This window comes from Delphinapterus leucas, chromosome 16 (genome assembly GCF_059928025.1).
Source record: "Delphinapterus leucas isolate spDelLeu-1000000601 "Yukka" chromosome 16, BTC_Dleu_Yukka2, whole genome shotgun sequence".
NCBI lineage: Eukaryota > Metazoa > Chordata > Mammalia > Artiodactyla > Monodontidae > Delphinapterus > Delphinapterus leucas.
The window spans coordinates 65,894,315-65,966,403 of NC_143144.1; the positions used below are offsets into that span (position 1 = coordinate 65,894,315).

The 72,089-nt window shown below is 39.7% G+C and overlaps 1 long non-coding RNA gene across 1 annotated transcript; it reads right to left on the reverse strand.

The window, feature by feature from the left end:
• Positions 1–3,493: 3,493 nt before the first annotated feature.
• Positions 3,494–31,377, reverse strand: LOC149747314 (uncharacterized). Its single transcript, XR_016388156.1, has 3 exons — positions 31,197–31,377; positions 12,891–13,026; positions 3,494–5,457 (listed from the first exon to the last, which is right to left on the reverse strand). It is a non-coding gene; the product is annotated as an uncharacterized LOC149747314 (long non-coding RNA).
• Positions 31,378–72,089: the final 40,712 nt, after the last annotated feature.

Consider the following 72,089-nt stretch of genomic DNA (forward strand, 5'->3'; position numbering starts at 1 on the left):
ATGCCAGAGTTTTCTCCTCAAGTTAGGGCAGATTGGGGAGGTGCGTTTCGCCTGCAAAACTTCTGCCACAAAAGCCCCATCAATGGCAAATTCTCCAACAGGCACAGCCTCCAGGGCTTGAGACCAGTTCGTCTGACAATGGGGGACGGCACTGTGGGCAGAGAGATGCCTGAGAGGAAGCACAGCCCTTCTTTTGTGTTTACTGATCAGACACAGTGTCATGAGATCCAGGCCATCGTGAGTAATCACCATCACATGGGAGCACGGACTCTTTTTCCGCCACTGGCCAGAGTTACAAGGTTTCCAAGGGGCTGCCCCCATCCAAATTTTCAGTCCTGAGTGAGCATTCAATTGGTGTAGTCATTTTATGCTTGGATCATACTCAACAATCACAAAAGAAAAATAGGAGCAAAAAGTTTGCAAGAAAATATGGAATAAGTATTTTAGTTGCTGTTATGTTGCCACTTTTAGTATGAAACTCCCCAAAACATTTCAGGAGGAAGGAAAGAAAAATTAGAGGATATCAAGAGTCAGATGTTAACTTTCTTCCTTTTTTTCCCCAAGGCATATTAAAAAAAAAAAAATGTTGCAATATGTCAATGCCCTTTGGAGGTGGGTCTGGTCCTCGTTAAGAGCTTCCTGATGCCCAACTTTTCATATTCTTTTCTGAGCACTTTACTCAGAAGGGCAGAGGGGACAGACCTAGCATCCACTGAGCAAAACTTTCCTGAAAGACTCCTGCGTGTGAGGGACACAGTGGGACACTGTGGTCACAAACATTAAGAACAGACTCCAGGGAGACAGCAGTCTTTGCTCTGCCACCATCTGTGGGGCTTCCAGGAGGGGAATCCCAAGCTGTGCTTCCTTCAGGACAGGGAAGCCCTCATCCCTCATGGATGCTTTTATTTAATACCACATGTAAGGCCCAAAGGTGCCCTAAGCTCCAAACGGTATCCCTGCCTGATGAAGTACACAAAGGCTCTTGGGATGAAACAAATGGCTACTCAGATCGAAAGAGACCTCTTATTCTGTGCCCCACCCTCCTTGCTAGGCCTGCCCTTGCAACTTCCAACAGTCATTTGCTTTTTATGAGACTTAGGAGCACCTACTTTGCTCTGCCTCTGGAATTTTTGTCCCACTGGCTCCTGTCCTCCTCTTTGGGTCCCTGTAGTCTGTCCTGTCCCGGCTGTGCCCACACTAGTTGTGACCCATGGTTCTGCTCCTACTTAGAACATGTACCTGTTCCCTCAGGCCCTGCTCCAGGGCACTGAGCCTGCCATGTCTTCAGCATTTATACCCTTTACCTAAAGGGTCTTTAAGACCTATAACCCTCTGGGCTTGACTGGCTCCCAGGCTCTGGGAGAGACCAGCTGCTCTTGTAAAGGCTTTTCATGGATCCAGCATAGTCAGAGTTAACTCACAGGGGCCATTTACGCCTCTCTCCTCCTCCACAGGAGAAATGGGCAGATGCTGAAGAAACCTGCTTCTCATTTCCTTAATGCTCCAGGAAATATACACAATGAACAAATGGCCTTGAGGTCCATCTGCATTTTTGAAGGAGACAACACTTCAACGGAGGGATACCCTAGTTTACAGTGGTGCCTGCTCTGCTGGAACCAGGTGCCTACATCTCCCACCCACGAAATCCAACAGCCTCACAGTGCTCAGGGAACAGGAAGCATGAACGCCCCTTGCAGGTGGCCCAACAAGGAAAAGAGAAACTTTTCTTATTTTCAAGCAGCCCACAACTTGCAGACTCAGGATACCCATACTTCCCATTTTTTTTAATGTGAAAAGACTGGCCATCTCTCTCTCCCACTTCCGCTTCCCATAAACTTCTTCCTGCCCTGCTTTTCATAAGATAATTCCTACCTATTATCTTTGTCTGTGTTAGGACCCAAGTTAGAGGTTTTAAGACCTGGTTCCCCTGGCTGTTGAAATCATAGCACGGGAAAGTGAATAACATAGAACTTTCATGCCTCTTCACCACAGCCCAGCACCATGAGGAACTGCCCATCAGATATGGGCACCCTCACTACTGGCACCAGGAGATCGTCTTGGTCGGTTGACTTTTCACCTTTCCTAATAAGCACATGAGATACACAATTTGCAGTTTCTCATTTGCACAAACAGAAACCTGTGACATCAGAAAAATCTGAATAGTGCTGGAAGCACCCCAGCGACCAGGCCCAATAAGGTTAATGCTTCCCTGGCCTGGAGGCGAGGCACGGATGGAGTGAAACTGTCTGGGCTTAGCCTTTTGTATTAGGTTTTGAGAATTCTACTGGGGCTAAACAACCAGAAGTTTGTTTGGTTTTATTTTTATTTGTTTCAACAGTCAACCATATGCTACTGCCTCAAGCCAGCCAGTCCCCAGAGGTGAAGACACACAGTTTTTACCCATTCCACAAGGGTGGAATTGGCCCCAATGGAGGAATGCAGCTGGTTTTCTACTAGTGGCAGGGCCTTTGGGGAGATGTGGGATGCCTCTTTCAAAAATGATAACGTTTTAATTGGAAAAAACCCCTTCCATCACCCTTGCTATAGGTTTATGCAGCTACTATTTTCCAGTTGTGTAATCTTGATAATCACCAAAGATGAAATCCAAAGTAAAGCTCAATATCTAAGGTGTTATGACTTGTTGGAAATACAGGTGTAGGGATAGGACAATTCTCTTTCAGCCTAAGTTGATGGCCTAGAAACCTTTTTCTGTGTATGGGTCAGAATCCATTTCTTAAATTTACCTAACAAAATTCACTTGGGAAGTTTGTAGACAATAGAGATTCCTATTCCCTTGTCTTGGTGATTGGTTCTGCAAGTTTACAAAGGAGTGGGGATACTGCCCCCTTAATAATGACCCCAGATGACTGAGCTGATTATATGAGAATGGAGCCTTCCTGCTGCCAGAGCTATGCTCTAACATCGTCCCAAATCATATTAATGGAAGACAAATCTGTGATTCTTCGATTTCCAGCTCTGGGTTCCAGTGCATTAAAAGTTTTCTTCCTGACATTGAAGGACAGCAATTCCCTGATACTGTACTTGGATTTCTTCAATTTCCTTGACCAAGGGAAAATCCTTGATATCAGAGGAAAGAGGCAGTTCAAGCCCTTGGTGGGCCCGTTTGCATCAGTAAATGAAACAAATCCGAACATCTTGTTGATTACCGAAATCACCAGTATAGCATTTGAAACTTGAATTTGTGAAGTGAGGATACAACACACTAATACATATGCACAAATCAACCTGTTTTTTTAGCTTTCCAGCTCTGACAGGATCTGATCTATATGTCCTGTTAACTCTGCCTACGTAGGAAGAGAGGAGTGGAGGGATTACCCCAGCACTTGGAAAATAAAATCCTGCTGTGGGAATCCAGAGGTGTTGCCTTCTCCCTTATTTCCATTTCTCAAAGAATAGCCCTGAAGCTCCTGGAAATTGGCTACAAATTAGGGATTACAACAGAGGGTTCATTGAGTAAATTACAGTGTATTCATTCAATAGAATATTATGACGCAACCATTATGATGATACTTATGAATAGTTGATAATGACACGGGGAAAGACAATACAATGTTCAATAAGACAACAAAACAAAATGCAGAGCCACATAACCACATGTTACATAATTTCAACAATTACACATAAATATACAATCATATATGTGGAAACATGACCAAGGTGTAAGGTATAAAAATATTTTATTTTTTTACAAATAGATGGGTTACAAATAACTTTCATTTTATTCTTTAGATTTTTTTTCTAGGTCTTTTATTAAATTTAATTAATCTTTATTATTTTTCAGAATAAAAAATAATCCAAGGTAATAGAGAGGGAAATTATTTCCAAGTTAAAATAATTTAAAACATGTTAAGAAACCTGCTTTTACAATTATGGCTCTAGGATTTGAGTAGACCCACTATGTGTGGGGACATCTATCATTAGTAATAATCACACTTTCTTCTAGGGATCATCAGGAAAAATTTTATAACCGATGCCACAAGGACCCTTGAGAATGTTCAGGAACACCGGGCACCATGTTCTGTTCCACGTAGTCAATCCAGATCAGAATCTCAAGGGCAGAGCAGGCAAAGGAACTGAAAAAATGACTTCATACCCAGTTTTAAAAAATTGACTGTATTTTTTTTTACAGTAGTCTTCAATATACAGAAGACCTTGAGATTAAATGTACTGTTGGATCCAGAGATGAAACAGAAACCAGCAGGTAAAAGTTATTGGAGGGTTCATATTTCAGCCTGGCACAACTTTCTCACAGTCAGAGCTCCTGAGGAGGGCAGCTCCCCCACCAGTCAGACCTCAGTCTGAAGCTGGAGGATCATCTGTGCAGGAGGCTGGTGAGGGGATGGTCACCTGCAGCAGACAAAAGCTGTGTTAAATAACAGGCAAGCTTCCTACCCAGGTATGGGACCCTAAGGTTTCAAACTTACAAAGTTGAGATTTTATTTGACCAGGTAAGCAGGACAGACATGACTACTCCCATCATACAGATGAGAAGGCTGAGACTCACAGAGATTAACTGAATGTCCAAGTCATACAGCTAGAGCGGTGACAGAACCACTAACTTCAAACCAATGCCGTGAGCACCAGTATATGCACTCAAATACCAGGGTATATGTATAAAGCCAGGATACCAATAACTCTAACAAGGATTCGGGAGACAGGCTCTTGAGTTGCAAGCAGGAAGGAGAAATGGCAATTTCTTCCTCAACCTTTGGCCTTTGTGACTGGATTACAGTTTGCATCTTGTTTCATCCAGCACCACAGTTTGCTAGGAAGAAGAGTCATGGCCGAAGCCACAGTCCAATCCAAAGCTTTATTCTCTGAGAGGCTCTCTGAATTTTCTGAGGGGCTCAGAAGACATGCTCCACGCAGCAGCCATGCTTGTCATGACTGGGTCTGAGGCTGGGGCAGGAGCTGCTGAGACAGGAAGGGAAAGGCCGTCTGAACTTCCGCCAGGATAAAGACATGCTTGGTTGCTGAGTGAGAACATGAGCCGCAACGGAAGCAGACGCCTACAGCCTCTGGTTCTAGGAAAACTGCTGTGCTCCCAGCTCTGCAGCTCTTGAGGAAATAAGTGAAGCATTCCTGCCAGAGAAAACCCCGAGGCACAGAAGAGGACTGGGCAAGGAGGGGGGTAGTCTTTCTCATCCTTGGTTTCTGGCAGTTTGGCCCCCGACTGTAGTTGTTATTGCTGTTGTTGCCACGCTACCACAAATGGACATCATGGCGAGAAAAAAAAAGAGAGAGAAAGAGAAGGAGAAGGAGAAGGAGAAAATTCCAGTAAAATAAAACTGGCAGCATTAGACAGGTAGACAGGTTTTCCATTTTTTTTCTTTCCTTTTTTTTTTTTCTTCAGATAACTATCATGGCATTAACACTGTATTAACAGCATACTCAGCATTCCAATTTCCATGATTGGTGATTTCATTCAAGTGAGTTCTAGGAAGAAGTGAAAATCATTCCAGTTAACGTTTATTGAGCACGCATCATGCAACAGGCACTCTGCTAGAGCATTTCCAGGTGTTGAATCATGTTAGTCTCTTGAAGATCTTCTGAGATGGCTACTATCACTGTGCTTACTTTACAGATAAGGAAATACACAGAGAAATTGCAGTAAACTGTCCAAGGTGTTATTCTTATAGCCCAGGGGAGGAAACTGAATACTCAAGGAAGGTTATGTGACTTGCCCCAAAATTTCACAACAAATGAAGGACAAATCAGAGCTAAAACTCCAATCTGCTAGATCAGAAGACTAATGATCTTCCCCCTGCCTAAAAAGAATATCCTGGACCAACGCTCACAAATCATGACCATTAGCATCTCATGGAACTTCCTGGCTCATAGTAACTTCTTGAACAAACTCTCTTTGAGAAGATGGGCATATACAATTGAACCAAAAGTTCACTGGACATCTACAGTGAGTCAGGCCCTCACACCATCAGATGCTCTCATAGCTTATGGGAAGCTGACTCGGGAAATGGTATTTTTATCTCCTTATTTGTGGAATGTAAGTGCCATGTTTGAGACCTCAGAGCCAGTGTATAGCAGAGGATGAACCTGACATAAGTCTTTTGACCCTTAGCCCAGGCCTCTCCACTTCACATCTTAGATTACCTCCCCAAATGGAAGAGACTTCTTGAAACAACGCAATCGCTGAAACCATTTAAACTTGAATCTTAGCCACTTTGACCTTAATAGAATGCTGTTAAAATTTTCTCTAAATGTCTTAGCCTTTAATAATTAATTAAATTGAGCTCATAAATGGGATAATCCTGACTCTACTATAATGAGGTGTTTTAGTCTCCCTCATATAATTTTACTGATGTCTACGATCACTTTCCACAAAAGTAACTGCCCTTCTCAAGGAAGCGAGTTGACATCTCTAAGGTTTGGTCTCCATGTTACCTTCTCATAGACCATGAGGAACCCAAAACCCAGAGATGAGGTAAAATTGGTAGAGCCAAGCCTTTCCAAAAAGAGCCTTTGGAGATAGAGATATATATATATCTACATCTATACAGAGAATAAATATGTATCACACAAGCAGCCACTATGGAAGGAATGAACTCAGCCAGCCCTTATGAATTAGCAATTCCACAGAGATGTTTTCAGTGAAGCTCTGAAGTCAGCAACATGAAGTCTGCAACACCAAGAGTCTAAAAAAGCAGTTTTTCAGAAGAAATGAACTTGAGCTGGAAGCCAACTACACATACTAGATTGGCAAGGGGCTCAGCAGACAGAGACGCTGGGGATACAGAGGTGCCAACTCTTGGAACAACCTCACCATACATTCTGAAATAGAAAAGAATACCTCCTCAGATAATCCATCAGTGAAAGAAAGTCCCTGCCATTACCTAAATAGCCCTGATACTTTTAGTAGAATATTGCTATTAATAGAAACCCACCAAATTCAATCAAAAGCTGTGTTTTCTATAGTCAGCCTGGTTTCTTAATTACGTTTTTCCACTAGCCACATTCATAACTTCCAGAAGGAATGGAGCATTAAAAGTCAGTGCTCGGGGCTTCCCTGGTGGCGCAGTGGTTGAGAGTCTGCCTGCTGATGCAGGGGACACGGGTTCGTGCCCCGGTCCGGGAAGATCACACGTGCCGCAGAGTGGCTGGGCCCGTGAGCCATGGCTGCTGAGCCTGCACGTCCGGAGCCTGTGCTCCACAACGGGAGAGGCCACAATGGTGAGAGGCCCGCGTACCGCAAAAAAAAAAAAAAAAAAAAGTCAGTGCTCTGAGGCATTGGTCAAATAACAAACAGTCACATATTCTCTATGCTCTTTATACGCCATTTCTTATACCCTCTCAGTCTCCCGTATCAAGACCCCATTCCAATCTTAAGTTCTCTCCTGAGATGCTTAAATGAAGGATAACTCTGAGGAGGCAAGACGTGAGAGAAGAAAATCAGCAATGAAGGGGCAGGCTTCATTTCTCATTCATTAATTCATTACAAATTAAATAAACAAACCTCTCACTTCATAGTATCCCTAGGACACTTGTTGGTAGAGAGGACTTACAGATAGTTTACTGTGGGAGGGTGGGGGTAGAGGACTCTGAATGGCTCCCCCATTTTATTTTTTATATGTTCATCAAAAAGACACATATGAGTATAAATCTCAAATTACAGAGTTCAGGTAATTCACAAATAAATACAATTTGGAAGAAATTAAAAAACATAATGCTGAATTTAAAAAAGCCAGATATAAAAAAGGACATAGAATTGAATTCCACTTATATAAACTGTATATGAAGTATAAAAGCAATTAAAACCATCCTATGCTATTTGAAGTCATATCAAATGTTATCCTAGGGGAGGGAACTGACTACGAAGGGTATTAGCAGGGCCTCTGGAACGCTGCAGTGACATGAGTGCTGGCTACACTGTGTGTGTGTTCATTTGTGAAAATCCTACAAGCAGCGCAGTGATGATACTTTTTAATGTACAGTTACCTTTAAAAAACTAAAATATCCATAGTAGGAAGAAGAGATGGACAGGAGTCTTTGGGGAAAAAAAATGTAATCCTCTATGAGTTAATTTTTTTCTCTAGGAGGAGCTTTGAGAAAGCTGTTGAGGTTACAATCATGAGCTATGCACTGACCTAATTTAGGTACACCATCCCTCACATTTACACGTATATACCAAGGTGACTGTGGATACGGCGATGTCATTCCCTCTATCACATACCGTCACACCACCTAGGGAAGCGACATCGCACTAACAGAAAATGACAACCGACTTGTCATGATCACCCCAACAGCCACACTGATTCAGGCCACAGGCCCAAGAAGATGACAGGATCACCCATTTCCACCTTGTGCAGAAGCAGCAACATCACAAATATCAAGCAGAAACTGTCACACCATGCTAGTGACATTCTACTGTGAAGAGATGAGAGCGCAAATGTTTAAGATTTAAGGCGAGTCTTTATCTGTTTGGGAGCTCAGATTCTTTGGTCTACTCAGAGGCACGATGCTTAAAAGGAAAAAGGAAATCAAACATGATATTTAAAGACTGTTAGTCTGGGTTCCAAATGGCATGGAGATGGAGGAGAGTCTAAAGGAAGAATGATCGATCATATATTGTTACATGTACTAAGAACCACTAAGGTGGACCTAATTCTCATAAAAAAGAGGGAAAACTGGGTATAGATAGCCTCTCCTCTTCCCAATCATCCCTTGCTTTGCAAATTCCTAATCCTGGATAAATAAAGGCCAGCTCAAATACCAATTTCTTATAAAATCATTCCTTCCTTCTCCCAGGAGGATTATTAGTTGGCTCCCCACCCATTTTTGTCCTCATAGTACTTTTCACAATTCTTATTATGCTTATTAGGCACTTATCACTCTAAACTGCAATTTTTCTGTTTGTATAGCTGTCTATTCCCACCAGTATATGCAGCCTCAAGGGCAAAGGCTACATTTTAGTATGTAGCACAATCATTTAAAATGTTTTAATAGCTTTATCACAAAAGGAATACATACACATGGCAAAAAATTTTAAAACAGCATAGACAAATATGAAAGGAATGGTTAAAAATCTCCTCCCCATGATCTAGACCAGTGGTCAACAAATTTTTCTTGTAAAGGGTCAGATAGAAGATATGGTCTCTGTTTTCCATACGGAAAATCTCAAACGAACTTTTTGGCCAACCCAATACAACTACTCAACTCTGCTGTTGCATCATGTATCACAAAAACAGATGATACGTAAAAATGAATGAATGGGATTGTGTTCCAATAAAACTTTATATGTTTGTTTATTTATTATATGAAACTAAGATTTCCTGTAAAGCAATAGGACTCAAGATGGTGTGTTTTTCCCTAAGAAAAACAATGATAATTTTAACAATATAGGAAATTCATAAATAGACCTACAATTATATGGTCAATTGTTTACCAAGAATGTTACAAAGACAATTCAAAGGGTAAAGGATAGTCACTTAAAAGCAGGGGCCTCAGGATCTTACCTGAAGGTAGTTTTGTTGTCAGTAAGAGAGCCCAGTTCAAAATCCCTCGACCCACTGGGCAAAATACAGGGCAGGTCAGGTGGAGATTAGAGACAGAATTTCCAAGTCCGGGTGACAAATGCCCTTTTCATAATTCTAATTGAGAGTGGTAGGAAGTGAAGGACTAAACCAAAGACCTTTTACTTTCCAAATACGCAAGCCCTGAATCAGATGGACCATGAGTTTGGGTTCCACATCCTCCGTCATTCTAGTTAGGGAAGGTGACCAGAACCCTCAAACCTTTGGCTCTGGGAAGAACCTGAACGAACTTTTTGGCCAACCCAATACTGTTCGCCAAATACCTGATAATATGTCTCAGTAGCCCTATCTTAAGGCAAGTGTCCATGGTGTCCATGCTGCCTCTCTAGGGTCAGCAGCCAGCAGGGAGGAAGCAAGTGGCAGCTTCCACAAATCTTCCAGGATAACAAGCTGGAGACAATACACATTAGTGACACTATGCGAGTCATTCACAGGGATAACTGGAGGTCATGAAAGGAATAAAACAGGCCAGGGACCTGAGAACAGGGTGACTTGAAAAGGGGCACGCTTAAGATTTTTCCTCTCATGCCAAGACTTCTCCCTACCATCACTCTGAACTGACTTAAAAATTTCTCTAAGGAACCCCAAAATAAACCCATACACAGGGGCGGCATGATCCAGTAGAAAGCACTTTAGTGTCAAAGTTAGAATATAACTCAAATCCCGGATGTGTCACTGGTCAGGTAATTTAGGGCAGCTTTCTTAACTCCTCTGAGCCTCGGGTTTCCACAGTATTAGAACAGAGATAATACCTACTTCACAAGGTTGTTGTGAGGTCTCAATTAAATAACGTAGGGATATTCTGCAATGTGCTTGCAGAGAATTGCTCAAAAGATACAGGAGATTTTTATTATTGTTAAAAGTCAGCTTCTGTTACCATGTAGATAGCACATCTGGGTGGAGCAGAGTTGTCAGTGTTCAGCAAAGTCCTCTATGCTTTGCCTGTAAAACCCCCTCCACCCCCCCACCCTGTCTCAATTAGATACAAGTGCAAAAGAAGGCACTTATGACTCATTTACAATGGTGGGCACTTAAAATAACCTTTGTATCAACAGGCAATGGCACCTCGCTTGCAGTAAATCTTGGCAATGCTGTGCATGGTCACTTTTTTTTTTAACATCTTTATTGGAGTATAATTGCTTTACAATGGTGTGTTAATTTCTGCCATATAACAAAGTGAATCAGCTATACATATACATATGTTCCCATATCTCCTCTCTCTTGCATCTCCCTTCCACCCTCCTTTTCCCACCGGTCTAGGTGATCACAAAGCACTGAGCTGATCTCCCTGTGCTATGTGGCTGCTTCCCACTAGCTATCTATTTTACATCTGGTAGTGTATATGTGTCAATGCTACTCTCTAACTTCATCCCAGCTTCCCCTTCCCCCTCCCCATGTCCTCAAGTCCATTCTCTACTTCTGCGTCTTTATTCCTGTCCTGCCCCTAGGTTCTTCAGAACCATTTTTTTTTTTAGATTCCATATATATGTGTTAGCATATGGTATTTGTTTTTCTCTTTCTGACTTACTTCACTCTGTATGACAGACTCTAGGTCCATCCACCTCACTACAAATAGCTCAATTTCATTCCTTTTTATGGCTGAGTAATATTCTATTGTATATATGTGCCACATCTTTTTTATCCATTCATCTGTCGATGGACACTTAGGCTGCTTCCATGTCCTGGCTACTGTAAATAGAGCTGCAATGAACATTGTGGTACATGACTCTTTTTGAATTATGATTTTCTCAGGGTATATGCCCTTTTTAAAGGCTAATAATGACCCACAAATCAACCTGGACAAAGCAACTTACTCTAAAGCTCAGCACATGTAATTTGTATAGGTTCTCCTGTGCCCAATCTCCATGCTCCTCCCCAACCACTGAGGTTCCTGATGGACAGGAGTGCAGGCTTCAGCCAAAACATAAATTCTGTCTCAAACCAAGGGCAGAAAAAGCCTGAGCAAGTCCAGGGATCAGTGGAATGCTGTGTCCTAAGGTTTAGCCCCTCTTCCTCCAACAATTGAAGTGTAAATCACACAGGTAATCCAGTGGTGCCTGTCTCATCTCCCACAAAAAGTAGGTAATAATCATATCTGTCCTTCTAATCTCTTAGGACTATGATAAAAATAAAACTGAAGTAACATGACAAAATTCTTCAAAAGTGAGTCATTTCGAACAGTGCAAAGGTACATTACTGATTTAAGTAGTATAAAAACATTCAGCAGATCTCAGCAGACAGATATGAGACCTTTTATGTACATGTAAAAGTTCATGTAAGAGCATTCAGGTCCTTTTATCCCTACCTACACTTTAAAATAAGCTCTGTTCTTTCACTGTAAACCTTGAACAGCAGGATTTCACCTCTGTTTCTCGCCAAGGTTTTAACTATTGCATCCATCTGATCTGAGTAGAGCCCCCCTCTTTGCAGAAACCAGTATATTCTGAGGAGTCTGGCTCCTCCTCACACTTCTTTCAGGCCATCACCTTTGGCCACTGCAGGGATGCTCTTTGTCCATTTTCCCCTCTGGAGACAAAGGTGTAGTCTCCGTACTTTCTAGAGGTATAGGACAATAATTAAGATACACAAAAAGGCAGGTCACAGAATTTGCATATAAATTTAAAGACATAAGCAACATGGCAGTCTGGGCAGCCTGGCTGAGGATGTCTCTGACAGAGTTTACTAAATAAATGACAGTCTATTTTTTTTTTTTTTTTGAAAACTGTGTTTGAGAAAGAAGTCATAATAGAAAAAAAGCTACAACATCCAAGATGAGATTTAAATGTGCAAATAAGGGCAATCAAATCTTTAAGGGATGGCACAGATTTTTTTCTTGGCATAGATTTTCAGTTTCTCATTGGGCATGCAATATATCTATAATCATTCAAAATTGAGGTCACAGATTAAGAAATTGTAATCTCTTTCCTCTCCACACTTGCTCTTGTGGTTCTTTTGCCTACCATGTACTTAGAGTCATCTCAAAACTCCCCTTTTGTTTTTATTTATTTATTTTATTTATTTTTTTGCGGTACGCAGGCCTCTCACTGCTGTGGCCTCTCCCGTTGCATAGCACAGGCTCCAGACGCACAGGCTCAGCGGCCATGGCTCACGGGCCCAGCCGCTCCGCAGCATATGGGATCTTCCCAGACCGGGGCACGAACCCGTGTCCCCTGCATCAGCAGGCCGACTCTCAGCCACTGTGCCACCAGGGAAGCCCAAAACTCCCCTTTTAAAGTTCTTACTACTATTCATGGTCCAATGCAAGCATCACCCTTGCCATGAGCCTTCACAACCATCCCAGTCAGAAGGTTCCCATCTCACCTTTACTTCTTCAGCAGTTTTGCCATCAGACGACAAGGATCTTCTACTGCCTCATAGGAATGTTCATAACTTTTTGTACCACTTCACACACACCTTTTGATCAGTGCCTGGAACAAATTAGGTGCTCAGCAAATATCTGTAGAATTAAAAGTCGATAAGATAATTTATATAAGGTTGTTGGCTTGTCCCTGGCACACAGTTTGTACTCCCTGAATGTTAGCAATTATTAACATCATAAATAAAGAAGACACTCCATGTATTTTGTGCCCAGTTATACTCTATTCATAACTCTAAAAATGTGAATCATTCCCAGAGTCAATATTTAATTATCTTTTCTAGATGGTACTAGCAATTTCAAAAAGGGGTTAATTTCTATTCTTAAATTATGCATTTTGTTGCTAGAGATTCCACATTTGCCAACATAAAGATGATGTAAAACAAACAACTACACCTTTATATCTTACTGCAAATACCCGTACCTGATTTAAATAGTGGCATTCAGATTTCAGGAATTTCTATAAATACATATGTATATGAACAACAGGGACATACCTAATCATGTGAAATATAAGATTTGATCACTCTCAAGTCAAGGGCATAGAGCAATGTGTCACCTTTATTTCCCCAGAACTTGACTTATAAGTACAAAGTGTTCAACCCTCTCAAGTTGAAGACACTAAAACACTGTGTCAGACCTGGATGGACAGACAGAGAAACAACCATCTATGCGTCATCAGAAAGCAGACAGCAGACAGTCTCCCTATATTAAAGACAGCTAGTAAGGAGATCTGAGATTCAAACCTAAGGCCATCTGCCTCCACATCTTATGCTTTTTTTCCTCAATAGCAAATTGCCTTCCATGCCACACTGCATTTGCATTCTTGATCAGGACCAGAGCCTTGATCAGAAAAGGAAAATATAAGTTTGCTAAAGTTTTGGTAAAGAAAGCCAATTCTATTAAAATTTAAAAGGTCAGGTGAGGGCTTCCCTGGTGGTACAGTGGTTAAGAATCCGCCTGCCAATGCAGGGAACACGGGTTCGAGCCCTGGTCCAGTTAGATCCCACATGCTGTGGAGCAACTAAGCCCATGTGCCACAACTACTGAGCCTGCACTCTAGAGCCTGTGAGCCACAACTACTGAGCCCGCATGCCACAACTACTGAAGCCCGCACACCTAGAGCCCGTGCTCCGCAACAAGAGAAGCCACCTCAATGAGAAGCCTGCACACGGCAAAGAAGAGTAGCCCCTGCTCTCTGCAACTAGAGAAAAGCCCATGGATAGCAACAAGGACCCAACGCAGCCAAAAATAAATAAAACAAATAAATTTATTAAAAAAGAAAAAAGGTCAGGTGAAAAGATCTTACACAAATGATCACTAAACCCAGTTTTCACAGCCAATGTCAAAATAAAATCAGATTTTGTTGTTAACTCAGAAATGTATTAAACAAGACCAGATCTCAAAATCTGCCTGTGACCCTATGCTCAATATATCACCCAACTGTTCATTTTAAGACTCTCTAAACATGAAGTGGGGGAACAATGCAGTCACTTTTGGAACTAAGGAATGAAATGTGACAGGCACATGTTAAAAACATTCCTTTTTCACAAGGAGGTAGAGCTTCCCTAACCAGGATTTACCTCTTCTCAACCTCCTCTGAAATCCACTCAAGATAAATAATTTTACAATCTTAAAAGGTCCTGATTTCTAAGTTCTACATTAAAATCTGTAAGGCAAGGATAGATTTTGGAGTCAGATCAAAGCAGGTTCCAAATTATGCTCTGTTCCTCACCCTCCCTAACACCTTAGCCAAGTTACTTACCCTTTCTTAACCTGTTTGCTGATCTGTGTAATGGGTGTGACAATGTGTCCCTCACAAGATTATTGTGACAAATAAATGATGACAATAAAGCATTTTACCAAAAAAACTCCCCAAACTCCTAAAACAAAAAATGACCTAGCTTAATTACCAAGGCTGTGTGGTTACATCTCAGGTCTAAAAATATCAGAAGGAGAAGACATGCAATGTCAAACAATCAGACAGTCATGCAGCATCTGATACATGCAGCATTAATACCTCATAATGATGTAAGTTAAACAGCATATTGCAGATGACTGTTTTTGAGAAACACTGCCAGTAAGAAAGAGACGGGGGTGAGAAAACAAAATATTTCAATTATATGCAGCGTAAAAATGTGAGAAAGAGATATTAATGCTTACTACCTACCTAATAAGAATTTCATAGGGATTAATGAGCTAATGCTGGTTACCATTTTGGAACTCAGTTGAAGAAAAAATAACACACACACACACACAAGACAGTAAATATCATCCTATAAAATTAGATCATGTATAAAATAAGTTGTGCAGAAGCAGCATGTTCTTCCCCTGACAAATTATCTGCACTCAGAATCCTTGATGCCATGGGATTCCCTCATTTGGTCCAGATCTTGCACACATTTCCATCAAGAAGGGCTGTCCTGTATGACAAGGATGCAAATATCAGTACCTGGGTTTAAATAATGGCTCTCAAATTTTGGGAATTCCTATGAACACACAAACACACACTCATAGAATAGGGAAAAGTCTCATCATGTGCACAGCAAAAATTACATCTATCAATGGCTGCTCCAAGCAGGAAGGAGACAGGAAGGAAAGAGAGGGAGGCAAAGAAGCCACTCAGAATTCTTGACAAGTTATATGGGTAGCCTATAATTACCATAAATTAATATTTTTAACTCAGGTGTTATTATAATCATTAGTCTTTCTTAGCCTTGGCTTTTAGCTAAACATCAGACAGGTCCAAAAGATGGTGTGGTGCCTGCATCCCACCTCTTTCTGGGGGAGGAAATCTAAGTGGCAAATTATGAATTTCTGACTTTGTCTTCAGATTTAGGGTTGATGAACTGTTCCTCTTAATGATTTGAGAGAAAAAAGTGTTAGGAATGGCAGTGACACACACGTGTATATGACTTTACAACAATGCCCTTTTTTTTTTTTTTTTTTGCGGTACACGGGCCTCGCACTGTTGTGGTCTCTCCCGTTGCGGAGCACAGGCTCCGGACGCGCAGGCTCAGCCGCCATGGCTCATGCCGCTCCGCGGCATGTGGGATCTTCCCGGACCGGGGCACGAACCTGTGTCCCCTGCATCGGCAGGCGGACTCTCAACTACTGCGCCACCAGGGAAGCCCAACAATGCCCTTTTTATCTGTATCAATATACGTGATTCTGTCAACTAATCCCGACTGGCATGGACCCCAATTTACAGATGAAGAAATTCAAACTCAAATCATTATATCGACTTGCTGATGGTACATGATAATCAGGACTAGAATTCAAATCTCCATTCTTGTTTTCTATTTCAAGTCACCTCTGTTTCCTCTGATTCCCCATACTCCAATTGACAAAAATAATAACTTTAAACGTTACTTTCTCCATCATGCTCAGACAGATAAATTTGGCTAGAATTAGTTCTGTTTATGAGGACATGTGCACACGTACTAAAAAAGGTGTGTGTGTTGGGGGTTGGCATGAAGAAATGGAAGACTTCAGACAAGAAAGAAAGCTCACTAATTAGCAAATTTTGGGTGCTCAAACATTAATAGTCACCACTCCTATTATTTATTACAATAAGTAGCCTTACTGGACTACCACATGCCACCCATCCATGATTTGACCCACACTGTCATTATATGGCTTATAAGTACAAACATATATATGAGCATGCATGTAACACACACACACACACACACACACAAAATCTGTCAATACATTTCAGTCATTTCTTAAATGAACAAGCATCTGGTTTGCCAAAGATGTATTTTTTCTCTGTCTTATTCTATACAAAATCTTTCAGGACTAGGTAAGGGATACTCTGCAGCTTAGATAACAGCATATGTTTCTTTTTCAGAGTCCTTTGATGTGTCTGAATCTTCCCTTTAAAGCCAGAAATTCTGAAGGAACTAACTGAAGAAGTGCAAAAGTTTTAGAAATTCAAATTTAAATGGGATGAGTAATTTTAGAGATAATGATATTAAAGATGCAATTATTAAAGAAGGGAGTAAGGGCAAAGGTCTCCAGGAGCTTGATGGAGAGAATATCTACCGCAATTATTTTAGTAAACTTGTATATGAACAACATACGAACCAGAAACTGTGTCCTCAATGCCAGACATTAGGTCAGGTGATTGCTCTTGGGATAGGGCTGTCAGTACTGAGTGCTGGTATCATGATTTGCATCAATACTATCTATACCTATGTACCAACAGAATTCCTAATGAGCAGATATTTATTCTAAAACGTTCAAAACGTTTATTTCAAAAGCTAACAACGAGCACAACTCAATGCTACGTCTCTGGGACAGTTTCTGGAGATTCCTTCATAAATGAAGGCACGGTAGAAGTAGCTGGGCTGGATAACCTGCGCATATTCCAAAGAGTAAACGCTCAGTTTCCTGACTGAATCCCTACTTATCTATATATGTGTTTACTTTTTGTCTATTGTTGGTCGTAATTTCTCAATACCTGCTTTACGGTAGCCTAGAGAACTTTCACACACTTTTTAAATGGTTTCTAATCATAACCAGAAAAGCTATTGTTTTACTATTTCTGCCAATAAGAGTTTCCCCGTTCACTGTTGACAGCTTTGACAGATTGAAGAGGTGCCCATTTATTACCTCAAATCTAAAACCTCTCCTGGCATGGCCCCAAATCACCCACTTTCACCCTCAATGACCTCTCTGTGTCCAGCAGAAGCCCATCACATACCCCCTGTCCCTAAGTGTCAGCCTCCTGCAATCTATTAATCTCTTTCACCTCATAAGAAAAGGTCGATTTTTTGTGTGTGCACGCTCTTCACTGCAGAAAGTCAGGCAGTGGTGGAGATCAGGGGTTGTTATCACTGGGGTATTGATGTTTCTAGGACTGGATCACACTGGAGAACAATCAAGAATGCACAAATTACAAAGCCCCGGCTCTACACACACACACACACACACACACACACGCTGGGGCCTTCAGAAGGTGATACAGGTTCTCTCTGTAACTTGCAACCCCTAAATGCCAAGGAATAAGAATGGCACTAAACGGCAATGATTGCCCATGTCAGTTCTCATCCCCTTTCATCGAGCCTATAAATACATCTTTAACTAGAGACATAAGTAAGCTTGTAGCAAGTAAAGGGGAAATCACTCCAGGGAATGTCGGACTGCCCTAAAAGCTAACCCTATGACCCCCTCACTCCAAATACTTAATAATATCCTACTCTTTGCCTGGTCTTCGACTCCACCGGCCATTGTGACAGGAAGTAGGATTTAGGTGCTAACTCGGCAGTCTCTCTCAGGGTTGGTGCTGGGAGCAGAAGATGGAAGTCCCTGAGGGAGGGACGCTGGCACGTTCTGAGGTGATACAGGTCCTCAGGAAGGTGGGCAGGGGCTCCATTTTGCACACTCCCCCAGTCAGAAGCCTCACGCCGGCTTCTCCAGCCCCCTTTAAAGCCCACCACCCCTCGCCCTTCACCTCTTCGACCCGCCCCCTCAGCACTTCTCTACTCACCGGCTGGGGCGGTCAGGACAACGGAGCAGCCTTTGTGTGGTGGAGCCCCTGCCACCGCTCCCAGGCTGGCTGTCAGCCTCCGCGCCTCCATCCCTGAAGTCTGCGACTTCTCTTCTCCTCGCTCCGGAGCCTACGCTCCGGCTGCCCAAAGTCCCCAGGGGCGGCTACTGCCGCTCCATCTGCTCCTGCTCACGGCGCCCCGCTCGGGAAGGGAACGGGATGGTAGGAGCCCGTCCTCGCGGCGACGGGTGAGGGGATCCCCGGGGTCGGGACTCCGGTACCACAGGAACCAGCAGGAGCCGCTGCCACAGGAACCCGGTACCTGGAGAATCGCGAGCCCCACGCCCGCGAGGAGCGCGCTCAGCCCGGCTGAGGAGCCGCCCCCGGCGCCAACTTTTCCCATCGCGAGAGCGGAAAGGGGTCTCGGACCTAGGATGGCGGGGCGGGGCTCTCCGCCGGCCAGCTGTAGGGGGCAGGCGCTCAGGACCCCAACTCCAGTCAAGTTGGGCCGCTGTGGGGGCTGGCGGAGGCGTTGACGAGCAGGTGGCGGCCCCGACGAGGAGCAACGCGCCACCACGCGGGCTGGAGTCTCGGAGACCCGGGCGCGGCCGCCTGCGGAGCCCACCCGTGGGGCCACAAGGGGCGGGGCACGCACTCCGAGAGGGCATGGCTGCTGGCGGAGACCCCCGGCAAGCACTGCCGACCCTCCCTCTCGCTTTGATCTTCTTTTGTTCTCTTCCTTCTGTTCTCTTTGCAAGTTGCCCAGATTTCCTCAACTGTCAGAACTCTCACCAGTGTCTTTGGGAAGAGAGGGATTGAGGGAGTCCTACTTCTGCCCCTTTGTCTCTGTGAATTGGCACCTCGATCTAACCCAGAGCACAGCCAATGTGTCTTGGCCTGGGAGAGACTCCAGGAGGGTACTAGAGGACATGCGGTGGGGTTGTGTGTGTGTGTGTGTGATAGATCAACAGATTGATCTGCCTTAGATATATCTATAAATACAGATAAACATAGATATATTAGTTCTTCCTATCTATCTACCTACCTACCTACCCACCCACCGACCACCTACTTACCTACCTGTCCCTCCATCTCTCCGATGTGGTGATGGTATTTGTATTTAGGGGTTTCTCCATCAGTCGCCATGCTTTACTCCCCTTCACATTCTATAAAACTCATTCTGTCTAAAACCAGTCTTTTTGCATAATCTCATTTGAAAGAGCACTTTGCTGCTAGCCATGTTCTGAATGTTCTTTGTGTTTACATAGGCATACACTTCCATGTCCTCCAAAACACTACAGAGTCCTGGGGGGACTCAAAAAGAACCTAAAACTGTGGGCTTGAGACCGTTTTGGTTTTTGCACACTATTATAGTCCCAGGGCTTAGCATAAAACCCAAGACTCCATAGGAAATCAATAATCTAGTATATATATAATTTACATATACTATACAAATTGTTGATACAATTTACTCGTATCAACTCTCACCCTTCTGGCAGGAAGACATGCTTTCTGAAACCTTGGGATGAACTCTCCATAAAATTAGCAGTCTTTTATTTGTGTACAAGGTGCTCTGCCACTAATTTCTGTGAGATCTCAGGGAATAACCACATTTGGTTGCTTAAGTTTGAAAATGAATGGGTTACAAATGAGAACATTCTACAAAGTAAGGAACCAGTACAATTAAAAAATACCAGCATCGTGAAGGACAAAGAAACTGAGGAACTGCCCTTAATTAGAGAAGGTTTAAGAAACAAGGAAACAGTCGGATTTCCCTGGTGGCGCAGTGGTTAAGAATCTGCCTGCCAATGTGAGGGACACGGGTTCGATCCCTGGTCCGGGAAGATCCCACATGCCGTGGAGCAACTAAGCCCATGCACCACAACTACTGAGCCTGCGCTCTAGAGCCCACGAGCCACAACTACTGAGACCACATGCCACAACTACTGAAGCCTGCGCGCCTAAAGCCCATGCTCCACAACAAGAGAAGCCACCTCAATGAGAAGCCCACGCACTGCAAAGGAGAGTAGCCCCTGCTCGCCACAACTAGAGAAAGCCCGTGCGCAGCAACGAAGACCCAACACAGCCAAAATGATAATAATAATTATTTATTTATTTATTTTTTAAAAAAAAGGAAACAGAAGGTGTGATCCTGGATTGGATCCTAGCCTAGGAAAAGGACATTAGTGGATCAACTGGAAAAATTTAAATAAGTTCTAAAAATCAGTTGACAGTACCATATCACATTTAATTTCCCAGTTTTGAAATTCCACTGAGGTTATATAAGATGTTTATATGTGTGGCAGCTAAACAAAAGGTATAGAAGAATTTCATTTTTGCAACATTTTGTCATCTGGTACTGTTTTAAAATGAAAAAAAAATTGGTATGATAAGAACCTAGGGGCAGGACGGGAATAAAGACGCAGACCTACTAGAGAATGGACTTGAGGACACGGGGAGGGGGAAGGGGAAGCCTGGGACAAAGTGAAACAGTGGCATGGACATATATACACTACCAAATGTAAAACTGATAGCTAGTGGGAAGCAGCCGCATAGCACAGGGAGATCAGTTCAGTGCCTTGTGACCACCTAGAGGGGTGGTACAGGGAGGGTGGGAGGGAGGGAGATGCAAGAGGGAAGAGATATGGGGATATAGGTATATGTATACCTGACTCACTTTGTTATAAAGCAGAAACTAACACACCATTGTAAAGCAATTATACTCCAATAAAGATGTTAAAAATATAAAAAAAATAATAAAAGGTTTGGATTAAATGACCTTTACAACCTTGTGAGAGACTAGAATTCTTCAATTGTATGACTATAATATCTACCAAGCCAGCTCTCCTGCTGCTGCTATTATAAATGGAGATTTTAGGGAGGAAAAATGACTGAAAATTGCAAAGTACTTCTTAAAATCCAAACCTTTTCAAGTAGACAGTTTATTTCTAGAAGGGTTAAATGTCTTCAGATTCCTCTGCAGTCTTCACAAAACTAGTAATACTCCTGTATGCACATGTAGGTACTCAACATGCAATAAATGTGTGCCAGAAAGATAATAGCTATTATAACAAAATGTAAAAGTTCCTCTTCTAAATATAAATTTTGTTTCTTCCATGGTAACTTCATTGAAAAATATAATGTCTGGGTCTGTGATGGGGCCACTTTGAAGATAACAATGTAACTCTTACTCATTAATAATTAAACCTTTTCTAACATGTTTAATGGAAGGTTCTTGTACACAAGCTCTTTTGTGAGATGTGTTTTTAGAAGAATCTTCTGAGTTATTCCTTAGAACAATCTAAAACAGGTGCAAAATCAAGCAAAGCAGCCATCTCAGCCATTAAATTTCAGTGTTTCATGAACAAGAGAGCGTCCTAAATGGTAGCTTAGTTCACTCATTAAAAAAGCCTGGAATATTCTTCCAAAAATGTCTTTAAAACCCATAAGTAAGGACTTATTCTTGGAAAACTGACCTGTACCCTACTAATAAAGCAACATGCCCACCAGTTGTGGTTTGTATATGGGAGAAAGGAACCTGTGGTCCTCTTCCCTTCCCAAACCACAAATGCTATTTGTTAAAGACCAGAATAGTTGTTTCTCTCTTCTCTCACAAATTCTGGTTTCAGAATTTGCAGAAGCATTTGTTTAGTATCTTTTCTACAAACCTTCCTAACTCCTTTCTAGCCATGATAAGAGTGTGAAAATTATTCCACAGGTGGAAAACCAGATTAAAATGTCAAAATACAAGTAAGTCCCTATAAAAATACAGAGCTGGATAAAGCAAAGGAAAGAGGAAAGAGGGCATAAACAACTTTGAAGGGTAAGGACTAACGTTGATTTTGAAAGTGTTCTTAATATTCTAGCCCTAGATGTTTGTCATCCTCCTAGCAGAAAAGAATGGATATCCAGACTGAAACTTGGTGAGGATACAGATGCTTTGGATTTTTTTTCCTCCATATAAACATTACTTTTCCCTATCTTCCAAATACATTTCCTTAGATCACTTAAAGAGGTGGTCCAAGAGATTCATTTATGGGAATTCATTGAGGCTGGGCAATTTTTTTTCAGCACATTTAAAAATTAAACTACTTTAGTACAGTTGTAGATTTACAGAAAAAATTGTGAAGATACTAGAAAGAATGGGTTCTTAAGGTGGGAGTTCCTCAGTGAAGGTGGTGATCTGAGGAGATCTGGGGCTAGTATTCCCCACCCCATATCAACTGAGCATTCAGCAACTCAAGGTGGAATTTCACTCATAAAAAAGCCAACCATTGTCCCCACCTCCAGAACTAGACCAGCGGTTCAGATATTTTGCTCACAGGGAGAGGCAGGCCAGAGAACAGAGAGCTCCAATCCTATCTCCAACCCCTAAGGAACTGATTTCAATTGCAATGAAGTATGGAGAAGCTCAAGCCTAAGGGCACTCTGAAAATCAGTACAAATTATGATGAAAGGTAATTGGGGAAAGATCAATAGATTCATTGGTGATAAAGGCTGCATGGGAGTTTGTGATTGTCCTCATTTCAGTGGAGAGAAATAAGGACAGTGCCAGCTGGGAAGATCTCTCTTGGGAGGGACAAATATCAAACCCTGACCTCAGGAACTGTCCCTTCAAAGGAGTCCCAATTTGATTGGATTAGTCTGTAAAGGAATTTATGACCCAAGGCATTGTTGAAAACAACAGAGCAATTGGCCAGAATTAATGGAGCTAACAGCTGTGTGTGATCAGGAAAACAGACAGCCAACGAGAGATCTACCATGATCACTGTCATCCTAGGCTGACTGTGGTCATATCCAGGTCTGTGTCCCCTGAGAAGCAAAATCAGAGCTTCACACTGTGTGTGTGTGGTGTATGTGTGTGTTTATGAGCAGGGGTGAGGTGGGCTGATAGTTTACACTAAAATAATTCAGACCATCACTAAACAAACAAGGAAATAATAATAAGCAGTAGTGCATAGAATTGCTGGAAATTCTATGAGTAGTGCATAGAATTGCTACAATATATTATCCAAAATGTCCAATTCCAAAAAAAAAAAAAAGAGACAAGCAAAGAGACAGAAAAGTATGATCCATACACCAGAAACAAACAAACAAAAAAAGAACAACAAAAACAACAGATTATGGAAACTGCCTGTGGGAGCAATCAAATGTCATATTTAACAGACTTAAAAGTAGTCATTATAAATATGCTTAAAGAATTAAAGGAAACTGTAATTAAAGTTAAAAAATGGAATAATGACAATATCTTATCAAATAGTCAATATAAAAAAAGAGATAGAAATTATAAAAAAGACCCAAATGGAAATTTTGAAGTTGGAAAGTACATATAATTAAAATAAAAATTCACTAGAAGGCACAATGGTAGATTTGAACTGACAAAAGAAAGCATTGAAAAACTTTAGATAGACCTATGGAGATGATGCAATTCAAAGAACAGAGAGAAAAAGAAGAATGAAGAAAAATGAACAGAGCCTTAGAAAAATGTGGGAAACTAACTCTCTGGACATATATGTAAAAGAGAACTAGAAGGAGGAGTCAGAGAGAGGAGCAAATGAAATATTCAAAGAAATTATGGCAGAAAACTTTCTAAATTTATCAAAAAACTTTACACATCCAGGAAACTCAACTTTATGAGATTTTCTAGAATATTCCTTTTATGGCAAAGTCTTAAAATTATTAGATCACATAGTCTTGAAATCATTCAACATACTTTTAGTCTTGTCATTTCATACATTGGTCTTGAAATGGATCATCCTCAACCAACCCATACAGTTCTCTGACACACTAGCCCAGGTTAAAAAGAGCACGATGTATTGAATTCAAAAAGCCAACTCTAAAAGGTATAAATGAAAAGAATGAATTGGAACACCCAAATTGTTCATTATAAGTTATTTGGGATCATCAGCTTGAGGAAGCCCAGCAAGATAAATGGGTATCCTTCCAAATGTTTCTCTAAGGAATAGTGACAGGCCATGTCAGCAAAGAAGGTATCTAACCTCCTTTGGTTAAGCTGGGTTCTACCCATCTAACTTCAAGGAACTTATCCAAAGATGAATGAAGTTAATTGAAGGCAGATGCAGTAGATTTGGGGCCATTCTATTCCAACAGAGTATATCTGTATAAGTTGAAAAGTGGTCATGACAGTGGCAGAATAGAAGTCCCTTTCTCACTGTGGGTTTTGAGTTGACATAGTCTATAACTGGGGGCAGAGACATATTTCAATGCTAAATTAAGTTCAAACTTTTGATTAAAATTGGATTGGACATCCTAATTTCTGATGTGAGATTGCTTTGTGACTTAAAGTAGGATTCCCTCTTACCAAAAAGTGAACATAAAAGTCATGGACCTGGGCTTCCCTGGTGGCGCAGTGGTTGGGAGTCCGCCTGCCGATGCGGGGGACGTGGGTTCATGCCCCGGTCCGGGAGGATCCCGCGTGCCGCGGAGCGGCTGGGCCCATGAGCCATGGCCGCTGGACCTGAGCGTCCGGAGCCTGTGCTCTGCAACGGGAGAGGCCACAACAGTGAGAGGCCCGCGTACCGAAAAAAAAGAAAGCAGTCATGGACCTGGGGAATTTTCACTCAGGGCCAGAGAAATATCTGATCTTAAACATTTTAAAGGAACAGTGAGAGATAAAGTTTTGTTTTATGTCATGAGTCATGTTTAATCAATACACTGATTTCACACGTTTGCATCTTAAACAATTTGTTTCAAATTCAAGATGTTTAATGAGCCAAAGCTGAGCTAATAGCAAGTCTGTGCACTGATGAATGCCAGATTTTCAAGGCAACATCAGTTGTGAGTTTAATTTTTTTTTTTTTTTTTTTGCAGTACACGGGCTTCTCACTGCTGTGGCCTCTCCCGTTGCAGAGCACAGGCTCTGGACAAGCAGGCTCAGCGGCCATGGCTCACAGGTCTAACTGCTCCGAGGCATGTGGGATCTTCCCAGACCGGGGCACAAACCCGTGTCCCCTGCATCAGCAGGCGGACTCTCAACCACTGCGCCACCAGGGAAGCCCTGTGAGCTTAATTTTTAAAACCTTCTGTAATGATATGGAATAATTTTGCAATAGCAATTCAGTGTAATGAATGAAGATTTTCTGCCTTTCAGTCTAAGTCCTTTTTTGAAATTCTAAGCTGGCTACACATTAGTCGTGTTATATGGAACATATTACACATTCCATAGAATTGTGTAATAAATGGCTGGTCTAGGTGATTTTTAATATTGATGGGACGCAGTTCTATAGAATTATCTAAGAGTAGTAATGTCTGAATAAAATATGAATTCCTGTTTCTGTTCATTTACTCGTAACATGATCTTTGGCAAGTTGTTACTTTCTCTAAACATCTTTGTCTTATACTTAAAATGACTGCCCTATATTCCTACAGAGTGTGTGTACTCAAAAAATATTAACATGTGAATGTCTTTGAAAAGTTTAAAGTGCTCTAAAGGTTATTAGGCATATCTGTTTCCTCCTTCTCACCCTATTCTTATCCTTAACTGGATGCTTTTTCTTAAATATCACAAGCACAGATATTCATCAAAAAACCAGAGATACCAAATCTAGATTATCAAAAATCTATTTCATTTTAAACAAGAGGAGTTCAAAATGCAAACAACAATAATTTTATTATCAGTGAAGTGACCAAACATTACTGTGTTGAAAAATCTCCACATTAACCAAGTTACAAGCTTATGTCAAATGACTTTTAATTCTTGTTTCTAGGTAACACCTATTATTTGACTGTCTGTTCAAATTTACCCAAATAATTAAGGCAAATGTCTTCAAAGTATAAAATGAAATTAACTATCCATAATGCAAACAAATAATAAATGATATTGCATGTACAAAAAATTGTTATTTAAGGTATTATGTATCAGTAGTAAAATTCCATTTTTCAGGGTATGATTTTTTCTCTTGAAAATTGACCACCAATAGGTTCAGAATACCTATAATGGCTTAACTAACACTTTTATATAGCTCTGGATGCTTTTATATAGTACATGCCTCAGTCAATTTGGAAATCTGGACATTAGATCTCCAGAATTTTGATATACCTGAGTCTCCCTTGACTCTTGTACCTATGACTTTGAATTATTTTAGTCCAACAAACAATATCTCTCTCATTGCATTTTTCCCTCTGTAGCTTCTATTCTAGAAGAGAGAAGTACATTTTATTTTATGTCTTATGTCATCTCTCAGAAGTTTTCATTATTATCATTGTGTCTACCTTGGGAACGTTAGACTATATTGCCACTAGGGACAAACATAAAGAGGTGAACTTGAAGGTTTCCAAATAATTCCCAAGTCAGGGTGAACAAACTGGAGGAAGAACATGGCCTGGCCTCAGCTCCTCTAAGAAATCATATCTTTGGAGGACTGGACCAAGTGGTATGATGCTGTATTGATTCTCTTTCCAGGCTACTTTCTACTTTTCCAGTGGCCCTTACTTTCAGTAACAGACCAACAATTCCCTAGGTTTGATAAAAATCTACACTGAAAAAAGTTCTGAGAATATCAAGTTACATCTTACTACTAATGAAGTCTGGTGTTGTTCTCCCCATAAAATTAGGCATTTTATGCTTGTCTCTGTAGAAAGGACTATTTTTATCTAAGTGTGTGTTTCTCATGCTGGCTGGTACATGCATGACTACATGGGGACCTCTCCACAAAGTATACTTATTAAATTCTATTTCCAAGGGAACCTTGCTGTCTTATCTTGGTTCCGATGATCAGTCAATGTCCAGTGAATAGTGATAAAGGTTTGGGGCCACATGGGAAGACCACAGATGGCAAAGCTGTGTGTGTGTGTTTGTGTGTGTCTGTGTGTGATGTGAACAGTTTATTTCTCTACCAAAGGATTACCAAAATTCAGCAGGTAATAAAACAAACAAACAAAAAGATCAGTATGAAGGTGTCTTCCCTGTGACCAAGAATAGAACTATCTGAGAAGCCAAACGACCAGTGCAAATTTGGGTAAGTTTGGCCTGCGTCTTCTGTGCCATAGGGCAAGGTGATAATTTTTACTAAATTAGTAAAGCTACTAGTAATATTTTTACTAATTATTGCCATACTAATGACAAAGAGAACTTTTTGAAAATGTAAGAAGTAGACTAACCACAATGGCTGATTCAAACCTGGCCATATCTTAAACAAGCCGCATGAAATTCATGCATAAATCAAATACATATTTTTCATCACAAAAGAGGATGGGTATCTCCCACCTGTGGTAAGCAGAATTCTCAGATGGCCCCAAGTTCCCCAACCCTTTATACAGTCCTCTTCCCTTCTGAGGCAGAATCTGTGAATATGATGGACAGTTACTGCCTTGATTCGGTTATTTTATATACGGCATATGGAGATAAATAGTCACTCCCATTATTATGTTATATTATATTACCTCCTCCTAGCAGACTAGAGAGGAATTAAGAAGTCAGAGAGATGCAATCCTGCTGACTGGAAGAAAGCAAGTGGCCTTGTTGTGAACTACCTATGGAGGCAAGGTTGTTGAGGCAAGAAATTGAGGTCAACTTCCAGGAGCTGAGAGCTACCCCTGGTTGACAGTTAGCAAGAAAACAGGATCTTAGTAATAGAGCTGCAAGGCAATGCACTTTGCCAACAATCTGTGACCTTGGAAAAGGATCCTGAGCCTCAGATGAGAATTGAATCCCTGGCCAACATCTTGATTTCAGGCTGGTGATTCCCTGAGCAAAGTACCCAGCCAACATGTACCTGGACTCGTAATCCATAGAAATTGTAAGATAATAAATGGGTGTTGTCTAAATCACTGTTTGCAGTAATTGGTTACACAGCAATAGGATACTAACAAACGATTAAATAACTAGTCAGTACATTCATTTACTAACTTAATAAACATTTACTGTTTATTACAGCATAATAGGTAGTGGGGAGTCAGAGTCAAACATGACTACCATCACTCCAATGCAAATGAAAAAAGATTTCCATTAGGAACTAGCTCACCTGTTCAAAAAGAAATAACTCCCTGAACTTCTCAGGACATTGCCATCTGTTTGTTAGGGATAAATATGTAGATTCAGATTACAAAGGGGATAACTAGAATTTACACTCAGACTTCAAAGACAGCCAGGTTATCACAGGATTGAAAATGATTTCTTCATGTTGCAACTCTTTTCCTTCCTCTCCATTGTTCTCTCCTTTTCCGTCCAAGCCAGAAACAAAGGCAAACGTTCCATGTTATGAGAAAGATATTTGTAAAGAATGCTCCAATTTTCTGAGATGTCAGCCTTGGAAAAGCATCCCTTCTCCTCCCAAAAGTCCCTGACTCAACTAGCCTCAAGTTCAGATTTGTGGCTGCAGAAATCATCCATGGAGTCCTGGTTTCAGCCACATCATGCCTGGGAGACACAGTGAATAATAAATGGCATTCAGCTACAGAATAAAGGGTTGAGGCAACCCTTTATAATTTCTCTCACTCTAGCTCAGGCAGAAAATAGCCCCTCCCAAACACCATCGTTTCCCCCACACCTACGAACACAGTCTATTTTCATTGTTTCACACCTCTGCCATTCCAGATGGCAAAACTGCAAGTATTTTCCTTATACTATAAGCATTAAAATCCAATTTAACTTGTATAACCTGAAATAAAATTCATCCCTTTGGAAGTTTATTTTTTCTCACTCTTTCAGCTTCTTCATTTGAAGGGATTAGGGCAATTCTATCATTCTGTGAAGGGACTAATGGTCTAAACCAAGAGAGCAAGGAAGAAAATGAGAAGGAGAGAGGGAGGGAGGGAGGGAGGGAGGGAGGGAGGGAGGGAGGGAGGGAGGGAGGGAGGGAGGGAGGGGGCAGGAGCTAGAGAAACTGAAGGAAGGAGCCTATTGCATTACTGAGTGGCTACCGAACATGCAGGAGGCTCAGTGTGGAGCATTTACAGGGACGTGAGACTTAGCTAAGTTTCAGTTTGCTGACATGGCACCCTGGGCACATGCAGCTCCCTCTTGGGCTTAGAAATTCATTTCAACAACACTAACGTCATAGTTAATGTTATAAACATGTGTTTCCCCTTGTATAAGAAATTAATTTCTCCTCACTGTCATTACTTATTATGATAGATTGTCTGCTATGCAAATATTAGAGTTAACATAGGTAAAGCCCTTAGCTTAATCCCTGTTATAATTGTTATTATCATCACAGTGTGTAGTGTACCTGGGTTGAAGGGCAGTTGTATAAATTTTAAGGTAGATATCCCAAAATAAAACCGAAATTTAAAAAATTATTTTATAGATGATTCTGCCTCCCATCCCCCAGATGACTTCATTCACAGCATAAAGTTCTTCTAATTATCCTCAAACTTACTTAAATACAAGCTTAAAATGCCTGACTTTCCTAACTTTGTCATCTTCTCTCACCAGGTAGACTCCAGTGTTCTGTCTGCAGAACTGATGCTGCTCTCTGTTTAAAGAAAATTTGGCCTATAAAACTAATTCCAAGATTGCAATCTTTGTCTTGAAAATAAAACTTAGACATGGCATGTATCTTTGGTCTATTTCAATAATGTCAGATCTCTTGCAGCTCAAACTCAAATGTTTGATAGATTGTAAATTGAGATGCCTCTAAATGGAGAAGGCATGAGCCCTTTATATGTAACTGTCACTTTTGGAAGACTGTATGAGTAGTGATGTACAGAAGACACAAGGGCCACTTTGATAAACAGAAAGGGTCATTTTAGGGTTTTAGGCAGTGGTAAATAAATCAACCCATTTCAGCCTGCTGTAAAGACAGGGATCAGGGCAAAAAGAAAAAACAAAACAAACAAAACCTGGAATACTCACCCAGAAGTGTCCCTCCCAATTTCCCCATGTAAAATCTTATAAAGATATGTTTTAATATTATATTTCTCTACCACAGTCCATTACACTCAACCAGGCAACCCTACCAGTCAATGGAGCTGACATCATTTTGCTTACAGTATTTAGAGAAATTAAACTGTCAGTCTTCATTTCTCCTGATGCCTATACCAACATGTCCCATTTTTGTCTAAGAAGTTTATTTGAATTTAAAATCATCCTGGTGGCTTCAGAGTCCTTACTTTCAGATTTCTAGCTTCTGATGAGACTGAGGATACTGGAGTCTAAACCATCAATAGAAATAAAATTTGACCATATCAGAGGGAAATGGAAGTACTTTTCTTCCTGCCTGCCTTGAAATTCTCTAATTAGAAAGCTCAGAATTATTTTGGATCCAGAGATGACCTCATTGTTGCTGAGATAGAAGGGTAGAGGCTTATGAACTACATCCCAGGATTAGAGCAAACAGCTGGGAGGTGAGGAAGAATCCTCCCATCTATGAAATTGTTATTACAATACTCCCCCAACCAGGTGATCACCCCAAATCTGCACCACAGAGGACTTCTCTGGAAGTGGCATTGTGTTACCTTTCTTGTCATTTCAGAAGCCTGAGTTCCATCAAAGGAGAACTTTGGAGATTCAGATGCAGGACCTCACACAGCTATCCAATCAATGAAACTTAACAAGCAAAGCAAGAAGGACAATAGAGAAACAATGGACACTGATCTCCACTGTCCTCCTTGACCCAAATCACTACATGCCTGGCTCTAGGTTAAAACACCCTGTGGGTGAGCTTGACTTTGAGGGCCACCCATGCACATTTCTAGATTCTATCATACATTTGTATCCATTCACACAGCCTCCCAGCAGTCTCACATTGCTTTCCATCACTCCAAACTCCCAGCCTACATTTGGTTCCTACCCTACCTTGTGCTGCTTGTCAAGCCATGACTCCTCCGTTCCTCATTCAGGGCAGTGACATTTCTATTCGCTTCCTGCCTTCAGGAAAGGCGAAAGCCACTAGTCATTCAACAACCCATGGAAATCAGTTTAACCAGCTAACAGTTAGGTCAGCACTTCTCAAAGTGCATTCTGAACTAGCAGCATTAGCATCACTTGGGAAACTTTGTTAGGGATGCAAATTGTCAGGCAACACCTTATAGAGCTGAGGGTGGGAGGAAATCCCTGCAATTCATGTTTAACAAGGCTTCAGGATGATTCAGATGCATTGTGAAGTTTTTGAACTGCTGAGTGAGAATAACTCAATCTGATTAAACTGATTCACCTGAAAATATGAACAGCTGCTAGATTTTGCACTCAACATCTTTTTTTTTTTTTTTTTTTTTTTAAGTAGAGCACTTTTTGACCTAAAACAAAACACTTTGGGGACATGGCTATCTCTTACTCATGTTTGTATGTTCCACATGCTCAGTCACTCCAGCAGGCTTTCAGTTTGGGGAACAAACTTCTGTTTGTTTTCCACATGTACATGAGCGTGTGAAGCCAGGAGGGAGATACTGGATCCCAGTTTGTTGGTATAAACTGTCACAAAGCCTGAGTGTTGTCTCTAATTTGGTTCTGTGCAGGATGTATACATAACTGCTCAATTACAATAAAAGATCAACCACCAGGAAGGCTCACTGCATTCACTGTGGATAGAAGGAAACCTGGCCTCTAATCAGTGTTGTCACTATAAGTGACTTGGGAGATTTCTAGTTCTACCACTCCATGCTCCAGTAGCTACTTCCCAAACCTTTTCAAGAAAGCACACAGTCTTTAAAAATAAAAAACAGAAACAGTACCAGATATTCAAATACACTTCCAAAACAATTGTTGTAGTGTCACTGACAAGCCTAGCAGATGCTGTCTGGATAAAAATTATGTGAATTACCAAAGGAGCTGCAACTGAACCATGAACAACAGACAAGAGACTGTTCCATCTTCCTTGCTTCAGGAAATTGAGAAAAGGACTAAGCTGCTGAACTCCTCATTAAATAAAGGTTATTTACACATTCTTTTACAATAGTTCAATTTTGGCCCAACAGTGATAATATTTTTACTATACTTATAAATTACCTGCCTTCATTTCTTTAGCCCTAGCTTAGTTTGGATATGATCTGATTTCAAAAAGAGGGCTGGTTTCCCTTCCTTTTGAATTTGAGGGATGGGGGTAATACTAATTGCTAAACTAAACCATATTCAGAGGCAATCTTCATGGATCCTAGGTTATCAAAAAAAGGCATTAAGCTAAAATGTTCAATAGCAGAAATGCAGGCTAGAATGATGCATTTTTACTTCAATCAATTGCATTTGATTATTTTTACAATATTATTACTATGATCACAATTGTCTCATTTTGTCACTAGAGAGTCACCCAAGGATATGTGGCTTGAAATCAAGAATATGAAACATTATTTTCTTGAGAATACAGTTGTAGGGTAACATTCCATTCAGGAAGCTCAATGTATTAGGCAAAGTCCAGAATCTTAGAAACAGGGAGAAAGACACTACGCAAAGAGCAGTGAACTTGACCCTAAGCAATGTCATTAAAGAGTTGCATGACCCTGGACAAATCATACTACTCCTACCATAAAGTTCCATGAAAGACACTTTGATGAAAACTATTTAATGCTCCCATGCCTTTGCACAAGCTGTTCCCTTTGCAGGAAAATCATTCTTCCCTTTTCCATAAGGTCCACTTATAGTATATTCTTTCTTTTCCTTCAAGTCTTCACTCAAGCAATGCCTTATTAGATCTTTTCTGGCTCTTCTTAGTTAGAGCTGACTGTAAAATATATTCAACAATAATGACAACTTCTAACATTTATACTGGGTATATAAAATGTTATGGTGGCAATAGATTTCAATAATCACATTCTTGTGATTTTTTTGTCTACATACCTGCTGGCCCTATCAGATATGTGTCTTGAAAACATAAACTGTGCCTTGCCCAACTTTGATTTCATGCCATCCATATCACCCATCATACATTTACTCCTAGACATTTAATAAAATGGTTGAATAATGATCTTCCTCAGTAACATGAGATAATGGTGACTATGCTGTCCATCTCACGGAATATTAGATCAGTGAAATAAATGGATAATGAAAATACAAATAGGGACTTCCCTGGTGGCACAGCAGTTAGGACCTCCGAGCAGGGGACACGGGTTTGATCTCTGGTCAGGGAACTAGATCCCACATGCATGCCGCAACTAAGAGTTCGCATGCCACAACTAAGGAGGCTGTGAGCTGCAACTAAGGATCCCACCAACCGCAACTAAGGAGCACACGTGCTGCAACTAAAGGAGCTGGTGAGCCGCAACTAAGGAGCCCGCCTGTTGCAACTAAGACCCAGCACAACCAAATAAAAAAAAAATATATATATATATAAAGAAAATACAAATAATAATTTTAACAAATCATGTGTATGTCAGAAGTTATTATAATCCTCCAAAGAAAATCTTTGTGAGAAATCATATAATTGCTCATCAACAAAACAAGAATCTAGGTTGTGAAAACCCTAATGCATAACCTCAAGCTGCTCATCAGGAGATAAAAACAAACACCATATGCTGAATCAAAAAGGGAAAGGTGAAGCCCTGCTATTTACATTTATTTATTTATATTTTTTGTTGTTTTCAAGTAAGATACAGAGTATGGAGAAATGCAAGGCAGGGCAAAATGAAGATATACTTTGAAACAAAAGCCACATTTAAAAAAATACTTACAAACACTCATTCTGTCACAAGCCTATTCTTACAATGTCAAGTCTGCTTCAGAAATGTAGGACCATTCCCTCCTTCAGAGGATCTAGGTGAATAACTGATTTCAACAAGGTGCATGCTCCTTCAATACCATATAGGATCACATGAGGCATTAGAAAGACCATCGGATTGGGTTTGACTCATAGAAGGAGCCCAAGGAGAAAACTCACTATGATTAGGACAGCCGTGGGTCACCTCTGTTACTGCTGGTCGGAATGGTTATCTAGGCTTTGGCGGCCTTAATACCCATCCTGTGCTCACATGGACACAGCTGGGAGGCAAGAGGAAAGAACACACTACTAAGGCCAAGGGGATACATGGGAACAAGGGAAAACAAGGAACAAAATGGCACTTGAATCTTGGTGGTAACACTAATACTGTACTCCCAAGGTTTGCCATTGATGGCCACATGCTTGCAAATATAACTCACTTCCACAGCTTCAATTCTAAATTTATTGCAGGTATATTTTGTGAGCATGGGAACAACATAGAAACAAGCCATTACTTTCTTTGGTAGTCTTGAGGCAGGGTACAAGGCACTGCAACTAGAATGGCTGGGCCATTAAAACTCCTACTGGGGTTAGGATAGGGAAGGAGGAATGTAAAATAATGTTAGCTGAATATATTCATGCTCATTCTTCTCTCCTGCTAGTCTACACAATATAATAAGCTCTGTGAAACTCCTCTAACCTAGCACACAGCCTAACGTATAATGGGCAACATACAAACATCTGTTTAATAAAAATAATTGAATTAATGTTAACAGTCACATATTCAAACAGAAGTGTACCTTGGGTCTATTCAACAGGGAGTGTGCTTTGAGGGTGAATAAACAGTTTAAAATCTGAGACAGGGAAACATTAACCTAGAGATCAATATCCTGAAAGAACATTCCAGAAAATGTGTTTCTACCTCGAGATACAAGAGTGGGGCAGATGTGTGGTCCGGCACTTACCTCTATTCCTGTTCTGCTCAGCATCGTCCTAAAGCCACAGCAGGGGAAGAGTCCTAGAGATATAGAAATGGGATCCAGGTCAGGTTCTGCTATTGTCAGCTACAAAGTCTGGACAAGGCATTTTGGTTTTCTAGGTCCTACTTCTGATCTAAAAAAATGGTGATGAGCCTGGCAACTCACTCTGTGCTTCAGCCTGATGCCAAAAGCAATTCAAAGTCTAAACCCAGGCACAGCCTATGGATTCTACAACAATCAATGTGTTTCCATCATATCTCAAATTTTACTTTTTAAAATTCAAGCACATCCCTCATTTTAACTCAAAATCTACCAATGTTTGTTCTAATGTTAAATACATTTTTATGTATAAAATCTTGTAAGTGAAGATAAATCTTCCTGAAAGCTGAATTCGTTTTAGCCTTTGATTTCTAGTAATCCCTAGTAGGCCACTTCATGCCCTCATGGGTACTGCACTTCAGTTGCAAAAGCACAAAGGTAAATGATGTTTATTTCCTCTTTTATGTTCAAAATCTAACTGTAAAAATAATTTTAAAGATCATTCTCCCTCTTTTAACCCAAACTTAACACAATTTCGCTTTTCTTCTACTCTATGATATTTTGAACTAAAATTGTCCTTTGATTAGTAAATTTAGGGAATGTTAAATCTAGGGGAACTGTTAGTAAATCCTTAAATTACTTTAGCATCCTTTGTTGATTGATAGGATTCATTGGTTCCACACCTCACTTCTCAGCAAATCAAATCAAGATATGTATTAAATATCCAGTAAAATTTTTCTCCCTTGTCTAAAAGCATGTTATAAATGTCGTAATATTTGTTTGTGTTCATACCAGCTAGCTCACTTGCTTCTTGATCATACATGATTGAGATTCCTACAGATAGCATATTTGTTTCCATTCTTTTGTTTGTTGTTATTGTTGCTGTCTTCCTTATCAGGGTTATAATTTTTAGACCTGTTTCATCAGGGGCATACTACTGTGTTTTGTGTTTAAGAAAAATGCCTGGGTTGCTGAGGGTTAAAATATATTGAGAAATTCCAAGATTACTTGGCAAGAACATGTTCTATCTCTAATTTTCTTGAGGACAATTTACCAGGTTTTCCCCACAATGACCTTTCAAATTGAGTAAAAGCTGCTTAGCTGCTAGGAGCATGAAAGAGAGACTCTATTGGCAACAGTCCTCGGGAGGTCGCTTGTGTTATGCCACCAAAAATTAGTGAGGTCTTTAAATCAGAAGGCTACCTCTAACCCTCGGGATAGGAAGCCAGGGACTGTCTCATTATGAGTTAAATTTATTAGCATCAAAGACACATGTCCAACTGTGAAGGACTCTCCCAAGATACGTCTCTCAGTCACCATATGTGACAATCTATGTCACAAAAAGAATTTTCCAGCATTCATAATAATCAGTTAGCAAGTTTTCTTTGAGGAAACAATTTAATACAAATAATAAAGTTTAATCTGAATGGGGAAAATGCATCATTAACTTTACAATGGATAATTTTTTTATTTTTGAAACTCCATTATCATAATCCACGTTGAAATGTATCCCCAAAGCTAATTTGAATCAAATATAAGTGTAACACATACTCATAGGTTGTTGCTGACCCAGTACTTTTAATTATATGGATAGAACCTCCCTTGTTGAACAGAAACGTTTTTTGGTTTCAATATATTGTATAATTCAAAACTACACTACATGCATTCTGAGTCAACTGAAGTCAAGTAAAAACAAGAGATCTGCGTCACTTATTCCAGGTCCTCAGGCTTAGAACACTCCTTAAATATGATCAGGAAAACAATTAGGAAACTTTACCTTTTGCAAGGTAGAGATTTTAATTTTATCTGTGGCTGTGATTCAGAATTAAGGACTTTATAATAAAGTTATCAAAATGGAAGGGTTATGTCTACCTGAAAGATATAATAAAGAATAATTCATAATAAATACTTCAGTAATTTGTTAATTAAATTAACAATTTAATAGTGATTGAAGAGGTTAAAAAAAAGAAGGGGCAAGAGACTGGAGACAAATTATTCAGCCATTATTGAAGGAGAAATCAGAAGGCAGGTCTCTAGTCTTCAGGGGTAGTTGTTCACTAAAGGCTATGAAATAACTGCTTAGGCAATGTTTTTCTTTATAAATGATATTTTATATCTATGTATAGATATAGAGACATATTTATATATATAAGTATGTTCACAAAAGTATACACAAGTACCCAACTTGAAATTTTTTTAAAAACTGAACACCCCATGTAACCAGCATTCCAACCAATTAACAGAACATTACCAGCACCCTAGAAGCTCTCTTTTTTCCCAGTCACTACTCCTGGAAAGGTAAACATACTTTTATTCACAACAGCAAAGATTTGTTGTGTAATTTTTTTCCTTAACATAAATGAAATGCTATAGCATTTCTATTACATCTGGCTTCTTTCGCTCAACATTATGTCTATGAGATCCATCTCTCTTTGTGCATACAGTTCTAGATTGTTCATCCTCAGTACTATATAGTTTTCCGTTGAGAGACTATGCCACATTTTATTTATACATCTTAACTTTCATGGATTTTTTAGTAGTTTGCTTAGGTTAATTTCTTTTTTATTTTTTTTTTTGTGGTACACGGGCCTAGCACTGTTGTGGCCTCTCCCATTGTGGAGCACAGGCTCCGGACACGCAGGCTCAGCGGCCATGGCTCACGGGCCCAGCTGCTCCGCGACATGTGGGATCCTCCCGGACCAGGGCACGAACCCATGTCCCCTGCATCGGCAGGCGGACTCTCAACCACTGCGCCACCAGGGAAGCCCTGCTTAGGTTAATTTTAAATGTTGGCATAGACTCTTTATAATTCTGTTATAAATTTATGTTATTCAAGATACAAAATCATATATGGTATGTTAGAATAAGCCTTGAAAAAAACCTGTAGAAAATGTGTCAAAGGCTACTATTAACCTCAATTCCTCTTGGTCATCTTACTGTATCTTTATTCAATTTGTATTTAATTTTTTTCTAAATTAACATTTTATTTCAGTATTGGAGTGGGGGAATAACTCATAAATAATTTAAGCCCCACTAAATCCATCTAGTCAAAAATTATTATAACCTACTAATTATCTAAAATTGTACTAAGCCAAGCCTATAGCATAGAGCAGAACCATTCTTTTCTGAATGACATCTGCCAAGGTGGGAAAAAAAATGAAGTCAGCAAACAAATGACTATTTGCTTACCTATGTATGTGAAATTGACTAATCAGTCTGAGTTCACCTTGGGGATAAGAAGGTGACCATTAATCGTCAAACGCTCCAGCAGAATTTATTACAAACACACAATCCAGTAGGTTGAAAGACATGTGCTCTCATACTGACATATTTTCATGTCAAAGGTACATTCCTCATAATGTAACATATCGGGCAAAAGAAGAAACACTCACTGACAACATATCGAACTCAAGTTTTTGTTTAATTATTTGCAGGATTATTTGGTTCTTGCTGCCATTGACCACATAGACGGTTGCAAAAATTTTGTTTGGCCTAATTCTCCAAACCTTCATTTTTGATGAGATGCCAGCACAGAGTTCTCTGTCTTTCATTCTCCATATATATATATATATATATATATATATATATATATATATAAATACACCTTATATCTATCTTCTCATCATTCTCAAATTATTTATTAATTTTACCTGAGGCCCTAGTTGGGGGAAATGTATTATGACTCTTCCTATAGTACATGATGTTGCCGTACGGCTCCCTTATCCATTTCTATCACTAGTAAGGTCTCCACCATCTGCAGAGAAAAGTTCCTAGAATACTGACAGCTTCCAAGCTCTGTGTGTTTCTGCTTCTCTGGATGAGGATTTCATGCAGTGACATGGGAGCTTGCTCCGAAATATGCAAAGCAGACCAGAACTAGAGGGCTTTTAACACACTCAGGACAACCCTCAACCTAAGTTCCCAACCATCCCAGCAGGATGGAACTCCAGTTGCCAACAGTCATGACTCACTCATTCCACATAATCGGTTGGCTTTTTCTCCCACCCCTCCTTCACCTACTCCCTCACCCTTGCTCTGCTCCCTGAGATTACCTCCTAAACAAATAACTTTATTTCAGTCTTTTTGTCGCGGTTTGCTTTGGGAGAAACTGAAGCCAGGCATTTCCTCTCTTATGAACTTAAACTCCTTAAAGTCATATTAATAGACATCAACTGTATTCTAAAAGTTCAATTCAGAGAGCTGTTAATAGGTTTTGTTTTTTTTTTTTATGGTACGCGGGCCTGTCACTGCTGTGGCCTCTCCCGTTGCGGAGCACAGGCTCCGGATGCGCAGGCTCAGCGGCCATGGCTCACGGGCCCAGCTGCTCCGCGGCATGTGGGATCTTCCCAGACCGGGGCACGAACCCATGTCCCCTGCATCGGCAGGCGGACTCTCAACCACTGCGCCACCAGGGAAGCCCAATAGGTATTTTTTGGGAGGAGAAAGATTTAAACAGTTGTTTTTGCTCAAGCATTTATTAGAAATTTAAGTGAATTGAGGTGCTCCTGGAGGAGGCAAAAGTTATTAAAAAGCACTTGCCAAATTTATTTGATCGAAGAACTCCCTTTGCTGTGTATTCATCTACCAGGTTGCTACTGGCTCTTAGATCAGAACTCAAATATTTTAAAAGGAAATATCAATGAGGTGGAGACTACTGCAAACAGGAACCGCAAGTTTCCTGTAAAGGCACTGGGTTCTACTCTGTAGCCAGGTCCTATCGACCAGCCTTGATCCTCACTTGTAGTGAACTCTTCCCCAATCCATTGGAGTCCTTAGTCTTCTCAATTATAAAGTAAGTGTATTGAGTCAGAACCCAATATGTTTCTTTAAAGTTTTAAAATTATATAGCTAGTATGGATTGATGCAGTGTTTTCCTGTGTAGATTGAGTCCACCAAGAGATTCCTTGGGTCAGAGTTTATCAAATAAGCTACCTTCTGTCGTACAAAATAGAAAAATCAACCAAATGATTATGTCAAAAAAGCTTACAAAGGTAAAAGCTTAAATGGCTAAAGGAATGACTTTAAGTGGGGCTTGAAAAATATCGCCAGGACCCACCCTATTCCATCTTTCTTCCCAGCTCTGTTTCTTCCATGTAGGCAGGTATAATCTTTGTCCTCGGAGGTGTACAGCTGCTCTGAATTTCATGTTTTTAGCTTCACCTCCAGTTTGAAAGAGAATTTATCTTTCCCTCAGAATCAGACAAATGTCCAGGGTTAGCCTCTCATAGGTTGGATTAGATTGAATTACTACATCTGAAACAAATTAGGTAGGGAGGTAAGCTCTCAAATGGTGGAAAATCACTACACATTAGAATCACCTGCAGAGATTTAAAAATTACTTATGCTGGGGGCCAGCTGTAGACTAATTAAGCCTGTATATCTGTGAGTGAGAATCAGGCATTAGTATATTTTAAAGTTCCTAAGTGATTTCAGTGTTTATCCAGAATAACCACTGCTTTAGACCTGGACTATAATGACTCATATACAGTTCACCTGGGGAATATTTCAAAAGGCAGATTTTGATTCAGTGGGTCTGACGCAGGGCCCAATACACTATATTTCTTCCTTCCTCTTCCTTCCTCCCCTACCCACTCCCTCCCTCCCTCCTTTCCTTCTTTTCTTTCTTTTTTCTCTTTCTTTCTTTTTTTGGACATTGGAAGCTTTATTTTTAAACCTCACACAGACAGAGCACGGAGGGCTGGATGACTGAACACTGGGCCAAAGGAAGCTTGTACACATAAGTTTAGCAGTCCTGCTCCAAGGGATAAAACTTCGGGCTGGCCTGGGCTTCTGTCCATCCGTCCAGCGGCCTTGCCCACCTGCCCCAAGGGAAGGCTGGCCACTCTGGGCTGCAGCCTTAGGGCACCACCCACAGTGGGAGGACAGGTCTGCCTAGAGCCTTTGATAAATGAGGGTTTACATTTCTGTAAGTCGTTTTGGAGCTTAAATTGTAGTGTTCTAGATATTAAAAACAGATTTTGTAAGTCCCTGGTGAGGTCATCAGGTTAATTAAAGGACTTTTGAAACAATTCCAATTTCTGATCCCTCCTAATATCTGACAGCTACCATCAAGAATAAGTGTTGAGGTATAAAAATACTATATGTGTATATATAAAACAGCAACAGAACTATACCACATTTCGAAAGCAAATGTACTGTGCAGAGGACGCTACACAGTTTAACTTAAATGCATTTATAATCCTGGCATCACTTCCCACTCTTTTCAAGGAAAAATATTTAAATAATTTAAATAAAAGTCACGGGGTGATATTTACCGTTTAGGAATTTAAAAGGGTGGTACATTCCAGCACTTTACCAGCACATCTGCTTGTGGTCTCACAAGTAGCCTTCCTTGAAGCCTGCTCACCATCAGTTCATTTGGTTTCAAAAGGCGCTCGGAGTTTGCAGAAGACCACCAAGAACTGTGGTAAGAGTCTTTGTTGGGATCGGTTACAAAAATACCAAGTCGTCATGGACCAAAACGCTTCAACGCCACCACAGAAACGGTACAGAACAGAAGTGCTCAAACCGGAGGAGCAGTCAACGGGCCCAGAGCATACAAAAGCTTTAAATATAAGTTGAGTATATACAGAAGCCGGGCAGAGGAATTTCAGGAGCTTCCTCCGGGTCAGGAAGCATCTTTCGGGAGGAGCCCGGGGCCTCAGGCTGAGGATTGGGGAGGAGCCCGACCAAGAAAGGAGCCACCGGCTCAGGCCGGTTCTCAGTGACTCACTCCTTGAGGACGGTGCCGGCTGGGCCTTGGCAGGTTCACCGAGGGCCAGGCCGCAGGTGTCCGCGGCTTCAGGCTCCTCGCAAGGCGGGCCCCGTGCGCTTGGCTGCGCCCTGGAGGCCACCTGGAGCCTGCGCGCTGGGTCGGGGAGAAGGCAGAGCGCCTGCAGCCTGAGGCTCACGCTGTGCTGAGCGCTTCTTTGGCAACTTGAGGTGCGTCCAAGGCCACCTGGGCACCAGCACGGACGACACCGTGCCCAGGGCGGGGCACGACTCTCCCCACAGTGCAGGCTGCGAGTCCAAGCAGGGAGGGCGCCAAGGGAAAGCCAGGAGAGAGGCTGGGCGAGACCCTCGGGAGCCCAGCGCCGAGGCTGAAGGTTCTGGGCCCTGGAAGAGGCTGGGGTCAGGGGCGGGGCCCCCGGGGTCATGGGCGGGGGTCAGGGGCGGGGCCTCCACCGACCGCTAGCCAATGCCCCTCTGACCCCAGCCAGCTCATGCTACTGGCTACGGTACTAACCTCGTCTGAAGGAGTTTCGGAGCTGGCCCGTGCCCTCCTCTCTCTTAGACTCCCCTGACTTCCTTCCTGCCACCCAGCGCTGGGGTCCCAGGAGACGCAAGCCACGGTGACCACACTGAAAGACCCCGGACGCCTGCGGCAGGCCGGGCCCACCGGCCAGAGTCAGGTTAGCACATTGTTTTGGGAATGCCTGACCTTTGTTTTGGAGCTGTGGCCCCGATGTGCCGCAGTTCAAGACACTACATTTCTTTTCTTTTTTCTTTTCTATGCCTGTGAGTCTATTTCTATTTTGTGAATAAGTTCATTTGTATCACTTTTTAGATTCCACATATAGGTGAAATCATGTGATATATGCTTTTCTCTGGTTTACCTCACTTAGTATGATAATCTCTAGGTCCATCCATGTTACTGCAAATGGCATCATTTCACCCTTTTTTTGTGGCTGAGTAATTTTCCATTGTGTGTGTGTGTATGTGTGAGTGTGTATATCACTACATTTGTAATAGGTTTCCAAGTGGTACTCATGATGTGGTTCATTGCCACACTTCAAGAAGCAGGTTATATGCTATTCAATATCTATTCCTAAAGCTGTGAGTTAGGTCCATTTTGACCAAAACATGTGGGCCAAGAGTGGAGAAGGCATGATCCACCAAAGAAAAGTTTAACTATTTCTGATGGAATTTTCTGATGAGACTGGAGTTGACAGAACCAGCTTTTGTTATTATGTGTAACAACTTATACGCATGTTCATGTTCGTATTGTAACTGTCTTTAAAATTCTGTACTCTGGTGAATAAGGAGCATCATTTGCATAGAGATTGTCGAGCAGGTGGCCAGCAGCTTGCCAGTAATCAACAGCCAGGAAGTGTTAAATTTACTTTTATCCTTTGCTTCCTTCTTGTGAAATAATAAAATTGGGCATGATTCTTAAAACATAAATTACAAAAAAGTACTGTTTAAAATATCTAAACAATAGTGATTTATTGATAAGGGTTAATTTCAATGGATAAAAAATTGCTGTGTAAAATAAGTTCCCAAAATACATTTCTGTAGGTAAGGAGTATCTCTTAGTAAAAGAACAATTATCTACTAACAAAAGTATTTATTTAGATTTGGGCAGCAAAACAAAAGGGGATTTAAAAGTGTAACAGTGTAGGTCCACCCACACCTGCATAACCATTACTAGGTGGCACCTAACCCTAAGTAGTAGTTTTACTCAAGCATGCACAGGGTTTTACACTGGTCGCTTGCAAATGCAGTTTTTAATAGCTTTTATTAGCATAGTTAATAATGTCAAAATAACTTAAATAATTGACCTTCATGGAAATGCTCTAAAGTCATGGAATGTTTTTTCTTTGTTACAACTTTGCACAATGCGACTAAGCTCTGTGTGTGTGTGTGTGTGTGTGTGTGTGTGTGTGATAGCAAGTCATCCTGTTATTTTAGAGACATAAACAGCAGAACAAGAAGAGTGGTGAGATGCTAGTTCACTTGACAGGGCCAGATTGAGCACAGGTTCTGTCTCTGTGTGTGAGGTCAAGGCTGACCCAGCAGCCTTGACCAGCCTTTTCCTATGAGGAGAGGGTATAAGGACGACCTGGGTGGAGGTAAATTTTCTGCCAGGGTGAGGGGGGTGTGTATCTGCTCTTGTTTCCCTCAGGACCAGGTTAAAAAGGCCAGAGGGCCCATAACACCCTTGAACAAGAGCACCCCAAGCTGGCTTTGTCTGTGCCTGGAGCAAAGCCATGTTCTAGAGGGGAAACTGTGGTGCTCTCTGGTCACCAGGAAGGCCCCAGGTGTTCAAGAACAGCCTGCAGTAAAGCTCACTGGTTAGCAAGCACTGGCTTTCCTCAGCCCAGCTATCTCTGCAGGGACGTCAAGGAGCATCCAAGGCAGCCAGGCTTCAAAACAAGAATTAAAATGATAAAAATAGATGCCAGCTATTTCAAGCTGAACAAACTTGCCCCTTTCTTCCTCCCTGTATCTCCATTTTATCCTCTGTGTGGGCATGAGGTGTGTGGGCTTCCAAGGCCAGATGGTGCAGCAGCCAAACAGCCAGAGTGAGGAGTCCAAAGTTAACTGGAAAGTCATGTCTTATACTCTCTCAAGAAGTTACATCCCTGCCATGTTATCAGATGATGAAGTGTTGTCTTTCCTCCAGGGGACTTTTTGAGAACTTTCCCTCTCCCTTAGATTCCCAGGTTGTAATTATTAGCCCCAGAATGAATTCCTAAGACTTCCATGTTCTCTTGAAATAACAGTGGCCTTTACAGTCAACTAACCTGTTCCCTTCTCCCTCTCTCTCCTCCCAAATGTATCCCAAGGGTCACAAAATTTTATTTTATTTTAAAATTTTTATTGGAGTATAGTTGATTTACAATGTTGTGTTAGTTTCAGGTGTACAGCAAAGTAAATCAGTTATACATATACATAAAGCCACTCTTTTTTAGATTCTTTTCCCATATAGGTGATTATAGAGTATTGAGTAGAGTTCCTTGTACTATACAGTCTTTGTTAGCTATCTGTTTTATATATAGTAGTGTATATATGTCAACCCCAATAGCCCAATGTATTCCCACCCCCTTTACCCCCGGTAACCATAAGTTTGTTTTCTACATTTGTGACTCTATTTGTGTTTTGTAAATAAGTTCATTTGTACCATTTTTTTAGATTCAACATATAAGCAATATCATATGATATTTGCCTTTCTCTATCAGACTAACTTCACTCAGTATCACAAACTCTAGGCCCATCCATGTTGCTGCAAAATTTTAAATGAAGATATTGACTCCCAGTCTGTTACCTTGGCCTCATTCCCAGGTACTATATCATATCAAAGCAACATGAAACATCAAGAATAAAAGCCTGAGGCTATGACTGAGTAACTGAGATCCGTGCTTAACTCACTTAGTATCTCAGAAGTTCTATAGTTGACATGAGTTCTGAAGAGCCTACCAAGAACCCTTCAGTGATACCTTAGGTTGTCCTTAGTCACACTTTTGATGACTCAGTATATTTTCAATCACTCTAAATAAATCCCTGTTCAGCCTTGAATGCTAAATGTTTTATACCTAAACCATATCTTTGCCCGGGTCCCGGAATCTCCTACCCCCAGCTGCTCTAATCATATAACTCTCTGAAGCTCTTTCCTCTCATTGCCCTGCTCCCCACTAAGGTCTTTGAAAGAAATACATTATTAGTAGCCATATGTACAGTTAAGGAAACTGAGGGTCAGAGAGTTAAGTAATTGTTCTCAACTCATACAGATACAAGGGCTAATTTGAACTCAGGCCTTTTCAACATACCACACTTAATTTTCCTTCTGAATAGTTGCTGTCTCAAATTTTGAACTCTTAGAGAACAGTAGTTGTATCTCATTTGCTCTCAAGTGCTCAGCACCAGGCAGAATGTCTGGCCAAAATGGCTGTTCACTAAATATTTGTTGTATCAAAGAGATGGACAGTAAGTGGTGAAGATATTTTGGTTTGGGAGGAGATTTCAGCTCCCCCTAATTCATACTCAAGTTGGCAGCTTCTTCACTGTCCCTATATACCTTCAATAAGGAAACAGAAGTATTTATTTGTGTGGACAGCCCAGGCATGCCTAAGTACTTCCTAGTTTGTGCTTTCAGGGCAAGAAGATACATAAACCAGGACAATTACTTCCACCTTCCCATTCTCCCCTGGTTGACTGAACATGACCGCAGTACCTCTACATATTCACTGAATAGGAGAACCTTAATTACTTCTTTGACCAGTGGCATTTACTTCCATTAGAAACCCTTGGAACCTAGTACTTAATAGTTACTTAAATATACTTAGAGTTACAAAATATCAGAAGATGATGTAATGGCAAAAAGGAATTAGTCTAATTCCTTTATGTTATTGATGATAGTATAAAATCAAAACGGGTAGGGGTACTTGCCCATAGCTATCAAAGCAACAGGTTACTTTTGCTAGCTTGACCAAATTGAGATAGAAAATGACTTGCCCTCCCTGCAATCTATTATGCAGATTGAGATTGAATATAACTGCTGTGGAGAATGTCAAGAGCAGTTAAACATTTGACCCAAAGAAATTCAAATTAAATATGAGAGTGGTGATGGGGCCCTTGAGGAAATACTTCTGCCAGACTTGACACCCCGACCTGTTAAAAATTAACTACTCATTGGTTAATGCCCAGGGTCAAGAATATGGATGTCTAACAAGAAGGGCTACGGGGAAATGCTTTCTCATCATGAACCAGGGTTAATGTGGGCTCTTACAGGAGACTCAGGTGGCTGTAATATCAGGAGTGTTAGTCACACAGCCTGGGTTTTGTCACTTTCAGCCTGGGTTTTGTCACTTTCAAGATTATATAACACACGGTGACTGAGAGACTTAACATCTAAGGTACTGACACATGTCTTTCAGTTTTCTGTAAATGTATATATGTATTTATAATAAAGAATATAAATATGTATCCTAATGCAATATGTATTAGGATGTTGACATAATGGAGAATCACTGGATGATATTTAAGAAATATAAATTGTTGTAATAACCATAATTATAAAAATCTGTAAACTAATAACTGTCAAATGACAGTATTTATAACGTTGCATCAAAAAATCTGGATTCTGTCATCCTAAACATATACTTTTCAAATGTAATTTGTTGTTTTTCCTGGAAAACATTAAAAGTAATTTATTTTACTGTCTATGCATGTAGAGGGAGGAATGTCATTAGTGTTTTCCAATGATTTTATATCTTTGAATCCTGAGGCAGAGAACTCGGGAGGAAGAGATACTCATTCACCCTAAGTTTTGACAAGTGTTTTATTTGAGAACTGGATAATTATTGATCTTATAAGACCTGGTCAGCTTCACTATTAAGGCAGGAAGAAAAAAACCCCTAGACTGTCATGGGTACCAGTATAGTCAGGCACTGTGCTCAATTCTTCACACATATTATATCATGTCATCCTCATGACAATCATAGGAGTAGGTATAACTATCTTAATTTTATGGTTATCGAAATTGAGGCAAAGAGAGCTTACATGACATAAGTACCATTCTCTTCCCTTGATCCCAGATGTCTAAGATTTGCTGACTGTGTACACACAAATAAATCAATGACACATTAATAGGGTTGTTAAGTAGCTGTCATGTCACAGCAGTAGTGATACTGGAATAGTCAGCACATCCTCAAGAATGACCCGGCCATATTTAAGGTGCCAAGCTTCCATTAGCAAAACTATTGTGAGGAAAATTAAATTTACTGACATGTATCCAACCATAGATTCAGATATTTTGTATCTTGAAGATATCCTTGAGACCTTTTAATCAAACTATTCCTTTTATAGAGGAGAAAAATGATATTCATGAGGTGACATGCTTTGCCCAAAGTCACAAAGCAAATAGGAAACTGAGACCTCAAGATGACTTAATTACAATCCTGGTTCTCTTGTGGCTATTCCACAATTCTTCTATTAACCAGTCAGTTACAGAATCTAGAGACAAACAGTTCTGAGTGGCATTTTCTGAATTCCATTACTTTACTCTGGGAAAGAATATCAGGGATCTAAGAGTCATGCAGCCAAAGCCTGGAGTTTAGAGGATGTGGTGGAACCAGAAGTCAAATACTATTAGCATTGGACACTGGACGGACAGATTATTGGTTTACCTTTTCCCTTATTCATGAAGCAAATCAGTAAAGAGTAATAAACCTCCTAATTTAGAACTGTACACAACATTTTGTAGTAACCTATAAGAGAAAAGAATCTAAGAATCTGAAAAAAAAAGTTATATATATATATTTATATATATATATGTGTGTGTGTGTGTGTGTCTGTGTGTATCTGAGTCACTTTGGTGTATGCCTGAAACTAACTCAACGTTGTAAATCAACTATACTTCAATAGAAAAATAATCAGAAAAAAAAACTGACTGTGTCATAATCAGACATAATTTATAAGCTCTCAAAGATTAACTTCCTCTTTTATGAGAGATAACTGTCAAAGAAATTCCTACCTTTAAATTTTTATGTCTTCAATATTAAAGAATAAAAGAAAGTAACCACTGCTTTGGCTGCATCATGAAAGAAGCCAAACTATTTCTCTGGGCTTTAGGCTTGCTGTTATCCCTCACAGTTAAAAGGCCATGACCACAGCAACCACAAGTTTATTTCTGTGACTCCTTGCAATAATCTCCTCCATTAAAGGTATCCAAAAGAATCTTTTTTATTACAAATCCAAGAGTATGCTTAATGGGGGCAAAAAAGATACTCAGGACAATTTTAGCCAAGTCCAGAGTATGTTAACAGCAAGACTGGGAGGAACCCTTGTCCAACACAGAAAATACAGATGTCCTGCTACTATTCTTGGACTGAGGAAAAAGATAAGCAAATATGTCTGAAACAAAGCTCTATTTGCTAAGCTAAGGACAACTTTGGTTGCAGAACTCAGTCATTTAGAACAAAGCAGGGAACCAACTTTATATAGTATTTTGGGGACGCATGGGTTCAGGGATTGCCAGACATTTAGAGGCACAGTGATGGAAGGCTGGTTTAGAGACTGGCTGACTTTCATAAACAGGGTAGAAATGAGGGTGAAGAGAGTGAGACAGGGTCATGAGATCTAGGGCTGCAGCCTGTCTTTCAATAAAATTGTATTTTGTTCAGTATGACTTTTTTGCAGTAATTTTGATTTTTTAAAGATATTGCTATATAATGTAGGCACGCTTCGAGATAGTATTGGTTTGGTTCCACATCACCATGATAAAACAAATATCACAATAAAGTGAGTCACACAGATTTTCTGGCTTCCCAGTGGATATAAAAGTTATGTTTACACTATACTGTAGTCTATACAGTGTGCAAGAGCATTGTCTAAAAACCAGCATACATACCTTAATTAAAAAATACCTTATTGCTAAAAATTGCTAACCATCATCTAAGCCTCAGGAAGTTGTTATCTCTTTGCAATACAAAGATCACCGATCACAGATCACCATAAAAATATAGTATTGAGTTTGAAATATTGTGTGAATTACCAAAATGTGACACAGAGGCACAAAGAGAGCAACTGCTGTTGATAAATATGGCACTGATAGAATTACTCGAGACAGAGTTGCCATAAACCTTCAATTTATTTAAAAAAACACAATATTGGTAACGTGCAGTAAAGCAAAGCACAGTAAAATGAGGCATGCCTTTATCCTGATTACTGAGTTATTTGGTATCTCCTTAAATTTTGTGCCTGAGTTGAGTGCCTCACTCACCTCACCCTAGTCATGTCTTGTCTGAAGCAGGGATACTGAAGTAGGGCTGCCATTGACTGAGGGGGATTGGTTAACATCCAGTTCTGCAGTTACTTGGAATTCAGGTCGGTGAACAGTCAGTATGTTTTTTTAGAGGGTTGTAGCATTTTATTCTCATTATATTACAATTACTTTTTAAATTTGAATGATTGATTATCTACTACCATGTCTCAGTATTTCAAGCCAGGTATTGAAATGCTGAGAAAGATAAAAGGTGGAGAGCATTCTTGTAATCTCTCTTACATTCTACTCAGCGTCTGTTCTAAACCTGCTCTACTTTCTCTGTATCTTAGACTTACACCCTCACCTCCTCCTTCTTAAACAATTTAAAACATGCTGTCTCCTCTGTCTCTGTTTGCAATCGATCTCTGTCTACAATGTCAAAGGCATAGAAGGCTACACTTCTGTCCAAAACTAATTATTCCACCAATGCGTTGAATCCCATGCTCTTCCATCTTATCTTTTTTTTTTGGCAGTCCGCGGGCCTCTCACTGTTGTGGCCTCTCCCATTGCGGAGCACAGGCTCCGGACGCACAGGCTCAGTGGCCATGGCTCACGGGCCCAGCCGCTCTGCAGCATGTGGGATCTTCCCGGACCAGGGCACGAACCCATGTCCCCTGCATCGGCAGGCGGACTCTCAACCACTGCGCCACCAGGGAAGCCCCATCTTCTCTTTTTATTTTTATTTTTTTCTTTCAACTACAGTTTAGACTGAAGTATAGTCCCACAAGTCTATCTAATATTATAAAAGAAGCATTAATTGAAAACCTCATGAATCTAGTTTTAAATCTCAATTTTTAAAAATTGTCAAAGTTATTTCAAGTCATTTTTGCTATTTCTATGTCTCACCTCCATATACCCCCATGGTTCATTATAAACGTTTTCACCATCACTATGCACATTACCAATTTAGCTTCTCTTCACTTGCAAGAATCACTGATAACCACTAATACCCAAATTCAGTGGAAAAGGTAAAGTCTGTATATTACTCAAACTATGTAAATTTAATACCAAATATCATTGACCATTTAATCTTCGAATCTCCTTTTCCTTGACTTCTATCACCATCTGGATCTTCTGTTTTTCTAATTTTTCCTCTGTTTTTCTTCCTCATTTTCTATTTCTTTGCTCATCCTTCTTTTTTCTCTACAAATTCTCATTCCTAATCCTCTTTCTCTAACTAAATAATACATCTGGACAATCTTTAATATGACAATGACTTAAAATATGTTTATGCTAATGACTCACAAGCTTACCTTACCAACCAAGACATCTCCTTGGTGAATCACACTCATATTTGCACATTTCACAGGAAATATAGGAGGAAGACAATTAGCTTATCTTTAAATGTGATGAGTTATTGGATCATCTCGTTTGAATTATCTCAGTTAAGATGATCGCAAATTCCTCGAAAATAGCCTTTAACTTTTCTTTTACTGTTTTCCAAAGCCAAGTATTAATTAGTTACTATTAATAGTCATCTCCTCCTTTCTGTATTTCTCTGCTTTCATCACTTCTCACTTGGCCTATTTAAATAGCCTCTGGAGTAGGTATCTGACTCCAGCTTCTCTACTCTCCCAGGCGATCATCCAGAGATCCAAAAAGGAGTCTTCAAAATGCAAATTTAACCAATTACTTGATTAATATACATATTGGTGATTTCCATTTTCTATAGGACAAAGTCCTACACATAAATGAAAAGACCTTTCATGATCTATCCCTTCACTCATATTTGAACTATACAATACATTGAGTAAGGTGCATAAATCTTAGGGATAAAACTCAATAAATTATTATATGCATATACCTGTGTAAACACCTACAAGATATAGATTACTTCTGTAAAGCCCTCTTGGGCTCTTTCCCAGCCAGTGTTTCCCCAGGGGTATCTTCTATTCTGACTTCAATCACCTTAAATCATTTCTTCTTGAAGATCATCTGTAGAACTGTACAGTATGTACCCTATGCCTGTCCTCTTTTATTAAATATAATATTTGTGACTTTCATTTACATTATTGTGTATGTAGAACTAGTTCATCCTGACAATGAAGAAAACTTCTTACTCTGATCTTTATTGAGGTAACTTTTTCTTTTCATCTGTATTCTCATTAATCAAAGCATTATTTCTTTTTTCACCAGTTTATTTAATTTACTCTTTCTCATTTTTAAGATCAGGATTGAAAGTTTTTGATGATTCCCTGACATAAGCAATGAATTCCAGCCAGATGCAAATGTGTCTTGCTCACACTTAGTAAAAATACATGTTACAATCTCTACCTGTTAAAACTAACCAAAATATTAGTTGTTTCTTCACGTACAGACTCTTTTCTCAAATCACAGTGAAACATGTGATGGTCTCTGACCTGGTGGGTGAATGGAATTATTTAAGAAAAGTAGGGGTCAGAGAGTCCTGCAGAGTGATCAGACAGAATAGATTAAGTTCTGGGGTAATAAGAAGAAGGGTTAATTACTTCAACCAAAAGGCACACCGTTCAAAGGAATTTACATGATTATTTCTCTGTGAATGAAAAATAAAATACTTGCAAATAAGCCTCCTTTCTCGGAGCCATTGATTAAAATACTGTATATATTTATGTGTGTTGTTCTGGAACAGAATGTAGAGAGGAGGAAGTGGAAGAAAGAAAGTGTAATTAACATATACAGTTTGTCATCTGGATATTTTTAGATGATGAAGCCCCCAAAATGTTTGAGAAGGGCAGATATGCAGAAGGGCTTTGGAATCCAAGCTGGGTTTGAGTTTGGACTTAACTCTCACTCTGATCAAACCATTCCTCTCTCTGAACATTAGTTTTATTCATTGTCAATAAAACTGGTAATAATACCCACCACACAGGGTTGTCCAGAGGGTTAAATGAGAGGGTGCCTGTCAAAATGCTCCACCAATGAAGAGTTCCACTTAATTACACTATTGATTAATTGAACCACAGTGGGATTTTTATTAAAGGTTCAGAGTATATATTATATATCATTTGGGTTAGGGAAGTTTTCTGGAATGTTCTTCAAGGCTGGTATGTACCATAATCATAATCAAAGTCTTACAGTAGTAGTAGTAGTAGTAATAGTAGTAGTTAGCACTAGTAAATGTATCGGAGAAAAATCATCTTAAACTTTTAATGGCAAAACAGATACTAATTTAAGGTTATTTATACTTTTTGGTTGGCAAAATACATGAACAGTGCAGGAAGTGATACATAATTAGAGGAGTTTATTAGAAGATGCTAGCAGGACTTAACTGTCTGTTTCCACACAACATTTTTCTTTGATCACACAATCAGAAAGAGAACTAGAATTAGGATACGAGTTCCCAAACACTGCATTCAGGTAATCATTCATGAGATCACGTCACTTCTTTCTAGTGAATGATTTCCCTTAGTATCACCATCCTTCTTTCCTTCCAGTTCTTGATAAATTTGACATCAGAAAAGCAGACTCTTGCTGTGTATTAATGTTATTGATTTCAACAGAAATTACAGAATTCAGCTTAGAGAAAAACCGAGCTGAAGAGAAAAAATCCTTTTATGATCTCTTTGTCTTTTGAATTCTCTTGTGGCTAAAACTAGGGAATTCCTGACAGCACATCCACCATAACTTTGTCTAGTTGAGTTTTAAATAACTCATATTATTGGCCTTTTACAATTGCTCCTGGGAACTTGTTCTGGCATATAATAGAACTGAATGTTAGGAAGTTCTTCTTGATATAATATACCTGGGCTCAATTTTTGGGGAAATTTCTTCTGCACAATTTCACCTCCATAAAGAAATCAATGGGAGTCATAAAAAGAAAAGAAAGTACTTGTCAGGTGGATAGGATGAGGGCATTGTGGGATAGGGTGGGGGGAAGCAGCACTGATAGAACATTTGCCAGGGAAGAAAGGAGGTGGGCAGAGCCAGCTTACATCAAAAGAAAAGACTGGTTGGAGAGAAAAATCGTTCCTCCAAGTGAATCTTAGAAAGCAACACCACCCCTGGAATCAATGGAAAATGCTATCCCTAATTGATGGCACTCTCTTAGCTGAAATGATCCTCAAGATGCTGACTTTAGGAACATCTAGGGGTGTGTTTAATTTTCATATTGTTAACCTCAAATTAATATTTAATCCATTTAAAAACCCGTTTCTATCCAGGTTAACAGGCATAACATGGCAAACATCAGCTGTGGGAGCATTTGGGGTGGGAGTGGAGAAAACGATTTAACTCTCCTCCAGGCTTTAATAAGACTGTTACATTCTTACTGAGACCCTCTTATCTCCACCTCTCTCATCACATTTCCATGATTATCTTCTTTGAACTTTGAGTCCTCAACCTCAAAGCAGTGCATTTGAGAAAGTAGTGACACAAGAGCACACATACAGAAGACAAAATAACTCTATGGAGCCATTGTTTTTTCTTTTTTTTTTTTTTCTTTCCCTGCCTATTCCAGCGGTCAAGAACGTTTTCTCTCTATGGATTGTATAAAGATAAAAGTATCAGATAAAAATTTAGGGTACCTTTGGGAAAGACATCTAAAAAGGAGAGAAATTCGCAGTATTATTCATGCAAGCCAAATTTAGGCATGCTTTAATTCAAAGTTCAGTCTTGCTATACTATATATATATATATATATATATATATATATATATATATATATAATGTACTGAAGTTTCCAGACCCCAGAAAGTTCAAATCCAATGGGCCACCTTGCTTTTGGGCTAAAACTCAAATTTGTTAATTTGATGAAGAGAACACTGCGTGATCTGGCCCTTGTCTGTCTCTCCAGACTCACCTCTCACAATTCTAACCTGCCTTCTGGCCACACTGGCCCAGTGTGGACTTTGTCAAATGTTCCATGTCTCCTCCTGCTTCAGGGGTCCCACGTGTTACAGTTCTCTCGGGTTTTACTGACTACTCCCCTGCCCTCCTTCATCCTCTTATCTCTTCTACTTACTTTTGGGAACATTGCTTAATTTTCATATTCTCAGGAAAATCACCATCAGATTGGGTTCCCTTATTTTGCTGTGAGTTCCCATATGACACAGCCCTTTTCCTGTAAAATAGGTGTAATTAAATATAGTCACACTAGAAAATATATGAATGTGTCCCTTACTAAAATGTAAGCTCCATGAAGCCAGAGTCCTTGTCTCTTTTGTTCATTGTTATACCATTAGTGCCAGCTCAGTGCCTGTTGCATTGTGGAGCCCTGCATTCTTTTGTTGAATAAGTATGCATATTACAGCTTATAATAGAAAGTGGTTATTTATAGCAAGGTGTGACACATCTGGGAATAGCTGAATAGAACCTTTAATAACCACTGGTTTTGAAATGAGTAAACAAACTCTTTCCCAAATGTAAATTAGTTTGCCGCCTGCTTGAGTCATCACAGTCATGCTCTAAAAAGCAAATACACGTGCTTCCCACCACACAGCTAAAATAAACCCACATAACCATTTAACTTCTCCTCAACATTCTTTCCATCTATAATCTGTTTTCCTCATTTTATATATGTTTCCCCCACAGCAGTCACTGCAATATTAAATAATGCTTACAATACTATTTAAGGATAACAGCCACAACATATATCTTGGGAAATTTAAGAGGATCTCAGAATACTTTTACCTTTGTAGTGGATAGATAACTGTGATATTTAAATTCAAGTTGACAAGTGCTTTACAAGAGTAAAGAGATTCTCTGGTATTTCATAGATACACAAAAATCATGTATCATTCAGAAGCTGTTTTATACAAAGTTATGAGTAAAAGGAAAAGATCAATAGAAATTCCACTGGTTTATGTAAAAATAAGCAATGCTAGTGTGGGGAGGAAAACATAACTGCACTAGAGGTATTATTAGGATAAATGCACCTTAAAATCTGGAGAAGTGGGAATGAATGAAGAGTGATAAGGTCCCCAAGAGGAAGACAATAGGGCTTAACATGTATGGAAGTAGGAGCATAGCTATTATCATCATGCTAAGGTTGAGTTGAGGAAGGTGCTTCTAGGGCAGATATTTGAACACTCAGAATGGTAGATCTAAAAACAGGAGCTTACAGTTGCAACATTTCTAATGCCCAAAGTTGAGATATGAAGCTCAGCAGTAGCTAAAGCACATACACCGGAAACTGAATTGCCAAGACCGAATGGGCAAATAGGAGGGTTCACCAAGGGAGTGTCAGTGAGAATGGGCTAACGGAACCAATTCATGAAGACTTCCATCATTCCTCCAACAAAGAGTAGTCCCTTCACCCAGATACCCCTCGAATTCACTGTCCATTTTACTCAGATGGTAATGAAGTTTTGATACTTCAGGTGATCATTTTATTAATTAATTTATTAATTTATTTATTTTTAGCATCTTTATTGGAGTATAATTGCTTTACAGTGGTGTGTTAGTTTCTGCTGTATAACAAAGTGAATCAGCTATACATTTATAGATCCCCATATCTCCTCCCTCTTGCGGACACAAAGCACGGAGCTGATCTCCCTGTGCTATGCGGCTGCTTCCCACTAGCTATCTATTTTACATTTGATAGTGTATATATGTCCATGCCACTCTCTCACTTTGTCCCAGCTTACCCTTGCCCCTCCCCAGGTCCTCACGTCCATTCTCTGCATCTGTGTCTTTATTCCTGTCCTGCCCCTAGGTTCTTCAGAACCATTTTTTTTTTATATTCCATATATATGTGTTAGCATACAGTATTTGTTTTTCTCTTTCTGACTTTACTCTGTATGACAGTCTCTAGGTCCATCCACCTCACTACAATAACTCAGTTTCGTTTCTTTTTATGGTTGAGTAATATTCCATTGTGTATATGTGCCACATCTTCTTTATCCATTCATCTGTCGATGGACACTTAGGTTGCCTTCAAGTCCTGGCTATTGTAAATAGAGCTGCAGTGAACATTGTGGTACATGACTATTTTTGAATTATGGTTTTCTCAGGGTATGCTGGGTCATATGGTAGTTCTATTTTTACTTTTTTAAGGAACTTCCATATTGTTCTTCATAGTGGCTGTATCAATTTACGTTCCCACCAACAGTGCAAGAGGGTTCCCTTTTCTCCACACCCTCTCCGGCATTTATCGTTTGTAGATTTTTTGATGATGGCCATTCTGACTGGTGTGAGGTGATACCTCATTGTAGTTTTGATTTGCATTTCTCTAATGATTAGTGATGTTGAGCATCCTTTCATGTGTTTGTTGGCAATCTGTATATCTTCTTTGGAGAAATGTCTGTTTAGGTCTTCTGCCCATTTTTGGATTGGGTTGTTTGTTGTTTTGGTATTGAGCTGCACGAGCTACTTGTATATTTTGGAGATTAATCCTTTGTCAGTTGCTTCATTTGCAAATATATTCTCCCATTCTGATGGTTGTCTTTTGGTCTTGTTTATGGTTTCCTTTGCTGGGCAAAAGCTTTTAAGTTTCATTAGGTCCCATTTGTTTATTTTTGTTTTTATTTCCCTTTCTCTAGGAGGTGGCTCAAAAAGGATCTTGCTGTGATTTATGTCATAGAGTGTTTTGCCTATGTTTTCCTCTAAGAGTTTGATAGTGTCTGGCCTTACATTTAGGTCTTTAATCCATTTTGAGTTTATTTTTGTGTATGGTGTTAGGGGGTGTTCTAATTTCATTCTTTTACATGTAGCTGTCCAGTTTTCCCAGCACCACTTATTGAAGAGACTCTTTTCTCCATTGTATCGTCTTGCCTCCTTTATCAAAGATAAGGTGACCATATGTGTGTGGGTTTATCATCTCTGGGCTTTCTATCCTGTTCCATTGATCTATATTTCTATTTTTGTGCCAGTACCATACTGTCTTGATTACTGTAGCTTTGTAGTATAGTCTGAAGTCAGGGAACCTGATTCCTCCAAGTCCTTTTTTCGTTCTCAAGATTGCTTTCGCTGTTCGGGGTCTTTTGTGTTTCCATACAAATTGTGAAATTTTTTGCTCTAGTTCTGTGAAAAATGCCAGTGGTAGTTTGATAGGGATTGCATTGAATCTGTAGATTGTTTTGGGTAGTATAGTAATTTTCACAATGTTGATTCTTCCAATCCAAGAACATGGTATATCTCTCCATCTGTTTGTATCATCTTTAGTTTCTTTCATCAGTGTCTTATAGTTTTCTGTATACAGGTCTTTTGTCTCCTTAGGTAGGTTTATTCCTAGGTATTTTATTCTTTTTGTTGCCATGGTAAATGGGAGTGTTTCCTTAATTTCTCTTTCAGATTTTTCAGATCATTATCTTTAGAGTGTAGTCAGCCTCATCTATCCAGAAGGGTCAAGTAGACCAGGGTCAATGAGACTATGGTCCACCTCCCATTATTCTCTTGGCCAGCATGGTACATGGCCCAAAACATGGTGCCTGTAAAGGAGTCTTAAGTTTTAAAGTAGCATTGTTATACATCCAATTCACAATCATTATTCCCAAGTGCAGGTCTAGAAATCTGTTCCTGATAAAGTGTTGGTTCTAGTGCTGGACATCCAGCAGAACAGATATTTTCAGATCTAGCTATGTGATGCAGATACTCTGGTGGAATATTATAGCAGTCACAGCATGTTTCTCATGGAACTACAATAGATGAATTGTCTTTCTTTTTTATTCTCTCTGCTTTGAGGAAACCCTGTATCTTGACAGTGCAGGTGGTCTAGATTTGTTCGCTAGTGTTTACGTAATTAGGCTTGTTTCTAGGTTATACCTTTGGTTTCCTGCTAGGTGTTCCTGTATGCTAGGCTGTATGAGAGTTCTGAGAGGATATTTTCATTTTCACCTTGGAACCTGTGGTGAGCTGTTCAAAACAATTGTTATTTTAGAAGTTGTGGGACCAATAGATTTGTTTACTTTGTACTAGTGTCTGAAATAAACTCATAATCACCCCTGTCCTGCCTCTTGCCTATGAGACTTGAAATTTAAAGTTTAGGTGCATAATCTGGAGCTAAGAAGACGTGAACAAAATAAATCAGATCGTTAATCCACTTAAGTGAGTGCAAAATAATTAGTAGGAAGTCAATTCAGAGAAAATCATAACATCTTCAATTTCAGCCCCTAGGTTAGATGGCAGAACACAAGATAAACTGAAATCAGTTCTATAACCATTAGATTTTGCTTTGTAACAAACTTCCCCAGAACAGAATGACATTAAAAAACACCTTCTTGTATTGGTGTGACATTACATGCTTGGGTTGGACTCCGTAGGCTATCCTACTTCTTGGCTTCTGGCTTAGCTGTTTGGGGATGAGACCTTGGCTAGGATGACTGGAATGTCTGGAATACCTGGGATGACTGGTATCTCTCCCCACAGAGTCTCTTATCTACCAGTAGCTGGACCTCTTTATATCTAAGTAGCAAGATCCCAAGACCCATCAAGGAGCGATGGATAAGACAGTGAAATGCTGTCTCATTTTTTTTTTTAGTAGGGATTACTCCATGTACTTCAATTTCCAATACACAATCCTTTTTTGAGCCTCTACATATGCCAGATTTCTTTGTTGAATTGCCCAAAGCAAGCCACATACCTAAACCCGGAGCCGCAGTGACAGGAGACTACCCAGGATATGGGCATGGACATAGGGAGGCATCAACAGATTGAGTATCTTTACTGCAGCAGTCTGACAGAGATTCTACTTATAGCTGTCACTACCCACCTTAATTCCCCTGAAAACAATTCACCGTATCTTTTGAGGTCTTTGTTTCTTCATTTATAAAGTGAAAGTTTAGACTAAATAAACTAGTTCTAACACCTTTTCTAACTTAAAATCCTATAAACACATGGCTCAACAACTCAAAGCCTGATGAGGAATAGACGTGCCCTAGTCTAGTGAATATTTGTGTATGAATGAATGAAAGATAAATGCCATTAGGTAATGTCCTTAATTTCTACCTATACAAGTTAATTTCCAACAATGGGAGAGTCGTATGCAATGTTACTTTGCAAATTAAATAAAATAGAGTAGTAACCACAGAAGGAAGTATTTGTTAGAGCCAGACACTACGCTAAAAAAAATTTCCCATAGTGTCCTATTATTATCCTCAACAATTCTAAGAAGGAGGCCTTATTATTATCTCCTCTTTAACAGATTATAAAACCAAGGCTTAGACAGAATAAAGTGACAAGTCTAGCAAGTTGTGCTCTTATATTTAAACTTATACCTTTCTAATTTTAAAGCCACTATTCTTATACTCAGTATGGAATGAACTAAAAAAAGCACTTGTGTTTTCAACGTTAAATCAGGAGATTCTGAAAATACTAGAAACAATGTTGTATAAGAACCATGAGATGTTGACTTTTTTTGTGGTAGGGAATACTCTACGGCACTTCTGTTTCATTATTTTTGTGGCACTGTCGATTTCATTCAATCTGTCTTTGTGATGAGAAAAGTTAATCATCACACAATCAGTAGGATCTATGATATTATATGAAACTCCCTGCCTCCATTGCTTGGGCAAATATAGTAGGATTGGTCTTCTGACATTTAGCCTAGAAAAAGAATTTTTCTGTAAATAGTGAAGTGTCCCTTGTAGGAATAAAAGTCTGTAAAGTGTATATCAAGAGAAAAGACATATTCTAAAATTTGGCTCCTGGGATTCTGTAGATAGCAGACTTCATCAACCCCATCACATGCACATATACACACACACGGCGGGTTCATTAGTAAGTACCCTTAAGCTGGCACTGACTTCATGGATTTTGCACAGGGGCTAGAGTGTTTGGAAAGTGTACAATGTGCTCTGCCTGATCCAAAACCAAAGAGAACCACCCTCACTTAAGGTAGGACAACTTTAGGGTCTGCTCTATACACTGCATTAAGTTATTGGGTTTAATGTGATGACTACACAGTGAGTGACTTCCTAACCCAATAGCACAAGAAGGACTGCAGAAAGTTTCATGTAAAGATGTATATCATGAAAGGATTCAGTCAGCCCCAACCTCAAGCTGCAGTGTTTTTATAGATAAAATCATTGCTACCTGTAAAGCCCATTTAAATCTATTAAGTAAACTATTTTTGCTCCCTGTTCATTCTGTTGCTTATTCTCTTGCTTTTTTTCACATACATAAGAAAAATTCAATAATCCTGAAGTTGGCATGCTAGAACTGGTCCCAGAAAGAAAAGACTCAGAGAATGCTTAACTAGTCACTCATGCTGCCTGTAGAGTGTGCACTCTGAGTTGTTTTTCTAATAATGGAGTGGTGGTATAATTCATTCACCCTTGGGGGGGTCTTCACTTGCTGTTCTGTGGAAGATACCAATTCCCCATGACAATGGGGTCACTCAGAGGCTCCCTCTATTGACTTTTACAAGTAAAGGAAACGAAAGGGACCACGTAGAATGAACTCTGATTGCTTGGGGCTGGAAAACTTGTCTCTAGGAGAGCTGATTCATGACTTTGGCCTCAAGCGCACCCTGCCCTTCTATATTAGTTGAGCACATTTGGTTTCAAGTTATACTGTATCACTTGAGCTAGTTTAAGATTAAAAAATTGTAATATATGATAAAGATATAGGTGTTTCAGAGACAAATACAAGCAACCTCAGTCTTCTCTTTCTTTAGGCTGTCTTTGCCAAAATCTTATTGTGGAATGGGTTGTGCTCAGCTGTATAGATGATACTGACAAAAGCAAGTTTTCCAGTCTCTATTCCCAAGGAAAGGACTTTGATTGACCCAGTTGGGTCTAATACAATGGTAGGTTAGTGGTTTAGTTTCCCTTTCATTACCACCGTGTAACAGAGTCACACTTTCTCCCTATTGCCACAGCCACAGTGTTGGCAGAATATACATCCCTCTCCCAACTGAGTTTGGGCTTCACCATGTGACTTGGTTTAGTTATGACACAGGTAAAGGGTTGTAATAGGTTTGCACATGTAGACTTCTCTGGTGATCTGACGATCCACCATGAGAAGACCACGTTCCACGTAGCTCTTGTACTTTCAGCTGAGGTCTCTGAACAGTCACACCCAGAGTAGACATGAACTGAAGCAGCGGCCTAACACTGAGGCCAGTCTAGATCAGCTAAACTACAGCCAACTTACAGTCCCATGAGCATAATAATAATGCTGTTTTAAATTTGGGGGTAGCTTGTTCTGCAATAGTATTGTCATAATAATCAACCAGTAAAGAAATCAGCACTGAAAGTTGTGTGCTGCTGTAGGAAAACTTAAAATGCAGTGCATTAGCACTGAGAAAGGACAATAGATGGTATGGAAACTATAACAGGAGGCTAGAAAAATATCAATATATTTGTAACAGTGTGAAAGCAAAAATGTACCTCGTGAACATAAAGCACTGTGTGAGGGGGTCTCAAGGCAGAATATTGAAAAGGTAAGCTGTTGTTAGCTGAATTTGATAAGGTTCACCAAGGAAGAGATAAGCTCAGAAACAATTCTGTTTACAAACAGAATTGAAATTAAATATAGAGAGCCCAGAAATACGATAATTGCAATGTTATAAAATGAAACAGTCTCTAAATATTTAAAAGCTATGAACATTTAAATTCTATGGACTTTAGGACCAAAAACAAATCCAAATAATTTCTTATTTGGATTTCTGAATATAGAAACTACTTGTTCTGATTTTTATGATGTTATACATTTATAGGTAAATATAATATATATTAATTTAGATTCATTATATTTTGTAAGGTTGCCCTTTAATCCAATTTTACTGACAGATGCCTTTAAATCTCTGAGGAGCATTTATCTTGGTAGGTAATTTCTCCTAATTGACACTTAATATGTGGGTTCCATAATTTTTTTCTAATATCCACACCAAAAGTTAATTTGTTTAAAATATTGAGGGCTGCCCATGTTTTTGATGCATTTACATGACCTTTTTTAGTATGGCTGATGGAATTTCTATATAGTTTTTGTTGCATAAATCACATAATGGATCATCTATAGTTCTAATTCCTATTTCTTTAAAGTATAATAAGAAATTGGATGTGTGAAAAAATTTGCAGGTGTGTTTATCATGTCTTCGTAAAGTACACAGCAGTTTTTATGCCAACAATTCTCTTTTCATACCTTTAAATCAATACTTTATGATATTAACTGAACCACATAATTAAAATAGTAAGTGCATAATTGTTGTGGCAGACAGACTCTAGAATGCTCCACCTCAATTATTCCCACATCCCGCTATTCACATACTTGGATAATCTTCTTTCCCGAAATTTAGTCTAATGACTTGTTATAACCAATAGAACATGACAAAGGTGATGGGATGCCACTTCCCTATTTAGCCTACATGAGACTGTGGCTTCTATTGTGCTATCAGAATCTCTGTATTGCCCACTAGGCTTTTACACTTTGATGAAGCAAGTTTCCATACTGCAGAAGTTCACATGACAAGAGACTTTGGGAAGCCTCTAGCCAACAGCCAGTGGGAACTAAGGCCCTTAGTCTAACAACCCTTGAGGTATTGAATTCTGCCAGCAACCCAATGAGTTTCAAAGTAGATCTGTCCTTGGTCAAGCTTTTAGATGAGACCCCAGACTTGGCTACCAGTTTTACTGCAACCTTGTGAGACACTCTGAAGCAAAGGATCCAGCTAAGCAATGCCCAGACTCCTGACATTCAGAAAGTGTAGAATAGTAAATGTGTGATTTTTGAAGCAATTTCAAAAAAAAAAAAAAAAGGAATCCAGAGCACTACTGTTAAGATCAAAGACATCATCAAGGAATCAAGGATGTGACTATCATACTTTTTCTGGTATCTCTGAAAGTATTAAGGTGGTATCTTGCAGATCCCTTTAGTTGTACAAAAATATCCAGCTGGGTTTTAGAATTATTGAAAATGAAGTCTTACAGAAGCCTGATACTTACATAATCTAGAGAGCCGTGTATGAAAAAAATTGTTGTTGTGGCTTTTGGCATATAGAATAGACTTAAATTAATTGTGCAAATAAGCGATTCAAATTTTTAACCTTATATACAAATAAAAATAAAACTGACTAACTCCAAAGTATAACTGGCAAATGAGATACAAGTAAGATATTACTCACAAATTTCATCCAGACATACCCACTTCTCAAAGTTTATTCTGTGTCTGCTCTGGCCCCTGAAACCTGGTACATTCTTTGCTTCAACTGGATTCCAATTCCTGTTCAGCCTTGAGTTGCTACCATCACCACCTTGCATAATTCCTGCTTCTATCAGCCTCAAATAGATATGGCAGAAAACTGCACGGTTAAGTTACAAGCTGCCAAGAACAAGACTGTTTTAAGACAGAGAAGACAGGATGACTCATCATTTAATTGGGTTCATGTAAATTATTTGATGCCCTAGAGAGAGCTTTAAATAAAAAATGAGTTCGGATCATCAACGTGCAAAGCAAAGGAAATGTAAACATCTTCCCCCTCTTCCATCATTAAATTTGAAAAGTATGGCATCACTGAGAAGAGTATCACCAGTGCTTGTATGTTTCCAAGTCATTTCACTGCTTATGAAGGGACTGCCCTGATCTAGGAGACAATAGTGGATTTGAGCATATAGGACAGTCAAGCAGGCGGCTGTGACATCTCTGCAGCAGTGTACTGCTGCCTGAAAGCTCAGTCTTTGTGACTTAGACCATGACAGGACTCTGCAAACTTAGATGTTCACAGGGCTCTGAGGATTTAGCCCACAAGTTCCAGGTGGATATTAGGGTGCACATCTTACTCCAGGTAAGAGATGCTCTTCCCTGGGGAAAGAAATGGGCTGTATGTAAGCAGACCAAGTGAGGAGCTGGATTTGGAAGCAAGAGGTGTGTGCTCTGGAACTGACACGAACGCAAAACACACACATTGTTAATTTTATGTTCCATCTATAAAATGAGGCTAATGCAACATGAAGCAAATGCTTTAACATTAACACAAGTGAGAAGTTTTCTTTTTATATCTACTTCTCATAGTTTCATGTCCAGTCATTCAGTACTTCACACTTTATGCTGCTCTTGAAATCTGTGATACAGCCTCTCCTTGGCTTGGTTCACGTGTCAAATTGGATCCAGAAGAAGACACTTTCAAAACATTAATGAGCAATATAGAAGGAGATAATGCACTTGGGCTGGAGAGTGCTGGGTGTGGATTGCATTGCACACTTCCCCAGAAAAGAAATCTAACCACCTAATCCCTGCTCCTCCTTCCTGGGCTTGCTATACTCTGAAGGGACTTTTGGGCAGTTCTGCTTACAGGGTCCCTCTCTCTGGCTTTCCCCAAGGCAGCATGCTAAGCTCCCCTTTAGCTCCTTTATCTGGCCTCTTTTTGAAAATTTCTCTTCTGTTCCCTCTTTTCTACCCTTGATCTCAGGATATACAGATGATACATTTGTTATAGCAGAAGAAACTAAGTACTTGAGCTTGCAGTTCAGGTCTTACTATTTATTCCAAGTTATAGCCATTCACATATTTGCAAAATATTTGCAAATCATATATCTAATGAGGGATTAATATGTCAGCTATATAAAGGACTCTTACAACTCAACAGCAAAAAAATGCTGATTAAAAAATGGGCAGAGGATGTGAATAGACATTTTTCCAAAGAAGACATACATGTAGATGGCCAACAAGCACATGAGAGGTGTGAAAAATGAGGTGTGTTTTCAAATACATATAACCTGGAGCAGAGATAAGATATGGAATAGAAGGACATGGAGCTCACCTCCTTTCACAAACACACCAAAAATACATCTACATGTGACGTAATTCTCACAGAATACCCACTGAACACCGGCAGATCTCATACAACCAAAGCTGCAAGAAAGATCACCAAGTAACCAGGTAGGACAAAAGAAAAAGAAGGAATCAGGATGGGACCTGTGCCCCTGGGAGGGAGCTGTTAAAGAGAAAGAAAGATTCCCTCACCCTGGGAACCCCCTTCATAGCTGGGAGATCAGCTGGGAGAGATAGGGAGCTTCAGAGGCTCAGAGACGAGTTCAGCAGCCTCCTGCAGCAGGCAAAACCAGCACAGATGGTCCTGGCCACCTTGTTGCACTCCCCAGCCAGAGATGTGCATCTGCTGGTGCGTGCAAGGGCTGGGTGCTGAAACTCTGGCTGATCCAGGGAGAGGACTGGAGTTGGCTGTACAGAGACAGCCCAAAAGTACTGGAGTGTGACCTAGACCACAAGTTGGGGTGTGCGCAGAATGGAGCCTGGGTCCGCCACAGAAGCCTCATTTTTAATGTGTTACAGTATATATCCAGAAATATACTCCTGGTTAAATAACTAATAGCTACGTGACCATTAAACGCCATCACAACAACAACTGAATTAAAAAATGAGCAAAGGACGTGAATAGACATTTCTCCAAAGAAGACATACAAGTGGCCAATAAGTGCATGAAAACATCACTTGTCATTAGGGAAATGCAAATCATAACTACAATAAGATACCACTTCCCACCCATTAGAATGACTGTTACCAAAACATGAAAAGTTGTACATGTTGGTAAAGACATGAAGAAATTGGAACACTTGTTTATTGGTGGAGGGAAAGCAAAGTGATACAGTCACTGTCGTAAACAGTTTAGTCATTTCTCAAAAAGTTACACATAGAATTACTATATGATCTAGCAGTTACACTTCTGGATATACAACCAAAAGAACTGAAAGTAAAGACTTGAAGAGATACATGTGCATCAGTGTTCATGGCAGCATTGTTTGCAATAGCCCAAAGGTGGAAACAAATTTCTATAGGAAGTTCCATGGATGAACAAAACATAGTATGTACTTAAAATGGAATATCATTCAGCCTTAAAAAGGAGTGAAATTCTGATGCATGTTACAACACTGATGAAACTTGAAAACATTATGCCAAGTTAAATAAGCCAGACACAAAAGGACGAATACTGTATGATTCTACTTATATGAAGTATCTAGAATCTGCAAATTCACAGACAGTGGCATAGTGGTTTCTAGAGTGGTTACTAGGGGCTGAAGGGAATGAGGTGTTATTGTTTAAAGGGTACAAAGTTTCTGTTTTAGATGACGAAAAATTCTGAAAATGGATACTGGTGATGCTTATGAATGACTATGAACATTGTGAATGTACTTAATGCCACTGAATTACACACTTAAAATGATAACTTTTATATTGTGTATATTTTACCACCCAAAATAAATCATCACGGCCATCTATATTCACTGATATGAAAATATCCTCATTCTATTTTATTAATTAAGAAGACATAAGAAAACACTATGCACTCCATTTTTGTGTATGAAAAAGAAACTGTAAATGCAGAAGGAAAACACACTGCAAGTTCCTGTAGCAGATTGTATTTTTAAAGATGGCCAGCCAATACAATTCATCTCATGATCAGAGAGGGGCTGTAACAAGAATTGAATCGACACTGTGACTCCCAAGGCTAAATTGTAATGGTAAAACGTAAAATAACAGAAATAACAGGCAAGATCACCAATAAGTGCTAAATTTAGAGGGCAGAGTTTAAGGAGAAATAGTATACTTCCATAGCCTCAGAGTATCTTTCCCAAAGCATCTGTTAATCACAAAGGGAAGAATAAAAACTTTACAATACGGAAACCTGGCAAACATCACTTGAACCAAGCAATCAAGATACAGTATATGTTAAAAAACATATCAACATCATCAGCTTCTTGATATTATGTACTGAGAAAGGCACATCACCTCTATATTATTCTTCCTAATAATGCATAACTTCAGTCCAACCATGAGATAAGGTAGATAAACCGAATTTGAAGGACATTCTAAAATATACAGACCAGAACTTTTCGAAAGTATCAACACGATGAAATACAAAGGAGGACCAAAAGCCTGTTAAAGAGTGTAAGAGACTAAGGAGGCAGGACAGATAAAGGTAATTTGGTATACTGGATTGGATTCTGGAAAAGAAAAGACATTGGTGGAAAAACTTGTGCAGTCTGAATAAAGTCTAATGTTTAGTTACAGTATTGTAACAATGCTAATTTCTGAATTTTGATAATTGTGCCATGATTATATAAATTATTCACATTAGGGGAAGCTGAATGAAAGGTATTCAGAAACTTTGGTGTACTAAATTTGCAACTGTTTTACATGTTTAAATTTTTTAAAATGTAAAAACTTCCAAAAAATAGGCCAAAACAGCTTTTGCTTGAGCTGGTTGACATATTTGCCCCTGGAACACAGCTATTATGCTGCAAAGAAGCCAAACAGCTACATAGGAAGGACATGTGGAGTTTCTTCAGCCACAGCTCCAGCTGAGGTCCCAGAAACAGCATCAGATATGTGAGCAAGGGTGTCTTCAGATGGTTCCAGTCCTAGTAGTCAAAACACTCCAACCGGGCTTCCCTGGTGGCACAGTGGTTGAGAGTCCGCCTGCCGATGCGGGGGATACGGGTTTGTGTCCCGGTCCGGGAGGATCCCACATGCCGCGGAGTGGCTGGGCCCGTGAGCCATGGCCACTGAGCCTGTGCGTCCAGAGCCTGTGCTCCACAGCGGGAGAGGCCACAACAGTGAGAGGCCCGCGTGCCGGAAAAAAAAAAAAAAAAAAAAAAAAAACCAAAACGCTCCAACCTATGCCAATGAGCAAAGAGGAGCTGAACCCACCAGCCTTGCACAAATTGCAGACTTATGAGCAAAATAATTGTTGTCATTGTTTTACCATGTTTTGCAGTGTTTTGTTACATTGGGTTGGCCAAAAAGTTTCTTCAGTATTTTCCATAAGATGGTTCTAGTAGCACTTAGTTGTCTTCAACTTCATTCGAAGCATTTTGTTAGATTGTATTGTGACAGCTGTCATATCAGCGTGCATTTAAAAAATTAACAAAATTGGTGAATTTTTGTGTAGCCATTTTAATATTGAAGATGGAAGTAAAGCAACATTTTCAGCATATTATGCTTTATTATTTCAAGAAAGGTAAAAACACAACTGAAACACACAAAAAGACTTGTGCAGTGTATGGAGAAGGTGCTATTACTGATTGAACGTGTCAAAAGTGGTTTGTAACGTTTCTGCTGGATATTTCTCGCAGGACAATGCTCCATCATCGAGTAGACCAATTGAAATTGATAGTGATCAAATCGAGACATTAAGAACAATCAACGTTACACCGCTCGAGAGATAGCCGATATACTCAAAATATCTAAATCAAACGTTGAAAATCATTTGCACCAGCTTGGCTATGTGAATCGCTTTGATGTTTGGGTTTCACATAAGCTAAGAGAAAAAAACCTTCTTCACCGTATTTCCGCATGCGATTCTCTACTTAAACATAACAAAAACGTTCTGTTTTAAAACAAATTGTGACGGACAGTGAAAATGAATACTGTACGATAACGTGGAACAGAAGAGATTGTGAGGCAAGCGAAATGAACCACCACCAACCACAACAAAGGTCGGTGTTCATCCAGGGAAGGTGATGTTGTGTATATGGTGGGATTGGAAGGGAGTCCTCTATTATGAGCTCCTTCCAGAAAACCAAACGATCAGTTCCAACAAGTAATGCTCCCAATTAGACCAACTGAAAGCAAAAGCATCCGAATTAGTCAACAGAAAATTCATAATCTTCTATCAGGATAACGCAAGACCACATGTTTCTTTGATGACCAGGCAAAAACTGTTACAGCTTGGCTGGGAGGTTCTGATTCATCCGCTGTATTCACCAGACATTGCCCCTTCGGATTTCCATTTATTTCGGTCTTTACAAAATTCTCTTAATGGAAAAAATTTCAATTCCCTGGAAGACTATAAAAGGCACCTAGAACAGTTCTTTGGTCAAAAAGATAAAAAGTTTTGGGAAGACAGAATTATGAAGTTGCCTAAAAATGTCAGAAGATAGGGGAACAAAACAGTGAATAAGTTGTTCAGTGAAGTTCTTGGTGAAAATGAAAAATGAGTCTTTTATTTTTACTTAAAAACCAGAGGAACTTTTTGGCCAACAAATGTACCAATAATTAATTGGGGTATACATACAAGAAGCTCTTAGGGGTTGTTATATCTGGATGACTTCTATTTTGTTTCTCTTACTTGTATTTTCTATTACTAGTACAGTAAAAATGATTGCTTTATATAATTAAATTAATAAAACATTGGAAGAAAAAGCATTTACAAAGGCAGCATTGCATTCCCATTGTCTCTCCAAAATGTTGCAAATAATTTGCTGGGCTGAGACATGAATATGCCTGGGGACTTAAGGGAAAAAAATGGTTTTAGCATTAAGGAAAGGGTTAAATTTTTTAATTGATAAAAAATAAATCCTGGCTGTTTTCTCTTAGCTGATATATACTATCTCATTGTGGGATTCTTAATAATGAGGAGAAGTGTGTGATATAATTCCAACGACTGTTAGCTCTTTTGACCCACACCATTAAACCGGATTAGCACAAAGTTTACATTGTATGATTTAACACACATGAAATACACCTATTTGTTCATTTACTTATTTATTTCTACTCTCTGAAATCATAACCATAGTAATAGATTAGATTACTGTCCTACTTATTACACAAAAGCCTGTAAGTCACCGACACAGATAATGGTATAAGTTGAAGAGGAACACAACATTAATGAGACAGGGAGCTCATATGCTCATTAGATTTGAGTGTATTGGAAAGAGCAACAACAGTATGTTAAGGATTGGCAAAATTACATTCAGTGTCAATCAATATCGATGTGGCATTTTTGTTAATGAATAATTAGTATAAATAATGCTGACTTCATTTTAAATATCCTAAGTACTGAAGAAGATAGTAGAATCAATGGTGGGAAGCAGATGGATCTTTTAATTTATTTCTCAATTACAGCTGACATTAGTTACAGCAATTTTCATGTCATTTATTTTTTATGGTCTATTTTACAGCTGTGTTTATTGTTGTAATAAATAAATACATTATATCCTCTTGTTAGAGCAGCAGTGGAAATTTCTTACACCCAAATCCTCACACACTCATGTGACACAAACACCCCAAATGGAACACCAATAAGAGGATGTTTCCGTAATGGAAGAATAAAGTCTCTTCGTGGTTAAAGCTGAAGAATGCAAAATGCAGTCATAGAAAAGGGTAATATTTTTTAATTGTTCACAGGGCTATTAATACTTGAGAAGATTTTACATCTCACAAGTTTTTTGAAGAATACATACCCATTTATAAATCTGCATGTATGTTTCCCAGCAACAAGTGAGTTGCAAACTGTCATCCAGTTAGATAAGTCATTACCTCCAATTTTGATCCTCCTTACCACCAGCAGGGTCTAACAGGCTGAGGGGAAATATCCACACCAACCTGATATTTTATAGCTTCATTCATTGCATTAGGAGAATGGGGGTCTTTATTTGCAGATAAACAGCTAGATGGTTTTGTTTTCTCAGAGACTCCCTATTAGAGTAGGGCAGGAAAGCTTGGATGAATCAATCAAGCAGCACATACTTATTGAACACCTAAAATTTCTCTCCTACTGCTACTACTGGGGTCTCATCTGATCTACTTGTATCCTGTGTTGACAGGGACTTATAGAGATAGCAGTGCAATTTGGAAAACATATTCCTTGGTTATTTGACTATACTATTAAAACCTGCAACGATGTGGGTGTTCTACCTGTTTATTATATTCCTCAGTTGTTATCACTTTGACTAATTTTCCACTTGGATCTCCTTTTGTCTATGATTTTTGTCCTTAAAAAGTCTTTGCAAACTGAATTTTAGCAACTATTAAGGACTTCAACTATCTGAGTCAGATAGAGATAGAGATTAAAATCCTAATTATTCCAGAGATTAGATATATGACCTCAGGAAACTCACCTAAATTTTTTGTGCCTTAGTTTCCTCTTTCAAATTATGAGCATAAAAACTGTATCTATCTCATAGGAGAGTGAGATGACATGAGATACTACAAGGGACTTCACAAGGTTCTTGGCATATACTATGTGTTGTAGTATTACATATTTTTATTACATGTAATTGTAGTATAATTTATTAACGCCGAAATAGGGATACAGAAGTTGCTGCTATGAGAGCACAATGTGCAGATGCCTTTTAAAATGGTGGTTTCTGAATGAACACTTAATGAGCAGGAGAAATCATGTTCCTTTTTAAACTGTGTGACTTTGGGCAACTTGCTTCAGCTCTCTGAGCCTCAGTTTCTCTTCTCTGTAAAATGGGTGACACCAAACCACAGAGCTGATGTGAAGACTACATCAGCTAATGCATGCATAGCACCATGCATGTGGTAGGCACTCAATAAATGCTGATTGAATGAAAGTCTGAATTCATTTTGATTCTATTACTGGCAGTGTATTCATCTTACAGGTGAGCAAATTTAAGTCCAGAGAGGTGAATTGCTCAAAGATCTCACAGCTAGTAAGTGACAGAGCTAGAACCCAAACTCAGGCATTCCAAAGACCTCCACTTTCAGAATCTGCCCACCTGTCTTGAGTTTTTGACAAACTTTAGTAACTCTATACTGATTCATATATGCAGTTATACTGTGAAGAAGAACATGGGTCACATCTGAGAAATCAGTAAGTTAAGCAGCCCTTTTTGTACCTCCCTGCATCTCACATCCCAGTGCAATGAACTGATGGTATA